The sequence below is a fragment of the Artibeus jamaicensis genome, unplaced genomic scaffold (genome assembly GCF_021234435.1).
Source record: "Artibeus jamaicensis isolate MK-2021 breed Jamaican fruit bat unplaced genomic scaffold, CSHL_Jam_final contig_519, whole genome shotgun sequence".
Lineage (NCBI taxonomy): Eukaryota > Metazoa > Chordata > Mammalia > Chiroptera > Phyllostomidae > Artibeus > Artibeus jamaicensis.
The window spans coordinates 47,157,157-47,209,064 of NW_026521871.1; the positions used below are offsets into that span (position 1 = coordinate 47,157,157).

Consider the following 51,908-nt stretch of genomic DNA (forward strand, 5'->3'; position numbering starts at 1 on the left):
GAATCTGGAAACACATCCCCTGAGAGGCGGGGCCCAGAGCATCCAGACTGGGCACCACGACACCCATAAACGTGAGGGAACGAGTCCCAAGAAGCTGACGTGAAGCAAGCTTATGGGCAGGAGACGAAAAGAAGAGGAACCTGCTTCAAGACTTAGCTGAGAGCCCACTGGGCCCCAGAGAGATGTTCAGCCTGGAGAATCAGCACAGGTGACCTCTGGTTCTCAGGAAACCTTTTCCATGAGATGTCCCCCCACCCCATGACCTTGCAATAAGTCCCCTCCCTACCTGCATAGTCTGGACAGCTCATCTTCTTTGTAAAGACGCAGCTTACATGGATACACGTGTCACGGAAAGTGCCTTAAGAAGGAAGGAACACAGTGGAGGTGAGGGGCAGTGTATGCAGGAGAAGCCACTGCTGGCTTGTTCTGCTGGAGGGTGATGTCAGGGAGCGAGGGAGGCACAACCTGGGAAAACACACGCAGAAGGGAAGCCTTCAGGGCACAGCGCAGGAGCAGCAAGTGTGGGGTAAATGTCCCAGGGCGCTTCTGTCATTTTCTTTTAGTTTTTATTGAATGTTTTGTGGTGGCATTGGTTAATAAAATGATACAGGTTTGGGGTGTACAATTCTACAATGCATCATCTGTATATTGTACTGTGTGTTCTCTACCCAAAGTCAAGTATCCCTCCTTCCATCACCACTTATCCCCCGTGTACCTCACCTCTTCTACCTACCCCCACCCGCTTCCCCTCTGGTAACCACCATACTGTTGTCTGTGTCCATGAGTTGGTTATTGTTTTTTGTTTTTGCTTTTTTTTGCTTAATCCTTCACGTTTTTCACCCAGCCCCTCAACCACCCTCCTCTCTGACAGCTGTCAGTCTGTTCCCTGTATCTATGAGTCTGTTTCTATTTTGTTTGTTTATTTTGTTCATTAGATTCCATATATAAGTGAAATCATGGTATTTGTCTTTCTCTGACTGGTGCATTCACGTCTGTTTTGCAAGGGAGTCGGCAGAGTGGAGGAAACAGTGGTGTTCAGCCCTTGCCCGAGTTTCATAAGGGCTGAAAAGGGCACACCGGCAGCCGGACAGCAGCTGCCTCTGGTTACAAAGGCCAGCCCTTCTGGTTCCAAGCAGGGGACCAGCCCTGCAGCCTTTTTATGACCTTACATTGTTTCCCTGGCTGCAGTTCACCCCTGAGGGCCAGTTTGGAGAAAGAAATACCATCACCCTCCAGCTGGAAGGCTCAGGTCCCCTTCTTTAATAAGAGTTCTCTGTTGGTGCCACTGGGAACACGCAAGGTCTTATAAAAATAGAATCAAACTTTGCTGACGGCATTTTGGGGAATGGAGACTCTTCCTGAGAAAAAAATGTTTTGGCTTTGCTTTTTAATGAGCACAAATGTGCAGAGCAGCCCAGGGCCACAGCCAGAAAGCAAGCAGTTGAGCCTCCGAGAAAGGAGGAAGATGAAACTAAGAGACGCCCAGCAAGTCATGGGCCACCATCATTGCTGCTTTGATTTTTCTAGATTATGTGGCTTTGTCCATTGACCATGTCTCCACAGCCAGAATCTGAGCTGAAAAGTCATTTTAATCGCTGCTGATGCAAAGGTGGATAGGGGAGCAGGCACCTTCCTTTGGTCCTTCTATCCATCACCCACAGTCTTATCCTCTCCAGGTCTCAGAAGCACAGACGTGAGAGCCCAGCCCTCAACTTTTGTGTGACTACATATGTCTTGAGATATAACTAGCAGCTTGTCCTCCCTGCATTTTCCCTTTTCCCCTCAATTCAAGCTGGTTTCAGGGCACATGGAATCTTCTGGTTTCGTTTCCAAAAACCATGACTGGGATTAAGTCACTGTCCTTAGCCACAAAATTTAAGGAGCCACCAAAGAAAAAAAAGAAAAAAAAAAAAAAACCTCAGCAATCAAGATCAAATAATATTTTAAGGCAACCGTTTTAAAAATAAAAATAAAAATTATTTTAAAAATTCATCATTTTGAAGGTGTCTAAGGGGGCCTTCCTCATCCAGCACCCCCTAGGCCCAGCCCTGCCCAGAGGTGAATCTGGAGGACCTATGGAGGAAGGAAGGAGGGGAAAGGAGTTTACGGAGAGAAATAGAGGAAGACAGGGTTCTCCCCTGAACCATACAAAGAGCTTCTCCCGTGCTTGAGGGAAGAGAGAGAGAATTCTGTAGGCTCCGGGAGCCACGAGATCCAACTGGAGACCCAGTGAGGGGTCAGAACCTCCAGGAAGAATCATCAGTGTGAGCTCGGAGACAAGGCGGTCTGCAGGGGACACACGACCCCAAGCCCTGGGGTGTCAGGGAAGCAGGAGAGAAGTGGGCAGGGGCTGTGGAGGTGTCAGCAGTGACCTCATGGGACCGGGTCACTAAGGGTTGTCCCCCAGGACGTGGCATTTCACAAGATGGTGGAACTGGGAGTATACAGTCCAAATAGAATCCGTTTGACAGAAAATAAAATTATGCAATGATTGCACACCTGTGCTTTTAGACTAATAAAAATGCCTGTCATATCCGGGTACAGACACTGAAGCCAAAGGTAAAAAGGTAATTAGGCAACTTGCATTAAGACTGAATTTTTTAAAAAAAGACTGGATAAATCTACATGGGACGGAGAAATGTATCAGTTTCAACATGTCACTTTCAAATGACATCCTCCCTCTTAGGAAGAATGCTCATTAAAATCACATTTTTTCGTTTCCCGTGTCACCTCTGTGATGCTCCTACATAAATCTCTCTCTGTCAAATGTCCGGGAGCTTCCAATGAAGTCCGACAGGCGTGGCGAGAAGCCAGAGGGACCACAGAGTCATAGGTGGCCCCCCGGCCCCACCTCACACCAAGTTCTTTTGGGAAGTCGGCGCTGGGAATTTACACAGCACGCCCCTTCTGTCAGCTCAGGAGAGAGACCAGGATCTCTCAGGTGAAGTTTCCTTTCAGGCCATGATGAAGTTATTGGCTTTCTGTTGACATAAATTAGACAGGTATCTCACTAGGCGCCGCGTCATTTTTCTCTGTGCTGCACAGTATTTATAACAGCAGCTGGATGTCTCCGTGCAATTTTTCTTAAGGTCAAATTTCCTTCTCCAGGTATAGTCGGTGATATGAAACTTGTCAGAACAAATCTCGATACACCTCTATATTCTCGTATTATTCAATTCCCAGATTCTATCAGGAAAATAGACAAAGAGAAAAGCAATATACCATTAACAACAAAATACATATGTGAGGCCTCTCTGTACAGTAGTGTACAAAACAGAAAGAAGACAACCCAGGGGGAAAGAGAAATTTCCACTATTTATTCCAAGTACTATTGCTTTCTGGAAAATAATTACAGAGTTTTCACTGTAATTTACTTCCGGATTCTAAGACACCATTCCTGTAAGAGACACCTCAGGTTTAGTAAGAGCTTTCTAGGGGAAAAGGAAACTCTATTAAGTACTGTCAATTGTAAAATGCACTCCAACTGAAGAAATGCTGAGAATGAATTTTTTTTTAAAAAAAAAAAACAGCCATAGAGATTCAATTTCATACAGCGACTCAGTGTTTAGTGTTTCCCACAGAGGGATGCCCTCAGTGGTCCCACCCTGGGCCCCAAGGGCAAGATCAAAAAACTTGGGATCCAGACACAGAAAAGGGGAGCGGTGTGTTTTTCCATGCCCCAGGCAAGGTCATGTGGAGGGCGGGGCCATGGCCTTGGGTTACTCGGGCTCAGATCTCAACTCTGCCACTCACTTTATCCACGGCCTCGGTTTCCTCATCAGTAAACCCAGATGTCTTCATTCCTGCCACGAACTTTATTAAGAGTCCACAATTCTCCAGGCACAGCCCTAGACACTGATGACACCTAAGTCAACAAGACAGAGAAGGTCCCTGCCCGCCGGCAGAAGGAGGGGCTGGGCACCCACGGCAGGAACAAGACCATTCAGGACGGAAAGTGTGAGGACAGAAATGGGACGGGGCAGGGCACAGCATCTCCAGGAGGCAGCTTCTCCAAAGAGGCAGCATCTGAGCTCAGACCTCCAAGAACTTGAAGAGAATCATTCCAGAGTCAGGAAACAGCCAGCACAAAGGCACCCAAAGGTGGACTTGACCTGCTGGAGATGTGGCTAGAGGGTCCACTTGACAGCAGCAGAGCCAGCGGACACCAGAGGGGCAGTGGTGGAATCCCAGAGGCGGGGAGGGCCGGCTGGTGCAGCGGCTGCAGGGCACCTTGAGGCCTTTGCTGGTGTTCTAATGTCATGGGAAGTCGTTTTAAACTGAGGGCACATGATGACATTTTTGTTTTAATAATTCACCCTGGCTATGGTCTTTCACAGGAGAGATGCTGGGGTGAGATACTAATGCCGACACCCTGAGCATGCCTGGGGTTTCACTGAGAAAAATCTCGAGGAGCTAGCACAGTGCCCGGCCCTCACCTGTGCTCCGAAATGGCCACTATTCATTGTAACACGTAGGGGCCTCTCTGCCCAGCGCCTTCATTCAGTCCAGAGACTAAGGTCCATTCACTAATCAGCTGCACAGCTGTTTCCCTGCCTGGGCACTTCCTGACAGCCACAGCCCACACCTGGCAGCTGGTGTCTTTGATAATCCACGTGTCGGTGGGCAAGTCAGGCCACTTTTCTGAGTCAGGTCACTTCCCTGAGCTCAATCTCTCCAACCGTTAAGTGAGGCTGTGAATCCTACCTCCGGATCGCATGGTTTTGAGGTAGAAGTGAGACACAGGAATTCACTCCAAGACCTTTAAAGTGCACAAAAGCATCAAAGTTTAGGAAGCAGCTTCCGTGTTACTACTTCTCAATTATAGCCATATATACTAACATTTTAGGAATTTCAGGGGGGAAGAAAGAATACATGGGAAACCGGGAGGAAAAAAGAGGAAATTTTCATAGTTTTTTTGTGTGCGAGAGAAGGGAAATTAATGGAAAATCAAGTTGGTGCATCTGGTCAAACCCAGGCTTTTCTCGGTCTAGGAAGAGAAAAGTCGCCCACGAGTCACAAAGAGGAGGGCATCAGATGGCCAGGGCAGTGTGCTTGTAACAATAGGGAGTTAGTGAGAAACAGCCTAAATGTGCGTCAGGTGGAAAACTAGGACGCTAAGTGCACAGACTGAGGCAATGCAGGTGGGCTGGATTCGAGGTGGGGCACGGAGATGTCAAGGATGATGCCCACATGTTAGGTTTGCTCAGAGAGCCATCCCCTGAGCCAGAGCCGGGCAGAGGACTGGGTCTGGGTGATGATCACAAGGTCTGCCCTGGAGGCACTTCCGATGCATACACGGGGGTGTGTCACGTGGATGAGTCACCTGGCCAGTCTGACAGATGGTCTGAGCTTAGAGGACAAGGCTGGACTGAGACATAAATGGTGGAGGGGAGAGGAGGGAGGAAGAGAATCATCTGCCAATAGACCGTGCGTGCAGGGTAGCTGCCAAGAGGGAGTGAAGCTCCCTGTCACTGTTGACAGAGGACCTGTCGACTGAAGCTGCTACAGGCATAGTGTTTTTAACAGCTTTGTTGAGGTGTAGTCGACACACAATAGACCGCACATATTGAAAGGGCCACCATGATGGGTTGACATGGATACACCCATGGATCCATTGTTACATTCAAGGCAATGAACACATCTGTCACCTCCCGAGTCACCTGGCATTTTTGTGTAACGCTTCCCCTTCCCCACTCCAGGCAAACCCCAACCTGCTTTCTGTCATCGTACATTGGCGTGCACTCTCTAGGATTGTATATGAATAGAATCATACAGAACAGAGACCTCTTGGTCTGGCACCTTATATTCAGCCTAATTATTTTGAGTTTTATCCATGCTGTTGCCTGTATCAAGAGTTCACTCGTTTTTATTCCAAGTTGTATTCATGGCTTACACACTCACTGACGCATGCACCGGCCTGCAGTGCCTGCGGCGTCATGGATGAGACATGAGACAAATTCACATGGACTACCGAGTCCTGTGGAGGAAAAGGGCCAACGCAGCTACTCCCTCAAGGGGGGAGCGCCTCAGAGCGGCCTGGCCACCCTCTCAAGGGGAGTGTGCGCTGACCCTTGCTCAGACAGGCTTTTATTGGGTTTAATTTTCGCAGGAATACAGGTACAGCTCATTAATCATTGTCAGGCAGTAAGGATCAAACAGTAGATAGCATACAAAGAACTATAGAGGTTCTTCTGAGTCAGGGTCTATCAGCTCAAAGGCTACGAAACTTTGGGAAATAAACTCTTTTCCTGCTCGGGCCTTTATCATTTAACTAAGAGCATTCTTAGCAAAGCAGGCTCCACAGGATTTTACACATCCTTTCTCAGGCCTGATCACCCGGGGCACCTGCCCTTTCCAGCACAGGGCTACACAGCCCTCTGTCATTGTTTCAGGCTTAAGTCAGGCAGAGGAGGCAAGATAGCCAAGGAATTTAGGAGATTTCTTGCAGACAGACTGAGGACTCAGGCTTCGTCAAAGCTGAGAGATGAGGGTCTATCACCCCCTTTCTCCATAGCCCCCCAAGTCCTTCCCTGGAGCCTCCACATGATCATGCCTGTCTTAGGTGATTCCCCCCTTGGGGAATCTTACCTGTCATTGGCTAACTGATCAAGCATTGGGGGCCAGTTACGAAAAAAGGAGCAGAAGCAGTGCTCCTGCCAGGGAGATAAGCTTTGTCTCCTTAGTGGCTTATGGCCCAAAGGTTGCCCACTCAGCCTTAGCCATGGGGGGTTTACAGCTCCTGAAACTGATATGGGAAGTTTTGAAGAACCTTTGTTTAACCTTTATTTGCCCGGGACCCAGGCACCCTGGGGAGAATGATGGGGCTGTCTGGGATAAGTAAACAACGGTGCATTAGCTAGGACTGAGATTAACACCCCTGCTGTTAAAAACTGACCTTCAAATTTAGCCTATGTACTTTACTTTCGCCTCGTAGCCAGGACTGACTTCCACATTCCTGCTTCTGTATCTTGCTTTACTACTCCGAAGGCCATATAAACTCCAAGAATCCTTTGTTCGGAGCTCAGAATTTGGAGACTGATTCCTCTGGGTTTGTGCACGTTAATAAAACCTCGTACTTCAGAAACCCTCGGTGTCTGGTTGCTTCATTTTCCTGCAACAAAACCAGGCAGGGCGGTTCCCAACAACTCACCAATTTATGGACATTCAGGTTGTGAATACTTGTGTCCAAGTATTTCTGAGGCCACCTGCTCTAATTTCTCTTGGAACTGTCTGGTAGAATGGCCAGATTGTGGGGTAGGTAGGTGTTTTACTTTTACTGGAACTGCCCAATTGTTCTTCGAAGGGGGAAGGCCATTTTACATCCCCAGCAGTGAGGGGCAAGAGTTCCAGTTGCTCCTAATTCTCTCCAGTACCTGGTACGGTCATAGTTTTCATCACAGCCATTTTAGCCATTCTGATAAGTGCATGGTGCTGTTTCATTGTGGTTTTGATTTGCTTTTCCCTAGTGACTAATGATGGAACTGCAACCTTCAGCCAGTGGAAGAAGATGAAACCTGTACAGGAGACCCAAAGGGGTGCACGGGGATGGGGGAAGAAAAACAGAGAAAAATAAAAAACGTGGCATCCCAGAAGTCAACAGGAGAAACGCTTTGAAAAGGCAGTGGTCAACAGAAGCATACAATGCTAATGTGAAGGCTGAAGATTCTTTTTTGGATTTTGGCCTTTGGTGACTTTATCAAAAGGTGTCCCAGTGCCAATTCCAGCTTTCGGCCTCTTTCTGCATGTTCAGAATGAGCACCATTGCACTGCCTGCTGGGTCCCAGCTCCCCAGGGCCCCTCTTTTTTCAGCCCCTGAGGTTAAAGGACCAGCTGGTACCTCTTCCAGCAGTTCCAAGTTTCAGGGTGGGGTGGGGTGCGGGAGTGGTCACAGGATCTGTTCCCTGGAAAGCCAACTCCAAGGTGAGGATTAGCATGTGGAAGGTACATCAGAGAATGGCCCCGGGGTTATCACCTCTGGCAGAGAAGGGAAAGAAGCAGGATTGGGCAAGGAAGAAGCAGAGCTGTGATGCTGTCTTAGCCCAGGGCTCAGCCAATCCCCATGAAGAGAATGGTCCATCCATCATTTTCCCCACTGGCCACTCCCTACATGGACCAGCCTTTGGATGCAAGCTGCCCCAGGAGGAGGGTCATGACCCTGGGGGAGCCAATTCTTCCCAGCTAAGGATGCCCTGTGGACGGTGACCGCTGCAGGCTGTCAGCCGGCACCTTGGGCAGTGTATTCCCTTCGGTCCTGAAGCAGGATGTGGGCGGCACACTGAGTGTCCCTGACAAGGGGTTCCTCCTCCAAGCTTCTAGGTTCTAATCACCCCAACCTCCTCCCTTGGTTCCCCACCTAGGAGTGGAAGCCATTTCTTGCAGTTAGTGTGTCTAAATTACTTCAGCGCCCCCTTTGTGCTTTGCTTTCTCCAACATCCGTCTAAGCTGCCATTCCTTGGCAGCTGTAACATTCCTTCTACCAGGCTCTCGTGCTGCACCTGCGCCCCTCACTGACACACTCCCCCACCCAGGGGACCCCAACACTGGGAGAGAAGGGAGGGGATGGCTGAGAAACCCACACTCTGAGACTGGCTCTGTGCCTTACTGACCCAATTACATGTAACCCGGAAAGGCCAATTCACAAATAACAGCACTGTACTTTGCCCTCGGCTCCTGCACACTCCCGCATCATCTGAACAGACCAACATCTCAGCACAGAGGTCTGCACTGGAATCCTCAGGGAACAGGCCCTCCGTGCCCTCCGGGGTCTGCCCTGCGGGCAGGAACAGGCCTGAGCAGTCACACGTGCATGTAATCCACTCACTGCACGTCTGACATGTCAATGCACTAAACGGCTCCCCCATGATCCACAAATGTGCACACGGGCGCAGCCTGAGCACCAGACTTCATGTGGAAGCGACTCCGGCTCGGGCCTAACTGGCCATAAAGCAGTATAAATAGGTATCGGGGAGCGAGAGTAAATCAACGGTTTCATGGTACCATTCTTCAGACTGCACCAGAGCTGACTCTCAGCTAAGATGAAAATGCACGTGACCATGGCCAGCACGTGCGATACAAACAGATCTTGCTGGTCCACCAGGTGTCCATCACAGCAGGTGTATGTGGTCACATCATTTTCAGGAGGTGGGTCTGAACTATGATTCCCTGACTCTCACCATCAGCACTGAGACGGAATCAGAACACGGCCCACTTCAGTCATTCCGAGCACGTTTTATTAACACAGAGACTACGATTTACCTTATTAACCTCACAAGGTGAACGGAGACCCTGGTAAGCACCACGCGTGTAGTACACCGTGAACTTGATTACAGGGAGGGGGCAAAGCACATCGCTATTACCAAAATACCTCACCAATAACAAGTCTGTCCCTCCCCACACACCCCCCAAATGTATGAAAGGCTTCAAATGTACAAATCTAAAAATAGGTTACATTTCACATTAAGACTCCAGTTTATGTTTAAAAATATACTGAGCATCTCTCCTTCCCCTGACTCTCCAATTACGCAAAGAAGCCCTTTTGTCCTCTTTCTCCAAAACTTCTACCCTTTGTGCTGGAGCAGAACGGGGGGAGCTGAACGCAGGGACTCGAGATGGTGACTACGACGCTGACTCTGCAGATCGCTTGTGCTGGCTCTGGAGGTGGCCCTCGCTGCCAGGGGACACCTCCTCCTGTCGGTTTGCTGTGTCGGCCTCCCCAGCAGTTTCAATCCAGGGGTGCTTAAGAACTTGATGGGCTGTGTAGCGCTTTTTGGGGTCTACCACTAGCAACCGGCTCACCAGATCTTTGGCAGCTGTTGGAGGAAGAGAAGGGGGGGAAATGAGATGAATGCAGGTGGTTCTGAATGGTTCTCCCCCCCCGCAACGTGAGCTAAGAACACAAACATCCATGTTAGCGCCTCGTGCCACACGAGAGCAGCGCCGTCCCACAGAACTCTCTGCGGTGATGGGAACCTTTCATACCAGAGCCACACTCTTGGGGTGAATAAGCATTTGAAATACGTCTGGCATGACAAAACAACTGAACTTTTATTGTATTTACTTTTCATTAGTGTCCATGTAAATTTAAGTAGCCATGTGCAGCTTGGGTCAGTCTGTTGGATGAAGAGCTCTTGGGGATGTTTGTTCATCTCTCTGGAGTCACGGGGCCAGCCCACCACTGACAGCCGTGGTGCCCAGCCCAAGAGAACAAACCCAGGCCAAAACCGTAGGTCCACATGCAGTCAGCTTGTAAACCAAACTATCAGGTTGTTAAATAACATATGTACCTTCTTCCTCCCTACATTGATAAATACGGAACTGATCTTAAGTGACACATTTAGGGAAAGTTGAGGGTAGGAGTTGTCACTCCTGGTCTACAATTTTAAGCTAAAGACTCAAAACCTCCAATGATCTAGTTCTCGAATTCACAAGGGCAGCGGGTAGGGCAGAGAAATCAGTAGAAACACGGGAGAGAGTCCCTGTGAAAGAGCCGAAGAGCAGACCGTCACCCCTTCTCTCCCAGGCTGCCCCACAGGACCCCTGCGGGTGCACAAGTAAAACAAGCATTTTCAGTCCGTCCGACTCACAAGCACGTCTACTCGTGAGGTGGTTTGTATCTTCACAGGTGAGGGTGACATGTTTCTGACACTCTTTTTCACTCCTGATGTTCTTCACTCACCTTAAGGGAAAGTATCTGGCAGCTGCAACTGGCAATTCAGCTTTTCCATTAAGTCTCATAGTGAGTACTGTTTGGGGTGTAGATTTGTGTCACTGGACATAAAGGATGAAGCAAAACCTGTGGACAGCCCACCTCTGTGCCAGGTGCTTAGAGGGTCTTCTGCATCCTTATCATGCACCTGACCTAGAACCTGCTCTGCAGTCAGAACCCGGGGTGGCGGGGGGGGCGGGGGCACCTCCAGCTCTACACCCCTTCTCCCCTCACTGGGAAGCCCCAAGTCTCACCATCGGAGATGTTGTCCCAGTAAGGAGCCAGGAACTCGAAGTGGCCCAGCTGGATGATGTTGAAGAGCTCGTCCTGGTCTCTGTCCAGGCTGCGGAAGGGGGGGAAGCCACACAGCAGGATGTAGAGGATCACGCCGGCAGCCCACATGTCCACCTCCAGCCCATAACCTGTGCAATGGAGGCAGAGACACAAGCATATCTGAGCCCAGGCTGGTCGGGCGCGATGAGGCGCACAGGGCAGAATCACTGCTCTGGGCCAGAGGACCTCAGCTCTCCATGAGCCAGAGCCGCTTCCAGACCCGTGACTGCTACCCCCTACAGACATGAGATCCCTGCCAGGGTTACAGCCAGTTCTGTCCTCCGGCCACTGCCACTGCTTTGCGATCCTTTATGACTGGTCAGTGATAAAATAAGCACAGAAATTCAATGTACACATTTGGAAACTCTGATCTGGCATGACTGTGACATTCAATTGCACGGTCCATGGATGCAGCTCATGGCACAGGGTACAGATCAGCCCAGGGTTGTGCAGCACACATGGTAAGTCATGTGTGGCAGGACCTGTCACCTGTCACATGCAGCAGGACTCCACATGGGCCCACACATGCGGGAAATTGTAAAGCCCTTCACCAGAGACACTTGGAGAAAGCCTGGCCTGCACCAGCAGCTGCCTCTGCTTCCTATCTGGTCATTGCCTTCTCTCATTTCAAAAATATTATTTATGACTCTTTTAGAAATATAAAAAGATGGATATTACTAGCTCTATTCACCATGAGCACAGGAACACACACACATCTACTTTCTTTAACGAAATCAGGCTCACATTGTACATGTGTTATACCCAACTTCACTCACTTAATATTACATGGCATTTCCTATATAGGAAGTTCCTATGAAAAACATAAAAAGCACTCTTCAAAAATATCATCTCTAATAGCTGTTAGTATTCTCTGTATATAATGAATCCTCCATGTTACAATTTAACTTTTTTCTAATTTTGTTTACAACTGTAAGCAATTCTGTGGTGAACATCCTTACATATTAAATATTTGTGCACATCTCTGATTATGTTCTTAAAATAGCTTTCTATAAATTAAATGCACAAAGTAATATACAGTAATATATCATCCACCCATAGTTTATAACAGCAGCATGTACACTTTCAAACACTTTCTCTCTTTGGAAAAGTAAAGCACTTGGCAGCTTTAACTGGGGAGTTAAATGTTCATTATTAAGCCCCAAAGAACTGTTGTCAAGACCCAAATCCCAGCGAAATACTAAGGGAATGAGTCACCAAGGACCTCTTTCCAGCCGGCTTGAATGTCCTGTCCTCAGTTCTCAGCCACTTTCCCCCTCAGGAGGGGCCAGTCCTGCCCGGCCTCCCGCCTTGGTGAACTGCGCCCCCCAGCGGCTGTGACACTGCACTGTCCTGCCCCTCCCCCTGCCTCCTCCACGGCCCTGTCCTCTGCGGGCCCCTCCTCCTTTCCTCTCCCCGAGAGAAATGTCCTTGCTGACACCACTGGGAGCCATTATGTCTCCTGCTCCTGCCGCCATCTCGGAGCTGCAGGGGTCTCAAAACCACACACTCAGCCCAGAGTTTCACCTCCCTGCCAAGCGGGCAACTCCGTGCGTCCGTCCGGAAATCTCCAGTCAGTGTGTTCACATTGTAACTCACCCCATCCCTACCTCCCAAAAGAGCTTCCCCTCCAACACCCTGTTTAAGCTGGTGCCACCGCCCACACGGTGGTCTTCCGAAGATCCACGCAGACTGTCGGCTCCCCTTCCTCCCACCAGGGTCATCGATGCCTCTGTGGAAATGCCTGTAGTTGCGAGTGTTCTCCTGTCCCACCGTAACCGTGTTCCCCCGGCTGCTGCATGGCCACACTGGGCCCCGGTGCCTCTGCCTGGGCTGCCCGGCCACGGCAAGACCAGGCGCAACCTGCCCAACCAACCCAACTTCCCTCTGCAGAACTAGGGGCCAGTCTTCCCCCCAACATCTCTACCACCCAACCTCCACGTGCATCGCGGTCTCCTCACCTTAGGTTCTCCGATGCCTCTGCTGATGGGAGACGAGCTCTCTCTTCTCCCCACCCCCCTCTGCCCCTTCCAGAACTTTCCCTTTGTGCAGAGGGTGCTTCACCTGATTTCTCCTGGAGTGCTCAGTAGTTTAACAGTCATTCACGTATTTGGAGCCATATAATGATAATAATATTAACACCCTTTTATATATTTTACGGTGTGTCACTAACGCAGGTCATTGGACCCTCATACAATATAGAAAGAGGTAATACGTAGTATTCGTGGAGTCTGAAGGGGGATTCCCTTTGTCCCCAGATGCGAGGTTGGTGCAGGAATTGTTAACCTACCATTAGAGGTAGCCTTGGGTGGGTGACACCAAGGGCCTTGTTTGTGTGAGTCCCCACCCAGGGCTCCCCCATGTCCCATCTCACTGTCCTGCCAACACCCCCCCACACACACATACACTCCAACCCCACCCCTGCAATAAGGGCAGCCCTGGTGTGGAAAAAACGTTCTCATGCTTTGGTCAAGGAGAACTGCTTCAAATATTTCCATTAAAACCAAAGGGCCACCTTAGCACCAGCTCTGAGGTCTCTGACTGCTCCATATTGAAAAACATAAATACTAAATATTTACAGAATCGAACTTTAATTAGCAAGTGAACAGGGTCCCCGTAGAGTGATGCTTCACACTCACCTTTCTCAGAGAGAATTTCAGGGGCTACGTACGTCGGTGTCCCACACACGGTAAACAGTGGTCTCACCACGTGCTTGGCAAGGCCAAAATCAGCCAGTTTCAAGGTGGTAGATTTGTCCTCATTCCGCTGAACCTGAAAGAAACCCAGATTCCCAAACCACCAGAACTGTGGTGAGAACGAAGAAGGAAAACCGCTGAGACAACAGCATAAGAGGCTCGGGCAACAAACAATAAACCTACAAATGCCCGTACAGTTTAGCCCAACACTGATAAACCCAGTCTGATCTCAGCGACAGGTGCTCACGTTTTCAAGTAAAGAACGAATGAGTTCGAATGACCCCTGTGTCGCCATAGATGGCTATTTAAGTTTAGACTAAATTAAACGTGGAGTTTCTCAGACACCCTGACCACATCTCAGGTGTGCCGTGGCTACCAGCGACCATGGCTATGACACTGGGCAATGCAAATACAGAACATTTCCCCCATCACAGAAAGTCCTACTGGGCAGCACTGACCTTGAACAAGGATCATTTGTATTTAGAATACAGACTAGTTTTCGTGAGGACTAGAAAATGCTTGTGGGCAACACCAAGTCTAGGGAAAGGGGGGCGGGGGAACTAGGAATTAGAATGAAGCAGTAGACAAATAAGCAGCAGAGGGACATCAAATACAGGCCCTAACTTGGGGGGAGGAGGATTAAGGGGAAAGGGGCGGTTAAGAATCAAACAGACCAGGAGTCTTTAATTCCAGTTCCAAGACCTGGAGCTGGATGGTCCGGGACAATTTCATTACTGATCTGAGTCTCCACTTCCTCGTTTTTTTAATAGGAGGTGACAATGTCCAGCAAATAGGAGCTCTGTTCTATGTCCATAATTGATGGGGCAACATGTGGGCCCTAGAGTGACCACCAGTCCCAGACTGCCTGGGACTCAGGGCGTTCCCAGGACAGGGCGGAGGGTGGGGGGTAGATTCCATCCTGAAAACTTCCGTTTTTGCAACTTTCATTTGTAAAACAGTCGTGAGCAACCAGGACGAGGCGGTCATGGCCGCTTGCACAGAGTAAATCTTTAAAAATGAATGCTATTGAGCTGAGATTTATTCCTACGTATTAGAACAGACAAACTGGTTCTAATTGTCCATATTTTCACCTGAAGGTGAAAGAAATGATGTTCGAGTCTTCCTTTAGATCCTGCTTCCACCAGCTTTTAGAAAGGGTAGAGTTGGTCACTTTTTCAAACAGAAAAGACAGCTCCCCCCACTCTGAAATGAGTGCAGAGCGCTCCTGCTCTCCCGTGTTCCCACTGAAACACGTCCCACCTGACCGGTCTCATCCCTTCCCACAAGTCCAGGTGGCTGCCCTCTGACCCCTGGTAAACCCACTCCCACTGCCAAGTTCATCTGCCCTGTCCTTCTTCGCCCTCAAAGTATCAGTGCACTACATAGTTGTTAGGAGAAGCTGGGTCTTAACCTAAAAGAAATGAATCTCAAGAGGTGAGCTTAGCAATTATTTAGATCACCATGCAAAAAATAATGAAGCTAAAGATATAAGTCACGTAAAAAAGAAATAAAGAAACCATGCAGGGGCAAACTTAGCCTTACAGCAAGTAAAATCCCCCTTGGTGCCCTTTCAGGACCCTGCACAGCCTAAGGAATTTGTCGCAAAAGCCTTTTTTGTAACATCATGGTAAAATTCACTGGCTCCACCTCCTGCTCATGCAGGTGAGCCTCAGGTCCACCTGCCTCAGGTTCTCTTGGAGGCGTCTGGATGGGCCTCCTCACCTCCTGCAAAGGAAAGACCTCTTTGCTGAAATATTCAGTGCCGTGTGCCAGTTACAAGCGCAGATTCTGACCCCCAGCTGTCGGGGCCCAGGCTCCAGCCCCGCCACATACTTGGTAACTGGTCCAGGAACTTGCGCACTATGTGCCTCCAGGTCCTCGTCTGTAAAATGCGGACGTGAGCTGGCCATGCAAATATAGAACATTGGGGAAATGCAGTGTCCTTGGGACTGCGATGAGGATTAAATGCGTGGCAATTTGTCAGGTGTAATCAACAATGTCCAGCACCTAAGCAGCACAATACAAGTGTTTGTGAAGGACGTCATATTATTCTAGCCACCAACCAGTTCATCTGGGAAGGGCAGGACTGACTTCAGGCAAAATGAGCGGCACAGGAAGCTGGCAGCGATATCTCCCTGCTCCCCTTTCAGGCCTCCTCCTTCGAACCGAAGCCCCCTTATGAGGTCCATCCTCTGCTGTCAAGGCTCCCTCCTCCTCCCCAATGGCTCCCTGACTGCAGCTCATCACAGAAGCAGAATGTGCCAGCCAGTGGGGACAGTTAATGGCAGCATAGTGGCAAACACACTGAGATAAGCCCAGTGTTATCACTCGAGGCAGAGGCTCACTGGGGCCACCAGAGCTATAGCGCAACTGACCCGCTTGTCTGCAGGCACGCGTCTTCACGTGTCTGATGGAGCCGGGCACAGGTTCCCGAAGTTCACACTCGTGCTGGGGGAGGGCGACAGGAGGACACTGGGGAGCACTCTGGTTCTTCCTGCCCCCCTCACTCCAAAATGCAGGGTGGGGCGGAGCAGCCTCTCCCCATTCTCCCCACACCAGAATGAGTTCTCTGAACCTGCTCTGGCTCCTGCTGGTGAGCTCACAACTCCGTAGGCGGAATCTGTCTTCATTACCAGGTCTGAGCCACCACGGGCCAGGCTGATCAACATCTCCGTAATTAACCCAACCAAATGGGAAGTCAGGGATGTACAACGAAAATGCGACTCTGCCTGGGACTGCATTTCGGGCTATGTCAAGGCAGACATAGCCCGAAAGCAGATGAGGGAGATAATTATTAGGATAATTTAAATGAGAAAATCTAGTGTGGAAGGGAAGGGCCAAAAAATCATGTACTGCCTGAAGTTTCCAGATGGATCATCTATATTAATCACATTTGCTGGGCGATTGTTGAAAAAAAATATGTCCCTCACAATATTTGCAAATATTTCCAAACAAATGATCAGCATTAAAAGCATTTGGCTGACTTACTAGACCAAAATAAAAATGCATTCCTATATGAAATAACAAAATTCCCTTCCTCCCAGAAACCCAATTCCAAAACCAGGGTCCGGGGAGGTCGTGGCCCTTTAAACATGGTGGAAACTCAGTCTTTTATTTTCAAAAGTTATGATGTTAAATGTCCAGATGCTGATGGATCCATTTTTCAAATACCAGATCTGTTATTTACATCAATGTCATGGCCTCTCTATACTACGTTATGCTGCTTCTTGTCTCGTCACCGTTCGGCTTTTCTCTGGAGCTCTAGGATCAGCCCCATAGCACCACCGACCGACCGAGTGGGTGGTAAAGGCTTGAGGGGTTGTTGGTCCCATCCAGATCTCGGCCCCAGACGCTGAGTGTTGCTAATTCTTCTGTCTCCGGCACTTACTGTCAGGACTTACATAACACTCTTCATTGTTATCCCTGGGATTTCAGGCACCTACGAATTCACCTACAGAAGCGGCTTAATTACAACACTGAACCGAGTTGTGGTTTTTTTGTTTGTTTGTTTCTTCAACAGGGAAGAACCTCCCATTCTTGGCTTCAGGACGGTTAGAACGGTTCCCATCCTATTCCTTGAAACCAAAGGAATGACATCCTCCTGGGATAATTCTTCCTGCACAAACAGCTGGGACTTCTGGCACCATCAGATTCGCCACCCACAGAGGAAACTTGTCAAGAACATCCTCCCACCAGACTACGGTTCCCCTCCGATGGGAATCTCGGAATGGAAGAGTCCACAGCTCTGGGCAGCAGTCCATCCCGCTTATTCTCAACTTAGGAGATCCACGCCTGTGTTGATCAGAATCTTACTCCTACCCGCGTTTCCAAACCACCCTCTGCAGGGATACTGACCAAGGACACACCTCTCCCAAAGATGAGAAAAAAGTACCGTGACGCCCCAGGTTTCCTCTGTCTCCACTGAGGTCACATCCGACGGTCCTCCAGTGGGTCCTCACAGGACCCGGTCTCGGGCCCATCACCCCTTTCTCGCTCCTTCCTGTGCCAAGTGCAGTACCTCAACCAGCAGCAGCAGTAGCGGCAGCAGCACCTGGGAGCTTGTTAGAGATCTCAGGCGGCCCCAGATGCTCTGAACCGGAACCGGGTCTCCACAAGCCCCCAGGGTGAGTCCTGTGCACAGTGACGTTCTGAGTGATCCCCATTCCATTGCTGCCTCTTTGAATAAAGAATGCCCCAAAGCAACCACCACCACACACCAGCCGTGATTTGATTGGGGGTAAGGGTGGGTCTCAGGACTCTCAGCCAACTGGGCCCTGGGTAGCCATCATTTTAGCTGAGGATCCCACTAAATATCCCATTTCGATGACCCTTTTCCAGAAAGACTTTGTAAAGAGATCAGAACATGCTATCCCAAATGATGCCACTTTGGCATATTAATGCCTTTGTCCCGAAGACACTTGAGAAACAGCGGATACAGAAAAGGTACTCGGACCTCCTCCCTCCTTCCAAAAAGCAGGACATAAAACTGCCCATGAGAAAGGTGCCCGCCCTGTGCCACGAGGGGCAGAGCACTGTCACCAGGGACTTCCATCAGCCCAGAGACGCACGGAGGGAGGACTCAACAAAGCTCACTTGCCGAGAACAACGCACCGTCCTCTGGTTTCCCCCACGCACGTACCTCCCACAGTCTGCCACCCCCAGATCCCAGTTTCTTCTCCAAACATGCATTGTTCTTTGTTAAAATGCTACCTAAGCCCCAAGTTCTGACCGCCCCTTTGAGTTACTCACCACTGTGTTTCTCCTACATGTGTGCGCAACACACGTGTACATGAACTGTTGTTTTTATCTTGTTAGTCTGTCTTTTGTGAGTTTAATTTCCAGGGCCCCAGCCACAGAACTGAGGAGGGTAGAGGAGAAAGGTGTTTTTTCCCCTCCCCTACACCTTCCTGGGCCGGGTTTGGTGAAGGCCCACCCACAGCCCCATGGCACACATCTGACCTTGCCCTGACCTCACACCCCCATTTCTCCAGTTTTGGCCTCTCTGAACTCCCTGCTCAGGGTCACAGTCCTTCGGAGTCTCTGTTTTCAAGTTATCTCTACCTGAAAGGATATTAGAGGTTAATTTGCATAGAACCGTAGTGACGGTCGACCCATCTGCATCCATCACTCCACTTTCCAGCCACATCAAATCGTGCTTTGAATCCAGGTGGTCTCTGCTATTTACATAAGCGCCCAGGTTAACATCTGGATGGTCTCACAGGGTCAAGAGGAGTCCTTATTTTTTTAACAATTAGCCTCCCTTCTCCCCTTCAAAGGTCCGTCAACATACATGTGATCTTGTAGTTACCAACTCTGAACAGAAGATGGCAGCAGAGTACAGACCAAATACCAAGAGGCTACCTAAGAAAAATTATTTGCTGTGAGTAAGGCTTATTTATCTTTGCCAAAATCTTACTTGATTCTTCACGGTTCCTTGTGCCTTTTCCGCCAAGGTTCCATTTTCAGCTGTTTATGTGGACCAAACTGATCTTTAAAACCAATTCACATCGAAATGCCAAAAATCAATTTCCATTTCAACAGTAAAAAATAATGTAACACACACAAAAAATAACTGAAAAAATCGGTAGGAACAAAGTCTTCCTCGGCACCTTCCCTGGTACATGCATCATAAGATGCATAGGTGCATCCTATGACATGCCTTTGGAGCCTACAAATCATGCCAGTTTTTTAAACATATCACATTCATTCAATTAGTATTAACTGGATGCTTTCCATGGGCCAGGCACTGTCTTAGGTACTAGGAATAGAGTAGTGGATGAAGCAGATAAGCTCCTTGATCTTATGAAGCCCTCCTTTTACTAAAAAATAAGATTCAAATAAATATGTAATTTCAGGTAGTGATGTTCTTAAAAAAGTGGGATAAAGAATGTATTGTCTAGTGCGATTTCCACTAAACCACCATGTGGGTCTACTTATTTTCAAAGATTATGTGAAGTTCAGTTCTTCAGACAGCCAAGGTCATTTCAACTGCTCACATAGCTAGTGGCTATCGTATTGGACAGTTCAGATATAAGATAATGTCATTATCACAGGACGTTCTATTGGACGGTGGCAGGGGATGGCACTGAACGTTTTAAATACAGTAGTTAAGAAAGGATCCACGGAGAAAGGAACATTTGAAAAAACTCGGGGGCGAGCCGTGTTAGAATCTGAGGAGCGAGCTTTCAGGTGAAGGACACAGCAAAGTCAAAGGGTCAGGGGCCGGCGTGGCCCACTCGGGAACAGCTAACGGGGCCAGGAGTGGAGCGAGTGAGAGGTGAGAGGGCAGAGCCACGGAAATGAACTTAGCCTTTAGTCGGAGTGTAACAGGAAGCCAGTGACAGCCCCAAGCAGAGGAGTTACAGGTTCTGGTTTTCATCTGGAGATGGCCATTCAGGCTTCTGTGCAGAGGACGGCTTTGGAGGAAGAGAAAGGACCAGTGAGGAGGTGACGGCCATAGTCTCGGCAAGAGGTGGCAGGGGCTTGGCCTTGGGTGGTGCAGCAGAGGTGTGGAGAAGTGTCCTTCTACAGGCAAAGCCGAGATTAGAGAAGGGACCGAATGTGAGAAATGGGGAAAGAAGACTGGAGGGTGATTCTGGGGCTGCGGCTGGGCCAGGGGTGATATCACCCTCTGAGGGAGCAAGGGGTCTCGGTGCAGCGTGGGGACAAGAGCCTGGCTGGGGTCCAGGACAGAACGAAGCGTGGAGAACTGCCAGCGTTGAGTAGGACACCTCTCTGACGGGTGTGTGTGTGTGTGTGTGTGTGTGTGTGTACATGTGTGCAGGACATGAAAACAAGGCAGTAGCTGGCGGGGCCTGTGGGGAAAACAAGGGTTTGCTTCTGTGTGGAGTTGCGGGGTATTATGGTATGTCCGTGTGGTGAGGGTGCGGGAGGCAGGGACAGCACTCGAGAGAGGCCTTGTCCCACGGGGTAAAGGAGGCCAACCGTCTTCCTATGAAGTTGGGGGCCCAAAAGGATCCAAGAGAATCACCCACAGGGTTTGGGGTGACTTTGGAAACAGAAGCCTGGTGGGCTCCTCCTCTGCACAGTTTCCTAAAAGCCGTCATCCCCGTCACCCTCCCCCGGCAGTGGCCCAAAGCCCCCGAGAGAGGACTCTGAAGCGTCCCGATGACCCCAAACAGAGGCGAGGAGAGTCAGGAAGGAGGAGGCGGGCCACCCCAGATGCGGCCTGAGCAGAAGCCCCTCTACGCCCCGAGCCAGCCCCACACTGAGGGTCCCTGCTATAAGCACTCCTGAGCCACAGGCCCCGCCCAGCCACCGCGTCCCTTTCGTCCCTGTCTCCAGAGTGGGAACATGTCCCGTCTTCCCTTATTCTGGGACAGATTGTTCTCAAATGGCCTTGCTCCTGTCCGACACCTGTCCTGACTCCCCCACCCCACAGCTCAGCTCTCCTTGCTGTAGGTAGCAAGGTCATTGGCCACAGGTAACCTGGCCTGCCCACTGCCTGTCCTGTGTGGGCCGGTCCGATCCCCAGCACCTCGCCTGCTCCTGTTTGCTTCTTCCCCGCACCCAGGGCCCCGTCAACCCAACACGCACGTCCCCTTCCCGCCTAGGAAGCACACACTGGCAGAAGCAGCAATTACCACTGACATTTCTGCAAATGGGAAATTCTCATAATTAAAACTTATTTTGCAAGATCTCAGGAGACTAAATAACCCTGAAGGGAGAAAAAGGACTAACATCTTATCAGGAAGTGGTGTCTGTAGAAATAAACTCAGTAATATAGGCCTTAAATTTTATTCCAGGGCCTGATTATCAGATACAAATATTTCAGCTGATTAAAACAACATAATAAGCTGGCTATATTCACTAAGAGCTCTTAGTATATTCAGAAAGTCTCCAGAAACAGCAACAATTACAATCAGCCCTATAATCAAAAATTAGTTCGAACATAATCATTTTCCCAAGCTGAGCAAATACAGATCTTAATATAGACAGCAACACATTCCAGGAAAAAACAATCACTCGGATAAACACAAAGCTCAACCCCAGTGCGGAACACTAGAGAACATACACTGATGGATGGCAGTCACCATGGTGATACTTACTAACATTAGACCTTGGAAGGCCCGGCGAGTGCTCAACGTCATTATCATATCAGCAGGTTTGGAGATGACACCTTTCTAAACCCAGACAACGAGCCCACCGTCCAACCCAACACAAACCCGGTCCTTCTGAAAAACCAAAAAGCGCTGACATTAGAGAGCACATAGCCTTCTGTCTGATATGACAGTGTGTTGAACTTGACTCGCCCAGAAAGAGGACATATGGTGAATAAATGCAACAGGTCGATTGGTTTTGATAAATGCAAGCTGATGAAATTACCCACGGGGAGAAAAGATACTTACCTATTCCACATAAATGACTCACATGTTTAGACTGAAAAATCACAGCTACTCTGCAATGTCCCTCATCTGTCTCTGACTCAGAACACACACAGCACATGCACACACTTCACTGCCCCGAAGGGCACCAGAAACACATGTTCACTGGCACCGAAGTCCGCAGAGACTTGCCCGGTGCCTTCTCTGAGGCAGTCAGCTTGTCCACAGTGACCACACACCTTGCCATTTTCTACTTCCCGAAGCAAATTTCTCCATGCAATCTAAACTGGGACTTTTTCTATTTTAAAAAAAATTGCTGACAAATAAGTCCCTTCACAGGAGTGAGAGTCCCTATCGCCCCAGAGATGGACCAGCTCGAAAGACTGGTGCCAGGACCTTGCTGAGGAAATGCAAGCTCAGATGACTGACCCCCAGGGAAAATGGTCCTATAGGGGAAATGACCTCATTCCACCTCCTGGAGACCCTGTACAACTGTGAGAACACGTTATGAGACACGCGCCAAAATGCTCAGCCCCGGGCCTCTGGGCAGAACCTCTGTTGCTGCTCAGACCCTGGGGGAACAGCAGAGGACCAGCGAGGAACACTGAAGTGGCCATCATGAGCAGTGGAGCACACGTCACACATGGTGATTACTCGGGCTCTGACTCAGGAGACAGAAAGAAAAAGCAAGCAGAGCCCTGGCTGGTGTGGCTCAGTGGATTGAGCGCGGGCCTGCAAACCAAAGGCTCACCAGTTCGATTCCCAGCCAGGGCACATGTCTGGGCTGTGGGTCAGGTCCCCAGTGGGGGGCGCCTGAGAGGCAACCACACACTGATGTTTCTCTCCCTCTCAAAAAAAAAGAGCAAGTGGAGAAAGGATGAGGACACTCATCTCTGGCAAAAATGAAAGTTCTCGAAGAAGAGTCATTGGATGTAATTCAGACCACTCGGGCAAGCAGCGACCTGCAATTCCAAGAATCTGGGCCAGAGCAAGGTTGCCTGACTTAGTGGTCAACGCAGGCCTCACTTCCCCAGACCACCAGCTTGACTCACTCACTGCTTCCCTCTCTGGTGGGGGCAGTTTACGGACAGACGAATGCATGGGGTGATGTTTCCAGGCTGGGTCTACAGCCACAGACATGAGAGGAGTCAGGCTAAGTCCCTGATTGAAAAAACAAAGTGGCTCATCAAGACCCCTGTCTGCACTCACCATTTGCTTTGTCTACAAGCAATCCACCTTTGCGTCAGCCTTACTCTGACAGTGATGGTGGCTGGCACTGGCGGAGTCCCTGCTGCTTCCCTGGCAGCACGACATGTTCCCATTCATCCATCCATTCGCCCAACTCACAGCCAAGGAACGTCCACCGTGCAACAGGGCTGTTCTAGGTTGCAGGATGCGATCTGAATAAACAAAATTCCTACTGGCATAGAACTTCCTTGCCAGGGAGAGGAGAAACACAAGAGAAGACTGAGTACAGACTGTACCAGATGGCGATCGGGGTTCTGAGAAGGAAGGGGGACAAAGGAGCCAGAGGGTGACCGAGTGTGCATGCTGCCCTCGCCAGACCCCCGGGAACACACTTGGGGTTCAGGAACAAGTTGCAGTTACTGACTCATGGCAACAAGGGAGAGCACACCACCCCGGGATCCAGGCAATGGAAGAAGACGGTGTTCAATGAACTCACTGTAAGATTTGGGCCCAGCTGGTGTGGCTCAGTGGATCGAGTGCCAGCCTGTGAACCAAAGGGTCGCTGGTTCGATTCCCAGTCAGGGCACATGCCTGGGTTGTGGGCCGTGTCCCCAGTTGGGGGCGTGTGAGTGGCAACCACACACTGATGTTTCTCTCCCTCTCTTTCTCCTTCCCTTCCCTCTCTCTATAAATAAATAAATAAATAAATAAAATCTTATAAAAAAGAGTTGGGCTGTGTTAGGTGATTTGGGGAGAGTTCAAAAAAGCAGAATTTTGCTCTGAATCAAATACTGTCAGGAAGAGAGAGCAACCCAATGAGTGGGCATCTTAGTGACCCTCACCTAGAAGGCAGAGGAATGAGCACGCAGTCACACACAGCAGCCAGCAGGGGGAGACGTGGCCATAGCTGTGGTTTGGGCCGCCTTTTGCTATCTGCCTGTGGGCACAGTGACGAAGGGCTCTTGCATTTGTCTTGAGCCATCATGGTCACAGAGTGGCCTTATCTGACACCGGCGTTCTGTGACATTGTTTATGCTCAAAAGGAGAACAGCTTGCCTGTCAGGGGCTGCTTCTCTCCTTCCTGTGCTCAGTCCTCACCCCGCCTTGCAAGGTAAGCACTATTACCATTTCTCTCTTAAAAATGAGGCGCTAAGGCCCAGAGAGGTCAAGGGCTTCCCCTAGAGCAGACAACTAAGAAAGCCGGGATTCAAAGTAGGTCACCTGACTCCAGAGCCAGCTTCTCGTGGCAAGAAGTTATCTTCCAAAGGCTCGGGGGTGGTTTCAGTGGGCACTGAAAGGGGAAATTGCTACCAGTAGACACCCCAATACCTAGGCCAGAGTGTGTGCAAATACCCAGGAAATCAGTCCCCTGATAAGTCTCGAGGTGACAGTATTCTTCTCCCAGGGATGAGGAAACACATTCCATTTTATTTCAATTGAAAAGTGTCTGTCTCAATACCGTCATCGAAACCGATTAATGTCAGTAACTTACACGAACCACAACCAAGTTTTAAACACTGGAAACAAGTGGGTTCTAATGGTGTAAAGGTAATGGGCCAGCGTGCACAGGCAAGAGAGCACGGGGCGGCCGAATCGGGGCTTACCAGCAGGTTTTCCGGCTTGAGGTCCCGGTGGACGATGTTCTGGTCGTGCATGTGGACGAGAGCCCTGCACAAGTCCCTGAGCAGGAGGGCGGCGGCGCGCTCCGGGAACTTCACGCTCTCCAGGATGGCGTCGAACAGGTCGCCACCCTGCACAAACTCCATGATCAGGTAGATGTCCGTGTCCGTCTCGTACACCTCGTGCAGCTTCACGATGTTGGGGTGAGACAGGCTCTGGATGATTAAGATCTCACTGTCAATCATGTCCTCCTTACCCTTGAGTTTGGACTTGCTGATGATCTTCATGGCGTAGGCCTGCCCGGTCTCCCGGTGTCGGCACTCCTTCACGATGGCGAAGTTGCCGTCCCCGATGACCTGGCCGGTCTCGTACTGCTTCTCCACGTTGGCCGAGATGATGCCCGCGGGCCGCCGCTTCCGGCCGCCGGGCCTGTCTGGCTTGCTGTCTTCTGTCTTCATCTTGGGCTCCTTTTCTACCCTTGTGAGTTGGTCATCTCTGGGAAGCATCCTTCTCCCACCCGACGCACATGCCTTTTTCTCCTTCTCTGCCTCCTGCTCTTCCCCTCGGGTCCTGGGGGGCTTCTCCGAGCCGGCCTGGTGCTCCCTGAGGAGCCAGCCACCACGCTTGTGCTTGGTGTCTTTCTTTCCATCCTCTCTGACGGGTTGAGCTTCCACAACATCCTTCTTAGCCTTGGCCGCTCCTTGTGGCTGACCTTCCTGACCTTCAGGGTCCCTGTCCTCTTTCTTGTCCGTGTTCTTGCCAGGTCTCCTCGGCTCCTGCGTGGGGTTCCTGGGAGTGCTCTTCTGGCTGTTGCCCTTCCACCCCTCCTCCCTGCCCAGGGGGTTGGCCTCAGGGGACCTCCTGCAGCTTCGGGTCCTCACCAGCTTCTCCACGTCATACCGTTGGCCCTTGCCCATGTCCAGCTCGCTAGTCCCCAGGGACAGCCTCTCCCCCTGCTGCAGGCCATGCCGGAGCTCTCTCTCCCTCTTGCACTTCTCACACCGGATGATTTCACCCGAGGTCTTCTCGACCTCCACCGCCAGGTGCTGCTCTCCGCTGGGGGGCCTCTCTGCAGTGGCTTCCTTGGCTGGTTTGTTGCTGAGTTCAGGCTCCCGTCTGCCCCGCACCCAGGTCTTCTGGGCCCGGGCCCTGTCCTCCAGCACTGGCTCCACGGGGGTCTTCGCCTGATGTCTGAGGGCTGCCTTGGACCCAACAGCCTCACTGCCGCTCTTGGCCGCGTCCGTCTCCCCACAGTGGAGACCCCCTTTCAGAGCCTTGCAATAAAGCCTGCTTCTCAGCCTTGGAGAGGGGGCCCAGCTGTGCTGGGTCAACGTCAGGGCCCGGGCTTTACTGGGGTAGAGTTCTTCCATGGCCACCTGAATGCTCTTCAGCGTCAGCGGCTCCTTGCCCGTGGCTATGAAAGCATCGCCTTCCCTGAAGAAATCAGAGACACTGCGGATTTCCCTGCCCTTGAGGTTAAACAGTTTCCTCACGCGATCGCTCTTCCATCTCGGGAAGCCCAGGGCCTCCGAGACGTCCGCCAGGAGCTGCTCGAAGGTCTGCACCGAGCGCCTGTTGAGCAGCAGGGTGATCTTCCGCAGGGGGTGCCCGCCCAGCTTCACCACGGTCACCACCCGGGGCTTCAGCGGGCCGTTCTCAGCGTGGATGCAGTGAAGGCCGTGCTGATGGTTGAGCACCGGCAGCACCGTGGAGCCGTGGGGGCCCGGGACCGGTTTCTCCAGACTCCCTCGGCTGGCGGGCAGCCAGGCACCCTGCAGCTTCCGCTCCATGATTCTCGAGCTTAAATATTTTAGGGAATGGTCACACAGGCCTCGATGTCCTGCAGGGGGAACACAACGACACAGTGTTAGTCAAGGTGGGTTGAAGGAGGACTTGGCCCTTCAGCAAAGCCTGACTGAAGGCTGCTGATTCCATCCTAGTTTAGAAGGGTGATCTTTGAGGACCGGCCTGCAACGATGGAGCCCCTTTACACCGCAGGGCTCGTTCCCAGTCTCCTCTGCGAGAGCCAGGAGTGCAGAACGGAGTCAGCACTGGGCCTCGGGTGGCTCCTCCAGGCTTCCCAGGGACCCCCAAGTTGGGCGACACCTCAGGAGCCCATTCTAAGCTAGGCCTGACCCTGAGGACATACACAGTCCTGCTCCTTAAAGCAAGGCGACCATCAAGGACCTACGACTTAGATAAAAGATCTGAGGTTTGCTCCCTGGGAACTAGCAACAAGAGGTCATGATATTCTGGAACTTGCAGGAACCCTATTCTTACCCACTTCCAGTTTTCTCAGCTTGACGTTCAACCCCCTCAAGGGGAGGCGGTCTGGGAAGAGGTAATGAGTGCGGATCTGGGTTTGATCCCCTGGCACGGCCACTGACCACGTGCGTGTGACCCTGGGCACACACGGCAGCCTTTCCATCCGAGAAGCAGACATGCTGGCGGCCTCCTCCCAGGGTTTTTGTGAGAGCAAATGAGAAAACGACCGCTATTTACTTAGAGCGCTTGGCAGTGATCACTAATGACCAATACTGTCCACACGACCATAACATCTCTTTTGTAAGCTGGTTTCACGTTGGTAGCAGTGCCGTCTGTTGCTAAGGAAGAATCCTACAGCGTGCAGCTTCCCCTGGCCTTGCAGGAACTCGTGGGCCCGCGTGGCCTGGTGGGAATTTCTTAAAGCTCTGAGTGAGGCTGTCTTGCCCTGGGTTGTGTGGTCTTGTTTTAGGGTGAATATTTCAGTCTACGTACAGAAACTTTCTTCTCCAAAACGATGTTTCTCTCATTTACTAAAAAAAAAGGGAAACCACAGTCATCTTGATCCAGAGGTTTAGTCCTGAGACTGTGGTCTGGATCAATGAATAAATGACTAAAACAAGCCTTTGTGTTTCCTGATCAACTGTCCCTGGCCAGCACAAAGCAGATGAGGCAAAAGCAGTTCAATTTCCGTTTCTGTCCAGGAAGGAAAGGAAAGAGGGAAGTGTCGGAATCTGTAGACTCGTTCAGCCGTGAGGGTGGGCTGCGAGTTCTTAAAGTTCCCCACAGGGTCCACACACCATATCCTTACATGTAGGGTACTCGTAGGAATCTGCCGTCTACACTCCCTTTAAAGTCACAGACAAGTTTTTAAGTACACTTGGCTTGTGACAAAAACCCCACTTGTACCAGGATGGGCAATTTGGCCAAGCATATTTACCCAGAATGTTTTTTTGTTTTTTAATTTTAACATACAATCTGTTCTGCGGTGACTTCCATCAGACACAGGTGTCAGAGTAAATGACAAGCGGTGGCTGGGACCGATCTTCCCACACGCCATAAATGTATGAGCTTGGCAATCACGTTCCCAGTGAAACTATTTATGGACATCTTATTCCTTTTCTTTCCATGCTTTCTCTGATCTGCCTCCACTTCTGTCGGAGAGAATTCTGACACTGAGAGAGAAAGATCTACAAGAGTAATGCCAGTTTGTGTTTCCCCACTGGAAAAGTTGAGGGAGATAAACCTTCAAATGCATGTTGTTCTTATTTCTTATTCTTATGTTGCTTCTCGGAATAAAACCCGCAATATGTACTTGTCCGGCTAAAGAAATGAAAAAAAAATTCTCTGTTCCAGGAGAGGGGGAGGAGAGAACTTTTCAGGAGAAGCAGGAGGACAAGGGAGCCCTCAGTGACCACAGTGGGGATGTGAGAGAGTTTGGCACGGCCAGGAGATCGGAGGGTCCCAGAGAAAGGTCAAGTTCGGGACGTCAGGACCCAGAACGATACTCAGGGAACAGGACAAACACTGCGTGGGCTCACATGTCGAGGGGTGACCAAGGACGACAAAGACACAAATCATGATGAGACGGGGAGCTCAAGGTCTGAAACAGTGAAACCATGGAGTTTGGGTGTGGAGACAGGTGATTGACCTTGTGGTACCCAGAGTCAAGGCCGAAATGTTCTCTGGAGACGTTGTGCCCCTCGTTTCAGCAGACCCAACCTCAGATCCAGACCTGATTGCTGCTCACTCAGGGGAACAATCTGGGAACACCCCATCACTGAGCCCAGGAGAAGTTCCGCCAGCATGGCCCCCATCCCAGGGCACAGACAACAGAGGATGGGAATGGAGAGAGAGCAGCTCGACCTCCGCCGCACCGCCATCGGACACGCTCCGTGCGCTGCCCAGGCATTTACAAGCTCATTCAAAACCGCTGTGGTCAGGGGCAAGGGTAAGAACTCAGGCCTCCCGCTCCTCAACATAAAACTGGGCTCTGTCTGCTTCCAGCTACACAGGGGCACTAGGAAAACACCGCCTCAAGATGCAAATATTTTTATCCTCTCTTCCACAAGTCCTCCTGACCCCCCCTTCAAAATTCTCAGTCCTGAGCACATTTTTCTTCTGTAGAGGTAAGAGGATAAAATCGGGAGACCGGATGACTGGTCCTTGGTCAAGGAGAGCAAACGCCAGAGAGAAAAAGAACATGATACACTCCTCGGGCCCTGGGCTAGTCTTCAGGAACAGTCTCATCTCCCCCGGACAGCAGCACACGGAGCACTTCGGACTACCTACCTATCGACAGCAACATCCGGGTACCTCCCCCAACCAGCCCAGACTGACAGCCCACGTTCATGCATCTCCAACAACTTACAAAATTGATTAGGCGTAATCATGTGAGATTAGGTGTAATCATGTGAGATTGCAGGAAATTCTACCCATTGTGGCCTACAAAAAAAATGGAAATCTCCTATGATCTAGATGGGTAGATCCCTATTCTGCCCCTGCATCTACAGTAAATAATTAAAGAAAGTATGGAAAATAAAAATCAGACATGCTAATTCCCAGCCGTCAGTCCCCAAGCCAGCAGCTCCCCAGGAAGCAACACAGAGCAAGGATATTCCCGTAGCTCCTTGTTTGTCTGCCAACTTCCTACAGCAACATAAACTGGCCTCAGTTTGGCACTACTGCTGGCTTTGCCACATTCACCAGGAATACAAATGTTCCTAAGGTCCTCCCCAGCGCCCGCCTAACCCCCCACACACAGCCAAACAGGCTGTGCTTTCGCCGAGCCCCTGCTCTGCTTGAGAGCCCACAGTGGCTCCTCCTTACAGTCCTGGAAGGTCAAACCCAACCTCCCCCACCTGATAGGGAAGGCCTTCCATACTCCAGTGGTCCCCATCCATCCCGACCCCACTCCACCCTCACTCTTGCCCATCCGAGCCTCACCACCTTGTAATCCCTAAGACCCACATCCACCACCAAACCTTCTCTGACCTCACAAGTTCACAGTCAAAGCTCCCTCCTCTGAAGATCTGTTCATTTGATTAAACTAACATTTATCACGAACGCTTGACACCCACCGGCACTGGCTGAGGAACACCTGGTCTTCCCCTGGGCACTTCTCAGCTAAAGGTTATGTCGCCTTCACAGGTGTAAATATTCTTCCTCGCAACTAAATAGAAGCTCCCCCCAGTCAGACACCAGGGACTACGCGGAACCCCCTGCTCCATCCTGTAACACGTAACACTGGAGATCCGGGGGACAGGTTCTCAGCCCTAACACCAAACGCCTGTGTCCAGTCTCAGGCTTCTTGCTCTCATCAAAAAACCGCGTGTAACTACTTTCAGTGCCGGAGGACATCCCACAACAGACCTCCTCAACAGATTAGATAAGCGAGGTGAAAAAAAACCCGTGATTTCTCCCCAGTCCGTGAATATCTCAGGGGCAAAGAGAATACGACGCTAAATGTGAGTCAGCAGGGCGAATTTGCCATCCCATGTAACAGTTGAAACAGAAAACCAGTAGAGACAAGACGGTAATTGAAACACTCCAGGAAAAAAAATCTAAGCATACTGCTCCTCCTGCTCACTGATCCTGGGCTTCTCTCTGACTGGTGTGACCCAGTAAACTCAGTAACTGCACAGGCATGTCGCTGTGATGACCTCTCGTGCAGGGGTTTCAAACTCATTTTCACAGGGGGCCCCATGAGCCTCGCGGTTGCCTTCCAAGGGCCAAATGTAATTTTAAGACTGTATGAATGTAACTACGCCTTAAGTAGGGGCAATGAGCTCTACCAGTCCTTGGAAGGCAACCACAAGGCTCATGGGGCCCCTCCACGCCCGTGGAAATGAGTTTGACACCCCCGCTGCAATGCATTCAGGTCCCATGTGCTGCCACCATTCAGATGAGTTACAATAACCTGACTCCACAATGGTCAGCTCAACACCTTATTACCCTGAAAAGGTTACCAAAATGACTGGAAGTCATCTTAACCCAGTTTCCTTTCTAATCATTTATTATTACTTTGTTGATGCTGCTAATCATCAAGTTTGGGATCAAGGGGAAAAAAACAATGAAAAACATATTGCTAAAATTAATCTTTTGTCTTTTTCAATCAAACAAAGAGAGTGTCCCTTTTCCTAAAGTGTCTAAACCAGGGGCTCCCACTTCCAAGGCACTGTGTTCCGTAGGGCAGGGCTTTACAAACGGTCACGTGAGCCCAGGGCCAGGGTGGGGCCTGGGATTCCACACCTCAGACAAGGTCCCGGGTGTGGCCAATGCTGCTGGCCCAGGGCCCACACTTTGGGAAGCACAGACACAGAGAGAAGTCCCCAAGCATCCTCTGTGCGTGCTGGTCAACTCTAATTAACGTCAAAGTGGCTCATAAACCATGCCTTGAAGAGGTGTCGTAACCAACATTTTCATAATGTGAGTAAGTGGCAGATGGTATTTAATCAAAACATGACATCATCGGTGCAGAGAAGCAAAAGGTCTGCTCATGGGTCCCCATCAAAGGGTTTTCTTTTAAGAACAGCAAACAGAAATGGGGAGGGAGGGATGACACAAAAGGGGACTGGCAGTGTGGGTATCACCTGGGGGCTTGTTAGACATGCAGAATCTCAGGCTCCGCCCCAAGACCCACAGAACCAGACTCTGCATTTGAGCAAGACCCCAGGTAGTCTGGTGCCCAGTGAAGTCTGAGAGCCCTTGCTATGGACTATTTCTTGCTTCACCAAAGTGGTTAGTAAACCAAGACACACAGGCCACAGTGGAAGAGATCATAAAGCCTTGAACGAGAACATATCCATTTGATTAACCCTGGAAGTGTGGAAGGTGACCCCAGGACACCCAAATGGGGACTCAGGGTTGGCTCTGGCCCTGTGTGAGTTTCTTCTCTGTTGCCTATGAGTACAAGTTGCCACATGGGCAGGCTGGGGTGGGGGTCAAAGGGGGAAGAAGGAGGTTTTTTGGGTGCAGGCATGAGTGGACACCTGGGAGGGCATAAGACGCATAGGAGGAAATGACAAAAGAGTAGAGAGCATGGCGTCTGTGCCCTGTCCTCCTGACCTTTGGAGCACAGGGTTAAGGATGGATGCTGTGTACAAAAGCATGTGGGTGGTGCTGGGCCCCAGGTGACAAGGTACAACAGCGTAGGCAGCACAGGCCCCAGGGCCCAGGGTTGGGGTGGGAGATGGCAATGTGGGGCCCAGGGGACAGCCAGAGGAGCGAGGTGAAGAGTGCCATAACGACTAAGGGAGAGCAGGTGCCATGGTGTACCTGAGCACAGGTGACATCCTGCCCTGGGGATTCCGAGGACACTGGCTGAGGTCCCATGTGAGCAGGTGGAGCTGCCAGGACTCCAAGCCGAGCATTAATATTAACATGGCCTCGTGTGCCCCCAGGGCTGGTGAGGCCTCGCATACTCAGCGACCACACAAAACCCTTTCTCCCCAGCCACTCTGCCTCCAGATGAACCCTCCTCCCAACTTCCCATCATTTCACGCACGAAGCCTGCGTGTTCCTTTCTTGCCCTTGGTTTGCGTGCCACTGCTGGGGGGCCTCTCCAGATGCCGCCCTGTCCCTGGCGTTGTCCTTTGTGACATCCGATGCCGGGTTGCTTTGACTGAAGCTTCCCCGGGGGACAGCCTATCTTTCAGTCTCACCCCTGGGTGTAGCTTTTCCTCCCCACCCTCCCAGCTCACCCACAATCTCATCCCTGGGGGCCGGTCACGGCTCACCCAGTAAAATTCCAAGAGGGCAGGGCTCCCAGGCCGGCTGTTGTTGCTAATGACCTGGATTTTCAGTCCCAACCGCCTGCCAGAGATTCATGATAACCTTGATGTGGCTGAGTTTTGCTTTTCCCACAGCCATCCAGGCTGGCTCTTCAGACTGTTCTTCCGGAAGGTAGACACACCTACCTGGGACCAGTCTGCCGCTGGCTCAATGCCTCTCTGCCAGCTCTCACCATACTTTCCTCTTTCTGTGTGGTTAGCACACCCAAGGGCCTCCATCGGCCCCGGAATCTCCATCGACCTGTGTCACCACAACTTTCAAACACCGGGGTAGCTAGTGACAGCTCCCCATGCTCCATCCAGCCCTGTAGGGGAGGCTGCGGAAAGTATTTTGCAAGAAACCCCTCCAGAAAGGCCGAGCACTTCCATGTCATTTCTACATCTTTGTGCCTTGGTTTGGATGGATCTTATTCTGATGGGAAGACCTTTGGAGAATCTGAACCATCTGTCAGTGCCTGGCCCTAAGCCTCCCGGCCCTCACTTATCAGACGTTTATTTGGGCACCCAGCAGACACCTCCACCCCCTATTACTGTCCACGACAGAGGAGGCAAAGAGGCTGTGGATTCTTCAGGAAGCAGTTTTTAGATGATTTTGACTTCTTGATAAGATACCCTTCATGTACATCATATAATTAAGTAGGAAGCAAACAAAATAACAGAAGAGGAAATGTTTCCAAAAAACAGAGCTTTCATTCACATTCAGGAGAGATGACACATTTGAAAAACGATGAGGTTGTTTATGTAAAATAATACAGGAATATTATGAATCATTTCATGCTAATTAATAAGACAAATGAAATAGGTAGATTCCATGAAAGATATGTGTTACCAACGTTGACTCAAGGAGAAATAAATAAACTAAATGGCTCCACTGTGCTTTTTATCTAAAGTTTAGATACACCAGACTAAGGAAGAACTTTCCATAAAGACTCAGAGCGTGATCATTTGCATGGTTGATTGAATTTATGGGTAAAAATTGCTTATGTTGATGATATGCATCCTTTGCGAGCAAAAGTAAAGCCAACGATTCAATCTAAGGAGCATGCAACGGAGAAGTCTAAGGAGGATCCGTGTTCTAGACACAAAGGCTGCAAAAGTGAAAATCTCTGCATGTTAGAACTGAAAAAGTCAGAAGCCCACCACCCTCAATTTTCAGATGCAACTGCAGACCAGAGAGAATAAGCAATCAGCCCAGGGCAACGCAGCTAGTTAGTAAGAACTGAAACAATCCTTCCACTAATCTTCAATCTTTTTGAACAATGGCTCAGAGAGTGGGAGGGGTGTCATTTGAATCATGGAATAAAGCAAAGCTCATGGGACCATCCAGAGGAAATGGAGTGTGGATACCCAAGCAAAGCAGCCTGGCTTAACAATCAGGATGGTTTAGCTCTGTCCTAATTGTTAAGCCAGCCAGCATCCCAAGCCGATAAAATAAAGTCACACAGTGTTCCTGCAGCTGGTAATAAACAAGTGAGCGCTTCTCTGATATCCCCATGGACGGAGTGATCTAAAACAGCAACTCCCTGCATTGATTTAAGATCCCAAACAAAGGGGACTGATGTTGGGGCAAAGCAGATTAAGGTGCAAACTTGTCTTCCTTTTGGAAATTCAAATGGGGCTTAGGTTTCCTCTAATGTGAAAGGAGGAAAATCGTGGCACCAAGGCCCTGACTGCAAAAGGCACCCCACAGGCACCACAAGGCACTCACAGTGGCCCCAGGACCCACCCTGATTGCCAGAGCCAAGAGGGGCCTTGCCTGCCTCTCGAAGAAGAGTCCCCAGGGGTCCTCACTGACATGGGGCCCAACTGGCCACCCCCTGCCCCAGCCCAGCCAGCCTCCCAGGATGGCTGTGAAGACTGGAACAGAATGAGAGGCCCAAGGTCGCCTGCTCTGGGAAGCACTCAGTACTCCATGGTGAAATCAGACGCCCAGCAGAGGCGCCAAGGCCAACAGAGGCACCAAGCCAGCCGGCTCCTCTGCCGGGAAGCCTAGGGGGCAGAACCGTACACCGTTCCCTCAAACTGCCCTGACACTGCACACCGGCCTTTCCAGAGCATCATGAAGTGTCTGCACATAGACGGCCACCTTCAGAGCCTTTGTGGGGAAACCTTGGCAGTGTCTGGCTTCCCAAGGAGTCGTGGTTGTGTTTCCTCAGGATCCCTTGCAACACTGTCCCTTGACATTTGCCCAAACAATGTCATTTGCAGGGATGGAGTCTACAAAATCAATAGGGCTTGCTTGGCCAGATTCCACACGCACAGACCTGATGCCAGGTAGGGGGTAGGCTGGCAGCAAGCAGGTGTAGGATGAGAGGACCAGTAAATCCACAGTTAATGAAGACAGCCTGCTAGCTGAGTTCATAACCATCAGAATGTGCTGGGCGATCAGAGCAACCATGCACGCAGGACTCTCCATCTGCCTCCACCTCCCATGTCTGTAAAGGTGCTCAGCCATGAACATTCTCTAGGGCCAGCACGGCTGTGGACACTGCAGGTGCCTCACACACACACTCACCAGGTAGCGGCCCCACCCACCAGCTCTTGTGAGTGTTGGCTGTTAACGGGTCACCACTGCTCACTCGTCCCAGGCATTGCCCTCTGCTGGGAGCCGCTCCACCCAGGAAGCGACACAGTTCACCTCACCGGGCAGCCCATAATCAGTGACTGGCCAGCAGGCACAGGGCAGGGAACAGAAGACCAGCGCCTCGCCCTCAGGTGGGGCCGGCCCCTCGGGGCAATTGGAGCCCCGGAGCTCCCGCGGCGGCCACCACTCCTGTGGCCCCACTCCTCCTCTGCTCCTGACAAAAGTCCCCAGATCACGTGCACAAAAATCCTACTCTGGGTTCTGCTTCTAGAGAACCCAGACCCCCGCCATTGCCCAAAATGACAAAAGGCCTTTAAGTTTTAAAATAAGAACGACCACTGAGTATTTTGTGACTTTTTTTTCAAATTCATACATAGAATCCATCCTTCTTCTTGTATTTCATTTAAAACCGAAAGGCAATTAATTACCCAGAGATGCTGGGAGTGTCTTCAAACTGTTCCTACACACACATCCCTCCTACCTCTGTTCAGGTCTCAGGCTGACCTAATATCATGTCCCGGAGGGGCCCTTCTAGAAGATTCTCACCCTGCCCCCACATCCATCCCCCTCCCCCACCACTCCTGCCTCTTTCTCCCTAACACCCCCTCCCCGCCCCCCCCCCACCACTGGGGTTCCGATGACCTTCACTCCATGCTCCCACCTCTGAGTCCCCAACCGTCCAGCCTTGCACTGTCTACTCCAATAGCCACCAGCTCCATGGCGCTATTTTCTATTTAAATTTAAATTCGTTAAAATTGCGGTGCCCACCACTGTAGCATACAGCACTCACGTGAATACCCGTGCGTGAATAAAAGCTTAGTTCGCAGTGACCATCGGTCATTCCCCAATATCTAATTTTGTAATGTTCACACTAAACGCTGATATTCTCAAGGGCAGGAACTGTAAGGACATTTATGAAAAAGTTCCTTTAAAAGCTACTAAGTGAGAATTTTCAGTAGATGGCAGTTCATTGTAGGTTAAAGAAATACAATGCCAGTCTCCAGAAGGGGACAGCCAGCTAGCCAGAAACTGCTGAGAACTTCTGACACGTATTGAAGGCAGCATGAAAAATAGAAAGCTTCCCTTTTTTTCTCCCCTGAAACCGGTGGATATTTAAAACCCCATTCCCTCTTCTCAACAGAATAAAAATCCAGCAGGCATGGTTGTTTTCTTTGTTAACACATCCACACTTCAGAACGACTTCAAAGCCCACGCGGTGTGTGTATGGCCAGGAAAACACGCTGGGGGCAAGATAAAGAGATACCAGTGTGTCTCTAACCCACCCTTCTCCACCTCAGCACTAACACTCTTTTCCTTTCTAAGAAAACAGCTTCACTAATACACCCACTTCCTACTTGGGATGAAGAAAATGCAACTAACCACAGGAGAACCAGGCCATTGCCTCTGTAATGTAGACAAAGCAACGGGAAGAAAGAGAGTAACTCACAAATATTCCAGAGCACATGCGGACACTACAGGGGTCTCCTCACTGGTTCTCAGCTTTGTTTTGCTTTTTAATTTGTTCTCTGTTTCTCCTTGATGGGAGTGGGGGGCTAATGTTTTTCTTTCACACTACAGGCATCCTTAGAAAAGGCGATCATCTTCAAAACCTGTGAAACCTCTTCAGGTGCGCTGTTCCTAAAGAGAAAGATTGACTCCTTTGAGTTCTCATTAATGTTAATGGCGTTAAACGGAAGGGACTAAAAGGTTCCCATAGCCTAGCAGCCTTGCAACCTCACCCTCAGGGGTCCCTCCTAATGAGATTACTGGGGAGGTCGGTAGGCAACCCTGGGCCTCCATTGACTCCAGGTTCCAAAGAGGAAAAGAAGCTTCATTTCAATTTAGTGCACTTGGTTTCTTTCTGTCTCTCGTTTTTCTTCTTAACTTAATATGTCCAATGATCTGGGCTGTCGAACGCAAGGTGAGACCCTGAGCAGGGCTCCGGCATCCTCTCATTTTGATTGACATGAACCGGTCTGGCCTGCCAGGCCTGCCTTCAGCATCACTGAAGGGCTGGCGTCCTGACATTATCTTTTACTAGCCAGACGCAAATATAAACATGTTCTTACTAATGAGTGTCCATCGGCTAAGGGGAGACTAGGATGTTGGGGCTAGTGAGCCCCCAGACCAGTCAGAGACACCTACAAGCACGGTGTAAGAGAATTTACATCTCAAAGAGAAAAGGAGACGAACCCACACCCACACTGTTTGTTGCCACGGTGTCTGGAACTCTGCATCTGTACAGTGGGGCGGGATGCTGTGAGTCCTGCCTCCTGCCCGACTCCGTGCACACCCCTCCTCTCTATCCCTTACACCCTCCTTCCCTGAACTTACTGCAGTTCCAGAATGTATCTCTTTGTTGTTCTGGAAAAACAATCAGAGTACATGGAATGCCATGAAATAGCTTTATATGTTTTTACCTCAAAATATAATTAGAAAGTGCATGGCTACAAAGCCAAAAAATGTATAGTCCTATATATTTATATTACGCCTTCCTATACAACAGCAATAACCAGTTGGGAAACATTGTACAACTTCAAAATAAGAGCATGTATAATGTCAACATATAAAGAAGTCCTAGGAATGACCTTTGCAAGAAATATATACATGCTCAACATAAGGAAAACTACAAAACTGGGAGAAGACATAGAAGACCCCTTTCGATGACTGTCCGGTCCAAAATGAAGGGTCCTAATAAATGGGTGGATTCTGCCCCCCTGCAGTCTGTGGGTTTGAAGCAATGGAAACACTAATGCAGTTGCGGAGGGAAGACAGGAGGGAAATTAGTAATGAGTAATGAAGATAGTAAAATATATTACAAGAGCTGTAATTATAATGTCTTGGGACTTATACAAGAATAGCTCAGTTTAAGCGAAAAGAAAACTGTAGCCCCAAAATAGATGCTTCTCCACATGAGAATTTAATGTATAATCAAAGATCATTATAAACTATTCAGGAAGGCAAAAATAATTTTTATTCAATGTTGAAATAATTGGTTAATAACTTTGAAATAAAATGAATTTGGATGTTTAATTCGCAAGTATGTACCAAAATCTATTTCAGACTAAGTAAAAGCCATAGACAAACACCAGTAAGTTGTACTTTGATGTCAATCAAACCCCTGAAGAGGGAATGAGCTTGGAAATTAGAAGCATTGAAGATCACAAGTAAGAAATCCCAAAGTGCTTCTGTATCACACAGGACGGAGGTGTGAAATGGGCTGACTGATATATCGACACCCCACAGGCCAGTGCTGATGCTGGGGGTCAGGAAGGAAGGCGCCACAGCTCACGAAGATGCTCAGTGGCTTCCATAGTCAAAGCTTCTTGTTCCCATGACTTCCAATGTGGAGCCCAAGGGAGCTGAGCAGTGGGACAGACACGATGGCAGTGCCCTGGACCTTACCTGAGAATGACACACAGCTCTTCCTCCCACAAAACCAAAAGGGTCTGGGGCTGGACTCTCCCAAAAGCACAGCCTGGGGCAAGGATATGACTTTATTTGGGAGGCAATTCAGGAAGCGCTGGAGGAGAGCGAAGCAAGGAGGCGATCCTGCAGCAAGACTGAGCAGGTGACTGCCGAGGGCAACCTGTGCTCGGCTGTGCTGGGAGGAACTCCTGGGGGGAATGGGTAAAACATGCCCAAGGGTTGTCCCAGCAGAGGGGTGAGAAACTGGGGTACTTATTCACCTGTTCCCGTCCATTAGTGGTTGAGGGCTGCTCCTAGGATTAAGGAACAGCATATGCAAAGATAGAGTGTCAGGGAACAGTTTGGTGTGTTCGGGTCCTTGAACTAAGAACTGTATGAAACATGGAGTATGCTAGGAAGGAAGAGCTTGGTCAGGGAGGCCGAGCTCAGTTCCTAAGGATGTATTAGCCAGCCTAGGCTAAGCTCCGCTGCAGTAACAAATCAGCCTCATCATCGTAGTTGCTGCCCGGCACTTCTGGTTTTCCCCAAGAATGAGCCAACCATGGCCCTGCAGCCACAGAAAGCCTTCAAAAAGGGTTGCAGTAGATTGCAGAGAAACCATCAGAACAGGGACTATGGACAGGGAAAGACAGCATCTGATAAAGAAGCGACAAATGGTATCTGGGGAGCACCACTGTCCTGCCTCAGACGTAGAGACGCAAACTCCACCAGATTCTGGGTGCAGCCAATCTGAAACAAAGTCAGTATCTGGAATAAGTTGAACAACCAGCTTTGTCCAATCCATTCCTGCAAAGAGACTCTTAAACCAAGGGTTATTACTGCTGGGAAATCTGCTCCTCCAACCAGCCCTGAGACCCAAAGATGCTTTTTGAAAGGCACCCTGGACTAGCTGGTGGGTGTGGAGATGGCTGTCAGGGAAAACAGTCTGCTCATATGGGGTGGTCCCAAGAGGAAAACACAGTGTGCCTGTCCTTAAGTAGTACGTAGTCTCTGGGGGTGACAGGTAAGCACTCGCTTATGAATTGTTTGTCACAAGTTCCAAAGAGATGCGGCAGGGGCAGGTCACACATCTCCAGAGGTCATCGGAGGCTCTGCCATGAAGGTGAGGCCTGTTCCAAGGCCAAGTGACAAGCAGAAGTTTGCCATCAGTGAGACCAATCAAGGTCAAAGCCACTCCTGGCTCATGTTGCTTCCATCAGTTGGTGCATTAGGTTAATAATTCATACAAAGAGGAAACACCGAGTTACATTTTAAATTATTCAATGCCAAAAACTTTAATTACCACAAGACTTCACTCTAATGACCACAAGGCTTCATTTTCGGTGTGTGACGTTTCTGTTTGTTTCGGTGGCCTGGTGTTCTTTGCCCTCCACCTCCCCAGAGTGCTGAGTTTCCACATTCCTTGTTACGTAATTACCTCGAGATCATTGAAGCTGCACCCGTCTGCCCTTTCCCCAGATAATGCTGAGCATCTCTGTCCAAAAACACAGAGTCGAAAGTCGATTGTTGCTGCTCTTAATAACCGAAGGTGGATAAGCTAATCTCACCTTACCCAGTAATGACAACTTCTACCCAAAACCATCCACAAGTTTCTCAATTTTTTTTCACTTTCTTCAAACACGTGGAAGACAAAAAAGTGTGTGATTAATTAGGCAAAATGCTGCCAGGACCCTCTCCTGCGGGCACAATAGAAAGGCTAACGCAGACACTCTTATCACCCAAATGAATGCTAATTAAATATCCTGGGGAAGATAAAACAGACGCCGGAAAATGCACTAGACGCCGGAAACTGGTTTAGAACAGTTCGAGTCAGTCACGAAAGATGGGGTGACAAACATGGCGATCACAGCTCCAGCCCTGAGCTCTTCTCTTCTTTCTGGGGATGCCGGGTCCTGGCCCTGGTCAGTGGCACCACCAACGGCCCTGATCCCCGTGATGAAGAGTCACCTCTGACTCCTCTTCGCTCGCCCCCCAAAGCCAACCAATCTCCCAGCCCCGTGGATCCCATCTGCAAAACGCCTCTCCAGTCTGGCACCTGACCTACTCACCACCTTACAGCCCGCCCTTCGCACCTCTAACCCGAACCACCTGTCTCTGGCCTCCCTCCTACCCCTCACCCACCCTCCTGCATGGACAAAGCGATGTCTCTAAACCACAGAGCAGGTCATCCCTCCCGCTTTGTAAAACACTCTAGTGTTTTTCTACCTATTTCTCAAACTCCAGGGGAGACTCAGACATCTTCTAGGGCGCTCAGATGGTCTCTAAAATTATTTCCTGTGTAACTTCGTGCTTCCAGTTTCATGATCCCCTTTTTTGAGATCATGGATAGAAACACATTCCGGGCACCTGAGTGACCATGTGATGGCCAGTGCTGCCACATTATGTCACCATTGTGTCCTTGTGCTGATGGTGTAGTTGGTAACAAGAAATAGTATTTTAACTGTCACAGGCTAATGAGAAAAAGAACAAATAGGACTTCATATAGAGAAAACTGGTGGGAGAATTAGCCATCACACAATTCATGGGGCATAGCACACAGCATACCAAATCCCTGAGAACCTAAACAATTGTTTTTAGAATCAGACACAGTGATTTCATTTTTAGCAAAAATGACCTCACCCATCACATTAAATTCACGCAGTTCACCTGGATTTACTCCATTGGCAGCTGTGTTGATATTTTACTTACACATTCGTTGTGGTTTTATGGCCACAGGCAAGCTCTGTACATAAGGAGTTTAGATCTACTGAATGCTACCTGCACATTTGAATTGTATTATAATAAAATAACTGAAGCCACTACTAAGAATCTACAAGATTTTTTTTCCTTAAAGGAATCCACATACAACTCCCATTTGAGAAACTCTGGCCTTCCCAGTGAGACTTAAGGTCCATAACAAGGCATGTGTGGGAGAGACAGTGATGTTCTCTGAGCTTTCCATCCACAACCCCATCATTTTCTAAGCCCCTCACAATGAGCTCTGGCCAATGGGCCGTGGGCATCAGCAGTTCCAGACTGAAGCACAGAACAGCCAGAGAGCAACCTTCCCAATACCTCTTCATAATGTGGGTGATTACATAGACCACATTCTCCAAAAGGTATACCTGCAAGCTGGGGAAAAGCTGCATCAACTTGGCCCTCCACTGACCTATGAGGGACACACAGTGTGAGTGAGAAGTAACCTATGTTGCCCTGTGCTACTAGTATAATGAAGTTGATTTGTTACTGCAGCAGAGCTTGGCCTATGCTGACTAATACATCATCTGGAACTGCCTCCCTGTCTAAGCCCCTTCCAGCATACCCCATGCTCCAAATAACTATTAGTTCAAGGATCTGAACACACCCAGCTGTTTCAAGACAGCTGACCTTTGCACATGCTCTTCCTTAATCCTGGAATGCCATTCCCCATATACTTCTACTCTCCTCCCCCATTCTGCCACCATGATTCATCCTTCAAAACCCAGTTTAGATATAACCACCACCTGGAAGTCTTCCTCTCTTTTTCAACCCTCTTACCCCCATCACCATTACCCAGGAACTCTGCAGAATGCTTATCTTACCATGTTTACACACCTGTTCCCCACTCACCCCAAGGGTCACACTGGAGAAGGGTCAATGACTTATTCATCTCTACACCCTTAAGGCCAGCATGCAGGAGAAGTAGACAGCATTTGATCATTTGGCCAGGACAAGCTTCCTCCAGCGGGGCTGGTCCTAAGGCACTTGAAGGAAGTTGGGTTAGATCCATTACCCCCTAAAGGGAACACCTTACTCAACAGCAGCCAGTGCCAGCTGCCTCTGCCCCAGCCCCAGGCCAGACCTGCAAAAAAGGCCTGAACAATCCCCATCATCTCTCCAAACACAGTGTCCTTCGGTTCCCACAAAGGACTCAGACTTTACCTAGGAGGAGTGGCCTAGCACCTTGTACTCGCACAAGCAACACCTACAGAACCAAGGAGCTAGTGAGAAAGGAAGAACCTCAGGCTCCACCCCACACCCCCTGAATCAGAATTTGCAGGTTAGCAAGATCCCCAGATGATTCGTATGACTAATATTTGAGAAGCGCTAACCCAAGGCACCCAGACAGAATCTCTTCAGCCTACGATGTAACTTTACACTTGTAATAACATCCTCTAAGAGCTTTACACCACTAAATTCTCAGAACATGATCGTGCCTAGTTTATCAATAGGAAACTGAGGCCCAGAGCTGTTGGGTACCTTGCCCAGAATCACACAGCTTTGAAATTTCAGAGCCAACATGTGAAGGCAGATCTGATGGATTCAAGAGCTCCAACCCCCATAAACACACACCACATGGCACCTTGCCACTTACAAAGTCCTGTGAGCCCTGAGCCTGCAAGACCAGCCCAAGCGGCTCTGGAGACCTCCCTGCCCTTTCATCCAGCCACTGCACTGGCGCTGGCTCTCTTCCTCACTCACTACCTACACCGTGACGCCTACGCAGACACCACTGTCCCTGAGAGACTGCCAGTTCTCCTGGATACGGGCTTTATGGGCTTGCTCAGACAATTGTTTGATGAGACAATGATCCCCTTTGATCATCAAACAACCCTCTGAGCTTGGCTGGACAATTATTATTAAGTGAATAAAGGTGACGACACTAAGGTTCCCAGAGAAGTCAATGACTTGCCCCCAGGTAACCAGGAAACCTCAGATCTCTGGGGAAAGAGCTCAGCTCCCTGATTCCCAGGACAGATTTCTTCCCCACTCTGCCACTCTCCTTGTATTTCCTTCTTCTGACCTATAATAACAGGTAATTGAAAAAGAAACACCCTTTTCAAAGGACTCCCCAACATGTGCATCTTCAAAAGGGGCTCTGCTTTACCACCAGATGGGCCAAATTTAGACACTAACCAGAGGCCACCAAAGAAAACACAGGGGAACTCTGATACCAGACAAAATGGCCCCATGGATGCAAGGAAAGGGAACCTCATCAGGAAAGAGCCTCTGGCTACAGCAGCCCATCTGAACCCGACTCAGCAAGCCCAGAACCAGGCAGAGCCACTGGAAGGCCCGGTGGGTGGAGAGCTGCCCGCCTTCCCTGACCAGGTACCACCAACCCCTGCAGTCGGGGTATTTGGGTCCACTGGTCAAGACAGCATTTTTCCATCCCCTTATTGGCTTTAGAAGGAAGCTAAGACCTTTAACTAGTTCAACATTTCACCAGAGGAAAGCAAAACATGTGCCTGTAATAGTCAAATATTTAGGAAAACATTTAGGAAACGCCTTGAACTGGGAAAAAGAAGGATGAGAGAAGCCAAGAAATGAGATCTTGGGACAACTGAGCAACTCGGAGGCTCAGAGCAGTTGGGTACCAACTACGTTTTGCTTTTCTGAGCACAGCGCCCAAACCCTGTACCACCCCTCTGCTGGGCACTGTGTGTACCACCGAAGGCACCCAGATGAGGTGGCTAATGGACGCTGCACCCCTCCCTGGTTGCTAAACCTGTGCCTGGGCAGAGGGCTCCATCTGCTCGGAAGGAGGCACCTTGGGCGAATTCACAAAGGCACCCTGGGGGCCAGCCCGGGCTGCCCATGACCAGTGATGGAGCGTCACTCAGATCCCTGGGGAGAAAAAAAATGCAAGAGGGTCCATGTTTTTTGTTGGGTTCTCTAGAATCAGGTCTTGCAATGAAAATCCCTATAAAATGTTTTATTAGTAAGTGTTACCAGGAAAAACTGGTAGAGAATGAAGAAGTGAGAGAAGAAAGAAACGCAAGCCCAGCAAAGACCCACGGAAGTCAACTGACACAGCTGCACGGCGGGTCTCTGGAGAACAAGCGTATCACGCCACCGTGTCCCAGCCAAGGGGAAGGGAGCTGGACTATTTATACCCCAGCACCTCCCAGTCCTTGGCCAAGGGCTGCCCCCAAGGGAGGTGTCAATTCCCAGGCACTCCTTGCTCTCACTTCCTCAAGACCAAGCTGACTCCAGCATCCCAAGGTCACCCTCCCACTAAGAGTGGGGGCTGGCATTTGGGACCCAGGGCACCAACGCACACAAAGATGGGGAAGGTCTCGGAGGGAATACAGTGTAGCACAGAAGCACCTAGGACAGTCCACTGTCCAAAATTTCTCCCTCCAAGTTTTGCCAAAATCTTGGCCACAATAACGGGAAGACTCCATCTCTGTCATTCTGAAGCCTCGCGGGGTTCTTAGGCGAGGATCCTTATCTTCTTGCACTACTTCTAGCTCACCATCAACGACTCTGACCCTAGCACCTTCCAAAGCCAAATGCAATGAGGCACTGAGCATCTTTCCAAAACCCTGTTATGCCTCCCTGTCTTTTCTCCAGTGAAACATTTTAGGGCACCATCCAAAGCCATCCAAATATTCACCTGAAATGCTTTTCTGAAGTTGGGCTGCCAGGCAAACCCAACATCCTTTCCCTTCTTCACATTTTTGGGCCCATTTCTTGCTGTCCTCAAAGGATCCACACCCGCTTGGCTGCTGCTGCTGCAGAAATCGCACTGACCGTGATTGTGTTCGCTCAGCACTGGCCCAAGAGCTCAGCCCTGCAAGCAATGGCCTGGACCAAAGTCACAGCCCCTCACAGCCATCCGAGCACAGGGTCCTCCAGCGACAAAACCCTCCACGAAAGATAGTGATGAAGGCAGGACTCGGCTTGAGTTTGACAGCTGTCATCCTGGACCACAGGTCAGGGAAAGAAGGGAATGGAGCGGGGGAGGGGGGGACGGGGAGTGGACGGATGACTAACTTGGGGATGAATAACCACTGAGTTCCCTCCACAACTTCTCACCCCCCACTCCCAACAGGTGGAAACTCTGAAAAGGTGTCCCCAGACACCTCTGCCCAGCACCCTGTGGACTTCTCCCTGCTTCACAACACCACCCCCGAGCCAGACTTAGGAGGCAGTGTGAATGCGCTCCTGTATTTGAAATTGATTGATGGCATATTTCACGAAATCATTTCGTTGTTGTTAATTCCCAAATGCTTTTTCCTGCTTGTCTTGAGATCCTCTGTGTATTTCTTCATCTAGTACCAAGGAGAGGTTCCTGTCCTGTAGTTGGGTCAGTGAGCTCTGGTGATCAGGGTTCAAATCCCAGGCCCACCGCTATCAAGCCATGTGGCCTTGAGCAAGCCTAGACTCTGGGCACCTCCGTTTTCTCGGGTGACAAACACGGATACTTCCACTTTCCCTACAGGTTTGTGCAGAGAATAAAATGAGGCCGGCTTTAGAGACAGCATCGGGCAGGTTGAGATGCTCAGTAAATGTCAGCTCCCTCGCGAGTGCTTTCCCTCCTCTGAAGTCCCCCGCACCTCGCAAGATGCCCACGCGTTTCTTAAGAAGGCCCTGCTGGCTGGAGAGGGATTGGAAACCAGCTCCGGACAGCACTATCCCCGAGCAAGCGAGTTTCAGTGGTGTAGACGCACGCGCTCGCACAGTGCGCCTCAGGCACCCCCCTGTGTCTGGCAACCCCTGTGTCTGGCACCCCCCTGTATCTGGCACCCCCCTGTGCCTGGCACAACTGCACCACCCGGCACGGAGCGGGGTCTCAAGTCCGGGCGGGCCACAGGAGTGCTCCCACCCCCACACAAGGCACTTACCTTGGGCGGGCCGCGCAGGGCAGCCCGGGGCGGGCCGCGTCGGGGGCGGCGGCGGGCGCGGGGTGGGCGCAGCGGCCGGCATGGTGCGGTGGTCGGCTCCGGGAGCGCCGGGCTCTGCTGTGGGAGCGCGGGGCCGCGGCCGGACGGTCCAGCGGGCGCGGGGAGGCGGGGCGCGACGCCAGCAGCCAGGAGCCCGCGCCGCCTCTCTCCTCTTTCCCTCCCGCTGCCCGCCCCGCGCCGCGCGGGCGAGGAGTACCCGGAACGTCTCCGGGGGCGCTGGGCTTAGCAACGGCGCGCCCGCCGCAGCTCCCTGGCTCTGTGCTGGGCTGGCGGTGCGCGCCGCTGGGTCCCTGGAGAGGAGGCGGGCGGCCTTTGAACGTGAGTTCACACCCACTACTTTGCCTGGGAGCCGCTGGAGGTGGCCCCCGGGGACCCACCAGCAGTCCCGCCTCTCCCTGCCCCGCCCGCCTTCCCGCACTCCTTCCCTGCCCTGCCCACCTTGGAGCCTGGCGAGGTCTGGCTTTGACCGCGCGCCTCGCCCACGCTCTCGCTCATTCGCAGACGAAGAGGTCTCCAGCACCCCGGCAACCCTCACCCCTCCCGGCAGAGTCCAGAATTTCCCGCACCACGCCCTCCTTCCCACCCTGCCCCCACTACTGCCGCACTCACTCTGGGCCCAGCAGCTGCCCCGCGTCCTCGTTGGTCCCCAGATGTAAAGGCCCTCGCACACTCTGGTCCACACCGTGGCCTGAGAGACACAGGCTGCAAAACATCCCTCCAGCCTGTGTCTTCCTGGCGCCACCTAAAAGCGGCCGATGTCCCTGGCCCAGGTATACCCTTCCCAGCACCTCCTGCCTGACCCTCACAGTTGTGGAGCCTCCAGGGGTGCAACTCACAGTGGCAGAGAGGGGGCTGGGGGGTGGGGAACGATGCCATATTCTCAACTGGCTCCCCAGCCCCTGCTGGCAGGAGTGATGAGCTCCCAGGAAAAGCCATGCCCGCCTCTGCACATGTCCATGGACATGCCTACAGCAGTGGTCTTGATTTTGCCTCAATCCGTCAAGTCCCAGGGGGGGCTTTGTCCAACGTTGCTGTTCTGTGACATTGTCCATATCCAACAGGACACCAAGGCTGAGCTGATAGTTCGGGGTCAGCTCCCAGCTGGCAGGGTCTTTCTCGCTCTCACAGGTAACAGGTAGCCAAGAGAAGGCCGCTGGGTGTGGCTGGAGCTGCTCAGGGACCCGGTCACTGCACCTACGGACCCAGTCACTCCTTCCAGGCTTCCAGGTGGCCACTTCCGGCGTACTGCCTTTTCTTCCCGGACTCCTTACCTCGGGTCACAAATGGCTGCAACAGCCTCCTGAAGCCACTGAGTGAAAAGAACTTCTGCTGGAAGCTCCTCTGATGGCCGACATGGTCATCAGGAACCATTTTCAGCAATTCCAGGCCACCAACAGAGAACAAATGACAAATGACCTGCCTCCAAGTCAATGATCTTCTAGTGGTGGTGGGGTGGGGGACGGGAGGGTTGGGACAAATAACAAAATGATCGGGAAGTGGGGAGGGTTGCTATTTTAAGTGAGGCCACCCTGACAAGGTAACCATGAGAAAAAGCCGACTGCGGCCCTCATTATCCCTGGGTCTACTTCCCAGGATTTCAGTTACCCACCATCCACCACCGTCCAAAAGAAAAATTAAATGGAAAATCCCAGAAATAAACAACGAGTAAGTTTGAAATTGTGCGTAGCTCTGAGTAGCATGAAGAAACCTGAGACGCTCCCCCACACACACACACACCTGAGACACACTGCGTCCCCTGGCCCAGAGTTCACCACGCTGGGCAGACAGGCTTGGCTCCCTTTATTTCCTTAGTAGCCAGCTTGGTTATCAGATCAACTGTAGTGGTCTCACAGTGCATGTGGTCAAGGCCCCTTATTTTACTTACTAATGGCCCCCAAGTCATTCATGTAACTTTTATTGCAGTATATTGCTGTGGTGGTTCTGTTTTTAGCCGTTATTGTTGGTCATCTCTAACTGTGCCCGATTCATAAATTGAACTTCATCAGAAGTATGTATGCATAGGAGGCGACATAGTATATACAGGGCTTGGTACCGTCTGCTGTTGCAGGCATCCACTGGGGGTCCTGGCACACGTGCCCCCTGCGTGAGAGGGGACTGCTGTATCCGGAACGTCCTGTTGGGGCAAGCTCCCTCGTGCACTGAAAAACCTTCTTCTTAGAAGCCTTTACAGTCACCCTTCCTGACCCTCTCGTCTGTTTTTAGGAGTAAATAAAACTTAAATACATTGTTTTAGGACATGATTTGACTTCTGTAGAGGAGAAAACATATGTTTTGCGAGAGCAGCAGTCCAGCAGGGTGTAATTACGGGCTAGGTAATCATTCACACGTTGATTAGCTCTGTGCTTTAAACCATCACCGAGAGCACCGTAAGTAACCAGGTTACCTCCCAGCACTGAGAGATAAACACGATTCACCTTGGCGAGCACCATGGAAGACCCTGCTAGGTGCCTACTCAAACCCCTATTCCCTCCTTCTGCCCTGGTACCAGACACTGAGCTTCAGCTGAGTGCACTGCAGCCCAGAATAACGAATAGGCTTCCCAGTCTCCCTGGTAGCCGGGAATGGCTATACAAAATGTTCCTGGCCAATGAAATGTCATTGGAAGGGTCATGTCAGAGCTTCAGATGTGCTCCTTAAAGAGGCCAATGCTGTTCATAGGGACGCTCCTATCCTCTGTCTCTCTTAATTGATGAGAGAGAGAGGGAGAAACATCAATTTGTCGTTCCACTTACTGATGCACTCACTGGTTGCTTCTTGAATGTACCCTGATGAGGGACCAGCACACAACCTTGGCGTATCAGGACGATGCTCTAACCAGTGGAGCTTCTTGGCCACAGTCTCCTTTGTCCCTCTTAACCCTCTTCTTTGGTCTGGATTTCAAATATAATGTCTGCAGTAGGTTGGATTATTGCTATCAAGTCTTTACTCTACCCCTTAATAGAATTAGATGGCCACCCTTTGTGGTACCTGGAGAGCACTCCCCTGACCTTGGTTTCAGGCTTACTGACTTCAGCCAATGGGATGTTATGGGACACAGAGCGAGCGGAGGGTTGGAATGTCCACCTGTGGTCTGATTTGCCCTTGGATGCTCCTGTCAGTAGCCCAGGTCACTACCTGTTCCAGAAAAAGTGTGGAGAAACACGCAGCAGACCTGAACTTCCACCTGCTGCTAAGCTCATGTTGCGAGGAACACCAACATACACATTGGCAATCATTTAACGTAAAATGAAGAAGGGAGCATCACGTTTATAGTGAACCACTTAGCTAGCAACTCACTCAGCCCAGCTAAAGAAGGCGGAACAAGCCCTCGTGGTCCAGTCAAGGTGTCCGAGCTGCTTTGGTTGCAGGTGAGCAGAATTTCGCTCAAGGAGTTCACGTGGCAGGGAGTAGGGGATGTTTTAAGGCTATTTGAAGAAACTCACAGGCATCCAAAAGCTAACTGGCCAGCACCTCGTGACTTGACTCAAATGTCCCCCACAATCGCTGCACCTCAGAATCCAATTTCTCCAGGGAGAGAATATACTCGGCCCAGTTTATTTATTCTGACCAGGCAATTTAAACCACTGGCCAAGCATGGGATTGGCTGCTTTGGGTTGAGTGTCTACCCTGGTGCACACAGTTGTGGCTCTGTGTGCAAGAGGCCAGGGGAAGTACCGGTAGAAGCAGAAGCCAGAGAGCTGGAATGACTGCCTCCCTGCACAGGACACTTCAAGCCAGGAGGAAAAATTACTTACAGAAGAAATGGACAGGCATCTCCAGGACACCAGGTAGGCTTTGTTGAGGAGGGAGCTAGAAGCATCTCCAGGAGGTCAAGCCTGGGTAGAAGACCACCGTGTGTGTGTGTGTGTGTGTGTGTGTGTGTGTGTGTGTGTGTTCAAGAGAGACTTGGAGGGGAGACTAGCAAAGGGGATGCTGAAACCTTTGCGGGAAATTTCTCTCCTTCCCAGCATGACCCAGGGTGGCTCCAGACTGAGATTTTGGGAAAGGAGAAAACTTCAGAACCTTGTACCGATCACCAGTCTAACAAATTTGCCATTTATTTTCTTCCCTGGCACTTCACATTTCTTCCCATCATGTTGATAGAACACTTCTGGGTGCCCTCCACCCCCAGCTGCCACCATCTGTCACCCTCCTCCCCCAGGTAGACTTCCAGGGAGGCCACATCACAGTCCCCGTCTTTACTCCCATCGTCCACAGAGCATTTCCCATCCTTCAGCACCGCCGCCCTCCTGCACGGCTCACAACCTCTTCCCCACCACCAAGCCGGTGAGCGAGGTCAAGTTCTAGTCACGCCTCCTCTCGCTGCAGCGGGGGCCAGTCGCGGAACACTCCCCTTCCTGACCGCCACAGATCCGGCTGCTTTCTAAGCTGCCCCGGCTCCTTAAAGCAACATTCTTTTCCGAGTTGTGGTCTCTTCCTCTCATCTAGTTCTTACATTGCTATGTCTTGGGGATTTAGTCTTGTCTTTGGTAAACTCTCCCTGGGTAATCTTATATTCTTTTTAAGTTCTTAGTTTATCAGTCTTCTCATGAAAAGTCTGCACAGCCACCGCAGGTGAAGGAAGTCACTGAGGAACCTTGACTCCTCCTGTGGTCCGGCCCCAGCTGACTTCTCGCAGCACCGACACTGGCCTTCGCAGTTGGCTGCCATCCTCCATCGAGGTCTCCTTCTCGTACAGCCGCGCCTGACAAGTCTGCATCCGGGTTCACTTTTCTCTGCACAATCCAGAGGCTGATCAATCATGCCAAAGCCGCTTGTCTTGCACCACCCACTCCCCTCCCACCACACCACCAAATGGGTTCTGAGTCCAAACACAAAGATAACATCTGGTGTGGTCTTATAAACTTGGGCTAGTTTTTGTTTATTTGTTTTTAATTTCTGTCTTAAATACTTTTTCCTTCCCAGGGTGAAGGACGTCAATGACCATTTCTTTCCACTGAAGTTGCCTGTCGACTTCCTTGTCCGGGTAGTGACTGGATCATTCACAATGGCAGCCAATCTTCAAGCTGCCAAGGAGGGAAAGACTCCCTGGGCGATCTTACCCAAGGTCTTAGCTTTAACCTCAGACCCATTTCACCTCCTCTCTTTCAAACTCCGGCTCAGTTGCCCACCACCCAGACCACTGTCTCGCAGGCACCTCTCAAAACATATCTGAAACAGAACTCCTCATCTTTCCCCCAACCTGTCCCTCCTATTGGAATTCAGTTTTCCAAGTCACAATCCAGAAATTAATGTCAACTGCTCTTGTAAATCCGCTGCTCCCTCCTCGTTCCCCGCTCCATCTACC

General features: G+C 50.5%; 1 protein-coding gene across 1 annotated transcript; it reads right to left on the minus strand.

Annotated features, from left to right (window-relative positions):
- Positions 1–9,228: 9,228 nt before the first annotated feature.
- Positions 9,229–46,676, minus strand: DCLK3 (doublecortin like kinase 3). The gene is made up of 5 exons (XM_037148319.2): positions 46,541–46,676; positions 24,869–26,724; positions 13,675–13,807; positions 10,960–11,127; positions 9,229–9,809 (listed from the first exon to the last, which is right to left on the minus strand). Exons 1-5 carry the CDS (start codon positions 46,620–46,622, stop codon positions 9,616–9,618), a joined length of 2,433 nt encoding a protein of 810 aa, XP_037004214.2. The 5' UTR covers positions 46,623–46,676; the 3' UTR covers positions 9,229–9,615.
- Positions 46,677–51,908: the final 5,232 nt, after the last annotated feature.

Coding starts and splice junctions, on each gene's coding strand:
- DCLK3 (XM_037148319.2), bottom strand. CDS start 46,622: ATGCCGGCCGCTGCGCCCACCCCGCGCCCGCCGCCGCCCCCGACGCGG. Junction 26,725..46,540: donor CCCTGCGCGGCCCGCCCAAG/GTAAGTGCCTTG, acceptor TTCCCCCTGCAG/GACATCGAGGCCTGTGTGAC. Junction 11,128..13,674: donor TGAAATTCTCTCTGAGAAAG/GTGAGTGTGAAG, acceptor TCCATTGCACAG/GTTATGGGCTGGAGGTGGAC.